This window comes from Boleophthalmus pectinirostris, unplaced genomic scaffold (genome assembly GCF_026225935.1).
Source record: "Boleophthalmus pectinirostris isolate CB_2022bp ecotype Guang Dong unplaced genomic scaffold, ASM2622593v1 HiC_scaffold_22, whole genome shotgun sequence".
Lineage (NCBI taxonomy): Eukaryota > Metazoa > Chordata > Actinopteri > Gobiiformes > Gobiidae > Boleophthalmus > Boleophthalmus pectinirostris.
In genome coordinates this window covers 331,963-396,865 of record NW_026571190.1, presented here as the reverse complement: position 1 = coordinate 396,865, position 64,903 = coordinate 331,963, and the positions used below count along the sequence as shown (strand labels likewise).

Here is a 64,903-nt window from a genome sequence, read left to right as displayed (position 1 = left end):
TATGTGACCTGATGTGAGAACAGCCTCTCACATGGGACAGAAGTGGCAGGGCTAATCAAATACTTGCAGGCCAGGACAGACAGCTGTGGGGGGTCCCTGCTCGTCTGGACCACCACTGCAGTGGGCAGTCTGTCTTGCTGTTGGTGGCTCAAGGACAGACACCAGGTGTTGGAGTTTCACCAGCTCTGATAGAGTGAAGATGGCTAGCCTGTGCTTCTGTTGGTCTAAAGCAGCAAAAACAGCCTCTTGATCTTTAGTAGACGAGAGATCATATCCAGCGTTGAATTACACCTCATGGAAACATCCCGTATGAGTGGCTCTTTTTCTTCACTCCAGTCTTGTTTGCTCCTGGTGTAGTTCCTCTGTATTAGCAGGGCTGTAACCCACTATTCTGTGGCATTTTGCAATTGCATCACTAAACCCACTATCAGCAAGACTAATAGTGATGGTTCTTTGCAAAATGTGAGCAAGGCATGGTTTGAATGGGAAATGTCTTGCTGCAGCAGTCATGGTTCATGCACTATCTGTTCCAATTGTGGTGACCTTTCCTTGAATTCCCCATTCCTCTGCCACAGAGAAACTGTTCAAGTGCAGTTTTCAGCATAGTGTCTGGTGTTTGTCTTCTGCACAGTGAGGGCAAAAGACTGTTTATGTCACAGACAGGACATGGCATCTACAACGTGTCCAGTGACACCAAGGTAATTAGAATTACTAACCGAGGTTCAATGAACCCCAGTCAGCGTTACAAATGTAGCCTTCTCCAATGCATCCAGTTATGCTTGCTTTTCAGTGTCATACAGTTCAGAATTTGAAAAGTTTGACCACACTTTGCTATCTGTAGCCCATTTACTAAACTCTTGTTTCTACCACTGATAGTGGTCTACAATCCTGGGCAATCCACTTGGCGAGTGAATTTGTCAATGTTTCTAATGTTGACTTACTAATTTTCTTCCTGAAACCAGTCATTTGTTCGAGTTTGGGCTGCTGACACCTCATTACCTCCAGCAGCTCTCTCAATACTTCCATCGGGTAGTTTTATGAAGAGAATTTTACTGTCCGGCAGACCCAGAGCGCTTCCATGCTCCATTCTTGTTGTAGTGGGAACTGTGTGCATCAGTATAACTGGTGTAAAACAATATGGTGCACTGACAAACACTCTGTGTTGTTTGACATGCAAACTGCGATAAAATGCGTTATATTTTTAATACGTTATTTTCTTTGTAAGTAATTAACCGTAATTAACGTGTTAATGTCCCACCCCAGTATACAACTGTTCAATGTATCTGTACTGCAAAAGGCAGGGCATAGTTTTAAGGGAAATCTCCAGATTTAGACATTAAAGTCTATCATAACTTTAAAGCTTAAATCAGCTGACAACATGTGGGCAATTCTATATCAACTGTATTAGTATTTCCTCAAAGCAATTTAATTTTAGACCATCATCCCTCTTTGGGCAAAATTAGGGAACTCTTGGATTCTGCAAAAATCATTATAAGATACGGGGCTTATAATGATTTCTGCAGAATCCATCAGGTTCCCTAATCCATACTGGAGTAGAAAATGTTGGTTTATATAACAAATGATGTGTTAGAAATTACAGATTTAAATGTTTTAAAACTTGTATGCCCATTACTTGTATACTGAATACTTTCATTTGTGCTTTGTCAACTGGGTAACACCTATCTAAGCCAACAAAACAAAAGATTTAACTCCTGTGCATAGGCTGCAATATAAACACAGAGATTTTCACCATGTGTCCACAATCACACCTTATGCACACACACCTAACCCAACCCTATGTAACCTTTCTGATGGTGAGTCCTCCACCTGCTTGTGGCCATAAAGATGTTATTGATTTGCCTAGTATTTTCCAAAGTATGGAATTAAACTTCTGCATCTCCTTGTTTGTCTCTACAACAGGCAGGTGAGCTGATTTGTGCTGTTAAACAAGTCCCTCTCAAATAAAAAACTGTGTTTTGAAGTTAGTCACACTCAACCCTTTGTGTTGAAAATGTAACACCTCAACAACGCTCGTATTTATAACAGACTCCAAAAAATGAAATGTTTCTAGAGTGTACAGACACTTAACACATCCTGGATTACTAGGACTGCCCATTTCCAAAATTAAAAATTTCTATTCCACCTTGTGATGTCATCAAGAGGTAGTTTTAAAGTTAGCAGCTATTTATAACCTCAGTAGAAAATATTTACTCCACAAGTCTACAACATCTTCACATGCACCGAGGAGTGAGGCTAAAACATTTTAACAGCTAAATATATATATATATATATATATATATATATATATATATATATATATATATATATATATATATATATATATATATATATATATAAAAATGAAAAATTGTGTTTCTCACTCACATTCCACGGTGGTTGGTCTCTCTCACTCTCATTCAGCTCGGCTCCTCTACCAGAGGCCTGGGAGCCTGAGAGAGTTCTGCGCAGTATCTTTGCTGTTCCCAGTACTGCACTTTTCTGGATTGAGATGTCCTTTGTTTTTCCCAGTCCGTTGTTTAGCCTCTTCCAGTTTGGGGGTTACAGCCCTGAGTGCTCCGATCACCACAGGCACCACTGATGCCTTCACTTTCCAGGCTCTCTCCAGCTCTTCCTTGAGCCTCTGGTATTTCTCTAATTTCTCGTGTTCCTTTTTCCTGATATTACCATCGCTTGGTATTGTGATGTCCACCACCACGGCTCTGCTCTGTTTCTTCTCCACCACCACTATGTCTGGTTGGTTCATCACCATCCTGTCAGTCTGTATCTGGAAGTCTCACAGGATCTTGGCTCAGTTGTTCTTCACAACCTTTGGAGGTGTTTCTCACCTTGATCCTGGGGTCTCCAGCCCGTACTCTGCACAGATGTTTCTGTACACTATGGCTCCACTTGGTTATGTCGCTCCATCTATGCTTTCCCTGCAGCAACTTCCACCTGCAGTTCTGTGCTGGACTGTTTCAGGAGCCTCTTTGCACAGTCTACACCGTGGGTCTTGTCTGGGTGGTAGATCTGGGCCGCTCGAGTGCTCAGGGCCTGCTCTTGAGCAGCCAGGATGAGCCTCTGTGTGTCCTTCAGACCAGCCCTCTCAAGCCATTGGTAGGATTTCTTGATATCAGCCACTTCAGTTCTGTTCCGGTGGTTCGTCCCATGTAAGGGTTTGTCCTGCCATGATGGTTCCTCCAGCATCTCTTCCTCTGGACCCCACTGTCTGAGACATTCTCGGAGCACCTCATCTGTTGGGGCCTTGTCTTTGATGTACTCAAGGAGCTTGGATGTTTCATCCTGCGCAGTGGTTCCCACACTCACTAGTCCTCGGCCTCCTTCCTTCCGGCTTGTGTAAAATCTCAGGGTGCTGGATTTGGGATGAACCCTCCATGGTCAGGAGCTTTTGTATCTTAACATCTGTGGTCTGTATCTCCTCCTTTGGCCAGTTTCCACTGACAGGGTGTAGCTGTTGATTGCCTGCACCTTGTTCTTGCCATTGAGCTGCTTCTTAGGACTTTTCTCACTCATTGCAGGTATTTGGCCGTAGCCGCTTTCCTTGTTGCCTCTTCAAGGTTGCCATTTTCTTGTGGGATACCAAGGTACTTGTAACTGTCCTCAACATCTGCTATTGTTCCCTCTGGGAGTGAGACCCCCTCTGTGTGGACGACCTTCCCTCTCTTTGTCACCATCCTGCTACATTTCTCAAGCCTGAATGACATCCCAATGTCTGTACTGTAGATCCTTGTGGTGTGGATCAGTGAGTCGAGGTCTCGTTCGCTCTTAGCGTACAGCTTGATGTCATCCATGTAGAGGAGGTGACTGATGGTGGCCCCATTTCTGAGTCGGTATCCGTAGCCAGTGCAGTCAGTGATTTGGCTGAGGGGGTTCAGACCTATGCAGAACAGTAGTGGGGACAGTGAGTCTCCTTGGTATATGCCACATTTGATGGACACTTGTGCAAGTGTCTTCCCATTGGCTTCAAGGGTGGTTTTCCACAACCACATTAAGTTTGCAATGAAGGCTCTTAGAGTCCTGTTGACATTGTACAGCTCCAAGCACTTAATAATCCATGTGTGTGGCATTGAGTCATAGGCTTTCTTGTAATCAATCCAGGCAGTGCACAGGTTGGTCTAACGGGTTCTGCAGTCGCGGGCGACTGTTCGATCAACCAGGAGTTGGTGCTTGGCTCCCCTGGTGTTTTTGCTGATGCCCTTCTGTGCTGCACTCATGTATTGATCCATGTGCCCACTTATCTTAACCGCGATGATGCCTGACATGAGCTTCCATGTTGTGGAGAGACAGGTTATTGGCCGATAGTTGGATGGGACTGTACACTTTGAGGGATCCTTTAGGATCAGGATCGTATGCCCTTGGGTTAGCCATTCAAGGTGTGACCCATCCCTTAGCAGCTGGTTCATTTGTGCTGCCAGGCGCTCGTGGAGAGCAGTGAGCTTCTTTAGCCAGTATGTGTGGATCATGTCAGGGCCTGGTGCGGTCCAGTTTTTCATACCTGAGACTCTTTCGTGGATGTCTGCCACTGTGATGGTGACTGGATTCTGTTCAGGGAGGTTCCTGTGGTCTTCTCTCAGATCCACCAGCCACTGTGCATCGGTGTTATGTGATGCCTCCCTCTCCCATATGCCTTTCCAGTACCTCTCAGTCTCCAGCCTTGGTGGGTCTGCTCTGGTGTTATTACCCTGCCACTGAGCGTACACTTTCACCGGTTGTGTTTTGAACTGCTGGTTTATTTGTCTGGCTTCGTTATCTCGTGTGTACCTCTTTAGGAGGCTGGCCAAGGCTTGGAGCCTTTGTTTGGCAGTTTCGAGTGCTTCAAGTACGGGCATCTGGTTGTACCTCTTGGGTACTTGCTTTTTCATTGCACCTTTCTGGGCCTCTGACAGTTGGCTCACTTCTCTCCTCGCCTCCTTGATTTTTGCCTCTAACCATCTTTTCCATGGTGGGTATTGTATCTCATGGCTCCCACGGTCGCTCTTATAGCCCAACACCTCTAGGATCACTGCTGCTGAAGTGTATATCAGCTCATTGGTTTCAGTGATGGTTGTGGTAGAGATCGCTCTCAGTGCTGCATTCACATCTTCTAGGAGACTTTCAGATGGTACTTCACTTAGCCTCTGTAACTGGCATCGGGGTTGCCTTGTGTTCATTCGGGCCATGATCTTATCTTTCAGGTCAGTTGCTACCTCGCTCAGCATGATACTTATTGGAGCTTTGTACCCAATCTCTGGTTGGGGAGTTTGTGTCAACTCACCTCTGACCTGGCGTCCTGGCTCCCCTTGCCGTAGTCCTGGTTTAGTCCTGGTTCAGTCCTGGTTTAATCCTGGTTCAGTCCATATACGGCGCAAAAGTTCAGCATCTTCACAGTTATTTTGGTGAGAGTAAATTAAAAGTGCTGTAATAGTCGTGTAATGTTTTACATTTTAAACACAGTAATATTATAATGTAACAAATGATTTTGAAATGACAGTAACAAGTCATAAATAACACATTACAGTTTTAAAGTAACATGCCCAACAGTGTATCTTGTAAAGTTGTTGTAAACTAGAAGTCAGTTTGAAAAATAAATGCAGCCTTTCATTTACATATCTCACCTAAAAATAAAATGAACTGAACTTTGAACTAGTTCAAAATTAAAATTGTGAACTATGAATGCGAACTGTTCACTTTGAACAAATGTGAACTGAACTTTGAACTAGTTCATGAAAAGTATGAACTTGCACAACACTGACTGACACTATGGAGTGGTGGCAGAGGTATCCACCACACAGATCAAATTTAGGGGAGGTGCCGTTATGTGTTTCTAGTTTTCACCTCTCAGCTAGAAGGTCCTTTCTCCTATTTTACATGTTCTCCCTGTGTCTTCTCCAGTTTCCTGTATCTCAATAACATGTGAGTCAGTGAAGACGTGCACATTCATAAAGATTCAGAGAAAGAGAGCAGCTGATAAATTTGACGTAGGTAATTTTGTTGTACAACTTGCGTAATAATGACAAATCAAGAAATTTTTATTACATGGACCCATGTCATTTTGAAGGGGAAATACTCAGTGCAATACATCGTGTTTGGTGTGACCAGCAGTCTACAAGTAAACCACTAAAATGTACTGAGTGTGAACCATAAAAAGTGGACTAAGGGAGTATGACATCACTCATAGAGTTTAGTTCCAGCCAAATTAAGCCAATCGAGGCAACCTCATAGCAACTCATCTATAGCCAAGATTAATATTCGTATATTCATGTTTATAGCGCCTAAAGAGTCGAGCAGGATGGAGGGTGTTGAAGGTACTCTCCATCTGGGCATCTGGTTCGGCAGGGAGCAGCGCTTAGTTACACTGTCAATCAAACTTATTGCTAACCCTAGTGACCTCAGGAAAAGATGGTTCCTGATTGGTCTGTTTTCTTTTTCTTAGTTCTATATTACACCAAATGGATTCTTGTGAACTTTAAATCATGTTAGAAGGTTGTTACTTTCTTAAAACATACACAGAGTTGTTAACATGTTAACTCTTTATTATTAGTCTGTCTTAGCTCAAAATGGTCTGTTCCACTTTGTGATGTCCTGTAGTGATAGTTTTCAAGTTAATATCTCCTTTTTATGGACTTCATAAACACAGTGGAACTGTATCACCACATGACATGACAAGGTGGAACACAGTGTTTTTGTTTGTGAGAAGAACTCAGTCTAAGGGTTTGTGTGTTAAACGTGTGAATGAAAGAAAACACAACTTTGTTTGTGATGAGGAAACAATAATATAATAGAGATCATGAAGAGTGTTAATGGAGGCATATCTTGATTTAGGGACATTAATTTAAGATCAACATTGAGCTGCACTGCACTCACTTCATATACAGGGCAGCTCATGGACGAGCTCTTTCCATCTGAATGTCCAGTCAGTGATGTGAACTTGACATGAGGAAGCACCAGTGTTGTGCAAGTTCACACTTTTCATGAAATAGTTCAAAGTTCAGTTCACACATGTTCAAAGTGAACAGTTCACGGTCATAGTTCACAATTTTAATTTTGAACTAGTTCAAACTTCAGTTCATTTTATTTCATTTGCATAAATTGTAAATGCTGGAAAAAAGCTGCTTTGTCCTTGTGCGCTGATGCATCAGCTTCTGTTAGACTAAAGGACACAACTATATGTGTTCTTTCTGTGACAGAGTAATGTCACTGCAAGTTTTGGACGCGTAATTTGAGGAATGCATGGAAAGTGAATGAAGGCTATGCGCTAGATGCGCTTGGAGCAGAGCGTCCTGCGCGTGTAGATTTCAGAAAATAGAATCCATCCTATTTTTTTGACGCTCTGCGTGAGTGTAGGCATATATCCCTGTCAAAATCCACAGAGAGCATGGATCTGTTGTTGTATTTGTGTGTTTACCATCAGCACATCGTGCTCCTGGGGCAGATTTGCATCGTGTGAAAGAGCCCAGCTCCACAAAGACTGTTAATTAGTGCTTTGAAATGTACTGTAATGTAAACGCGCCCAGTCAAGTTTGATCGGCTTTCCCATTGACAAACACAAGAGTCAGTACATTCTGCTAGAGCTGCTGGTCGAGCCACATTCGCGTGGCTGTGGTTTCGCGAGGTTAAGTGAGTGCAGATCATCACTCGTCAAGTAAAAACAAATTCCAACGTTTAATTGAAGCCCAATGGTGACGTACGTCGTTCATTACACATAATTTGAACAAATTCACTTTCAAGTTCTTGATTTACAAATGTGTGGTGTTCAGCTCAAAGTTCACTGAAAAATGTACTTGTGCAATGAACGCGTTCTTTTGAACTCGTTCATGCACAACACTGGGAAGCCCCTAGCCACCTTGTGCAGGAAATTCATTTCTGTATGGTCTGATCCTTTTAGCCATGAGCTGGAAAGACACTGACCAGAGCTGAAACCTGTATCAGTTTCCCTTTATAGACATTTTCAGTTTGTTGCTGTTAATTTACATTTTCAAAAAGCTCAGTAAAAACATTATTCAATTGCTGCTCACGATTAACAGATGAGATGATGAACATGTCTCAAGAACCTGACTGCCCAACACCTGCTGACCCAAGTAAGGATTATTCTGAACCATGCAGGATTTGAGGTTGGTGTAAAACTGCGGGTCATGTTTTGTGCTCTGTGCTGTGATTGCTTTGGTCCAGTGGTTCCGGCAGATTGGTCCTGTCAGGCCTCATTTCACCTACATTTGAGTCTCCTTTTCAGGCTTCAGCTCCCCCACCTCTCCTTCCAACAGATTCATTTTATCTCCATGGAGATAAAAAGGTGATGAGCCCTCCACCTTAAATCTAACAAGAACATCAGAAATACTACAATGACTGGTTTACATTACATTTTAAATGCACTCCTGTATCATCCATAGGGAACTTTTTTTAGAGGACTTTTCTCATATTGGCTATTGGGCTTAATCAGTGATAGGAATCAACAGTGTCTCGTAGTCATTTGGCACTAAACTCAAGCTTAAGTTTTGTCCTGTTAATGTGATTTTTTTCCAGTACTGATATTAGTTTTAGTATTGATTAGTATTAGATGTGCGATACATTTGACTTCTCTATTTTGTTGTGGTGATTTTTACTCCAATATACTGGAGCAGGTGGGAATCGACTCCAAAAACTTCATTGCTCTTTTGAAAAAAATTGTTTTTGGGCCAATTTGGTTTTTCAGCACACAAGCTTTCATGTGGAAACAACACAACTGTCCACTCTACACTGACGTTTTAATATTTAATTTAATCAACTGGCATCCATAGATTTATATGAGACAATAACTGACAACAAAAGCTGATAACTACAACAGCCTTTTTCTCAGAATCAGGTAAGGCTGAGACAAAGGGATGGTGATACTTAAGTATGTAAGTGATCACCGGACCAACCTGTTCTCCGGCTGTTTCCTTATTTTCTGCTCACAGCTGGAGAAAAACACTGCTCAGCCTAGTTATTTGCATAATCATTTCAAAATGTAAACGTGCATATGACCAGCAGGGCTGGAAAGTAACTAATTACTAAATACTTATTTTACTGTAATCAAGTAGATTTTGGGGGTAACTGTTGTTTTAATAGTAGATTTTTAAACCTGCACTTGTAATTGTGTATAATTCTTGCCTTCTTTTTGTAAGTAGTTACATTTTAAATCATAGAAACTGCTGAGTACTGTACAAGTCCCAATTGTGCAATCCACTGCTGTCTCTGGTCCTTTCAAAACTGACAAACACTCATAAAAGCATCTCCTGGACCTAAGCTCAAAGAAGATGTGGATAGTTAAAACAACTAGATATCAATCAATCAATCAATCAATCAATCAATCAAGCAAACCAATACTATTTACTATTCTGAGGCAGTTAAAGTGCATTGACCAGTAATAATTAATAATTAATAATTAATAATTAATTAATAATAATAAATATAGCCGCAAGCGGCGATGATCGGCCCTCGCATGCGCCTACGCCGCGCCCCGCAAACGCAGTGACCCTCAAGCGCCGCACCCTGCAAACACCACGCCCCGCAAACACAGCACCCCACAAACACCACACCCTACACTAACCCTAATAACCCTAAGCTTAAACCTAACCCTGAGTTTTTTAATCGAGACCATGTCACAAATGTGGTACCAAATTTTGTATATCATATGGCAAATAAAATATTTTTCCATACAAATTTTGTAGGGGGCGCTATTGCACCCATTTTTCTTAGGTCAATGTGTTCATAGTCGGGGTGTGAACCCACGATTAAAATTTGAGTGAAATCGGCCAAAGTTTGTGCGACTGGGTGATTTTACCATTGGAATAACATGAAGAGTTTATGTCATCGCTATGGCAACATCGTAAAAAATATGGCATGGGTGTCATTGACTTTTTGGATCAGGATGCCAAAACTGAAGTTTTCTGAAAATTTCAGAAATTTTTTAAAAACTTTTTTTTTTTCTCAGCGGCAAACACAGCTGTCCCATCAATATGCAAGCACGACAAAACTGCAGTGATCTATTCCAGAGGCTTGGCGACATGTTAGCAAAAAGTACGAGGCAAAAACAAGAGTCTTCCATCCATGTTTGACATACGAGAAGCGTGAGTAAAAGACGATGTAGTTGAAAGAATCCAGAAATTTTTTTTTTTTTTATAAAAAAAATAAATAAAGTATAATGTATACCACAAGTTATTTAATATATTTCATATGGAACTATTATCAAATGTTCGAAGCAGGGCAACGCTGATTTATTTATATATTTTTTCTTAAATCAGCTCCCTCGGGCTTGTAACTGCTTCCGGTGGTATTTGCAGAGAAATTAGCCAAACTAAAACTGTGAATTAACAACGTTAGCTGAATGGAAAGTGACTTCGAAGTGAAATCTAGTCTAGTGGAAAGAAAATAAATTCTGTCATCCAGTGAAAGTTACAAAAGAATTAGGAATATTATAAGTTATATTCTTATGTTTTAATATATGTAACTAAATATGTATTGTTGCTTTTTTCCACCCAGACCAAGTCTTGTCCTTCTCAAAACCTAAGATTAGCGATGAGCACAGGCAATTTCAAGAAAGGTGGGAGATGGAATTTTTTTTGTTGAGCACAGGGGCAACACAATGTGTCTTATATGCACAGAGAAAGTTGCAGTGTACAAAGAATATAATATCAAATGTCATTACTCAACTAGACACGCTGAAGAGTATGCAAAATACCTGGGAAAGGAAAGGGACCAAGTTACCAATCTTAAAACATGTTTTCAGAAGAAACAACATTTTTTCAAGAAAGCTTGCAAAGACGATGCAGCAGCTGAAGTCAGCTACGTAGTGAGTGAGATGATTGCAAAGGCAGGAAAGTCATTCACAGAAGGCGAGTTTCTTTAAAAACGCTGCAGATATAGTCTTTCCAGAAAAGAAGGGCCAGTTTGGCAACATCAGTCTTTCAGCCAACACACTGGCAGAGTGCAATACTGAAATGTCAGGTGACATATAATCAACTCTGTGAGAAAGCGAAACATTTCCGTGCATACTCAGTCGCTCTTGTTGAGAGCACAGACATCACTAACACTGCACAGCTTGCAGTGTATATTTGTGGTGTTACTGACAATTTTGAAGTTACTGAGGAGCTGCTCACAATGATGCCAATGTATGGTCAGACCACTGGTCAAGAGATATTCTGCCAGCTGTGTGATACCATTTTAAAAGCCGGTTTACCATGGGCCAGGTTTGCTGAAATGACAACTGACGAAGCACTGTCAATGACAGGCAGGATAAATGGACTGGTGGCACTTGTTCAAAGAAAATTAGAAGAGGAAAGTGTAGAAGAGGCAGTTGCTCTGCACTGTATTATCCACCAGCAGGCTCTTTGCAGCAAGTACCTAAAGTTTGACAGTGTGATGTCTGTTGTTGTGACGTGTATCAATCAGATAAAATCCAGGGGCCTGAAGCACCGGCAGTTCTGTGCTTTTTTGGATGAAATTGAGTCAGCCTACGCTGACGTTCTCTACTTTACCGAGGTACGTGTTTTGACCTCGGGGACATTCGATCTTTCAGTTCCAACCTGTTTTTTTTTTAATGTTTGTTGTGACTCACACGCCCCAAGTTTCCTAAGGACATAAAGAATAGTTTTATGTGTACAGCTGGGCAGAGACAAACTTTTTATTTATCAATCTAACAACCCACACACACACGCGCACGCACACGCACGCACACACACACGCACACACACACACACATGCACACACACACACACACACACACACACACACACACACACACACACACACACCCTTTCCCCACATACCCACCCACACACACCCACGTCACTGTGCTGTCAGGATTGACAGGTGCGTACTTAAGAGTATTAGAGTTTAATTAGCATTTACTTTGAGCCTTGTTATAATGAGAGGTTTTGAAAAGTCTTGAACAAACATGAACCAGAAATAACAGCTACTATAGAATGCACAAAGGCAGCCACTTCAGTTATAAAAGAGGTTTAATTATTTATTTATTTATTTATTTAATTATGTGTTCCTGGCATTAGAGCCTGTGTTTCCTCACTGTGGCACAGATAATCAAACCCTGTTTAGTCTTGAATCTCATTCTCAAGACCGTATGGCCACAAAAAAATCAATAAATAACAAAAGAAAATTGAATTCAGTGATTTTTGGAGCACTGAAGGGCAAGAATGATCAACATGGTTTAAAATACTGAACTCTCTGAAACACAAAGGCTATTGATGATTTTCAGATTGTAGAATGTGATAGAATGTGATGTCCTTCTCCCAGACACATTTTTTGTTGATAACATTGTATCTGCCAAGAGATTTCCAAAAAAATAAATGCAAAAATATTGAACCTGATCATTTCTATTTGTGACTAGTGATTGTGAAATGGCCAGCACAAGAGAGCACAGGATGGCAGTGAGTTACAGTTTTTAAACTTTAAGTGTGACTAAATGTAAAAACATGATTAATACCCACGTCTGAATATTTAGAAAGCTGCCCTTTAATACTAGTTCAGAATCTTTTTTTTTTTTATCCTGCCACAAATGACATACAGATCTTGAGCTTTTATTCAAGAGTGTTTGAAGTGTTTTAATTGGTTAGGAGCAGGATTCAGAATCAGAGCCACAGATCATGTGGTCCTGCACTTTTCCTCCAGACTTGTGTGTGCTGATCTGAGCTCTCATCACTCCTCTGACTTAATGAACCCAGAGCTGAAGAAGTCCCTGTAGAAATCACCATCTCAAAGCTCGGAACATAATGAAACCGTCCCATTGATTGGAGTGACTCTGGAGCTGGAGATGGGTGATTAGGACGAGCCTCTTCAATCACACACTCATTGTCACTCATCACAGAAAAGTTTGGCCCCATTTTTACAGGAAATTAATGTACAAGAGAGCTTACAATTAAGACATAGTTTGTTCTATTGATTTGTGGCTTATACAGTATATATACATGAAATAAAAGTAAGTCTCATTATTCTTTGAGTGAACCTTTACTTTAACGTTCCCCTCCTCACTTACACAAAAAACTTTGGGTCCTCTTTGAGTTCATTCATAAATCTCCTCATTAGTCTTCTCCAAGGCCTCCCTATTTTAACCTTGTCCTGAGTTTTGAGTGTTCAAATCCAGGATAATCCCTCCTGTATGTTGCACTGATCGGTTTGAGGCTATAGAGCAGAAAGTGCTGTTTTTTCAGACAGAAAAGCAGACAAACAAACAAACAAAAACATTTTTATAACAGCTGATATGTCAGAACATGTATGATGCTGCACATTTATTAAAACGAGGGTTTTATGCAAAATTTTATAATAAGATTTGTAGTAAGAATGTTATGTCACTTCATCAGAACATGCCTTTTGTTTTATGTCATCCATGCATGTTTCAGTAATCTAGTGATCTCTCACTATTAGCCCTTTTCAGCCCTTCTTGTGGTTGACACACAAACCATCACCAGAATACAAAACAGCACACTACAACTTCACAAACCTGATGTGCAGGAGTTGTGGCTGGTGCGCTGGTGGTGCTGTGATTGACACTGAGAGTCTCCTTCCTCCTTCAGTGGTTCTATGATTGATGGTCACAGCGCTGACCTCATTAGTGCTGGAATATCAGTGTGGCTTTTGACCCCTGTACTGTAAACATTATATTTGTGTATAAGCCCCAGAGAGGTTAGATCTAACACCAAACGTGTGTTGAACCACATCATTTAATGCAGGGGTCCCCAACCCCTGGGCTGTGGACCGATACTGGGCAGTGGGGTGTTCGGTACTGGGCCACGAAAGCATGAACCCCCCATATGCTGCGTCTCCCATGCTTCCTCCTGTACACCACACGAACTGCGCCTCTAAACCAGAACTAAAACCAGGTCTAAACCAGGATTAAACCAGGTCTAAACCAGGTCTAAAACTTGGACTAAACCATGCCACACAAACTGCGCCTGCGTCTTCTCGCTTACACCTCTGGTCCATGAAAATATTGTAGGACATAAAATCGGTCTGTGGCACAAAAAAGTTTGGGGACCACTGATTTAATGTAAAGGCACCAACTGTTTTATGAAATATAACAGAAAGTGCAGAGAGTGCATTTGAAACTGTTTGCCATGGTGCGTTTGGACAACTGCAAACTGTAAAATGCACTCTTTTTATTCCTCACTCACCTTTTGCATTCAGAGCATCCTAATTATTCACCACAATGAGTTTATAATGTTTTTCTCAACTTTTGGAGATCAGAGATCAGAGAGGAGTTTCATCATCATGATAATGACAACAACTAGCATGCTAATTGCACACTTCCCAATACATGGACAATAAAACGTTTTGCCGTCTGAATCTGAGACATGTCTGAAAAAAGGGTCTAAATTGATGTAGCATCTTCATGTTTTGGCTCCCTTATCCCTCCCTATTTGTTTCTTGTTTATTTCACAGTGTCAGATGTCTTCTGTAATAACTGTCTTTTGTGCATGTGTTTAATGTATCATTGGGCACTTTGAGCATTTTTTTTTTCCCAATGTGTGTGTTGTTTTTTTTTAAATACAGTTAAACTAACCTAACCTAACCCAGAAAGTCACACATAAACATTTACTCATCTGGCTGCTGATCACAAAGAGTACTGGCCCTTATGCCGCTGTCACACCTTGATGATTTAGCCAGCGTATGCCGACGTATGAAAAATTTGGCAAATATGCTGATGTACGTCGGATAAGTTCTAGGTAAGTATTGTATAACTTCTGAGCACGCTGAAGCACGCTGGCATATGGAGACATACGGCAAGGTCGTGGAAAAATTTGGAGCATGCTGAAAATTTCTGGCCATATGTCAGCGTATGTTTCTACGTCCTGCATACACAGGCCATAAGTTGTAGGTAAGTTATGTGATCGTTGACACACGTTAACTGTAAGTTTCTCATACGTCCAAATACGTTGAGAAAATGTCTAGTGACTTATGAGTAACGTGTTTTGAACCTGTGTGTAACTTATATATATCTCCAACGCATATTGACATATGCAGACGTATTTGACATGTTAAAGATCACCACAGAACTTACTGAACCTGTTTCTAACTTGTAGCTCCCGTATAATGGCGTATTGGCAGTGTTTAGGAGAATCGGTATAAAATTGGGAGGAAACAGTCAGACTTTGCGCTCCCATATATCATATGAGCCCATGCAAAACACTTGATCAGAGAATATTTCTACCACAGAGGATCTCAGACAGTGGGAAATTATCCTCACTGAGAGCTGTGGGAAACAGTCATTTGCATTTAAAAAAAGAGCGTCATGTAGGCGATCTGCTGAGAACACCATACAGACTAAGTAAATAACCGATCAATTCATTGTGCCAGCTCAATAAGAAGACTTTATTACTCACCCTGTATTATCCATAGAATTTGTCCTTCGCAAATAATGACATCCAGTCGACAACACCGCGCTATTAATCCATTTGAGTCGTTCCTTGAAAGTAAAAAGGCGAGTGTGTCGCACGTGTGTTTGTTTACGTCCAGCGCGTGTGAAGCTGCAGATCAGTGACAGTGACTCTACTTCCTGTGGACTTTATCTCCAATCTTTTATGCTTTAAAAACCATGTATCTGAAGTATTACACCACATTTCACAAATAATAATAAGTCAGTTTTGTCTTGTATCTAAACTAGAAGTGCAGAGCTGTAAGATCTAGAAGAGCAGTGGTGAGTGGTTTTACTGTAGACAGGAAACAGCTGACGCCATCGTGCTCACAACTTTACAGCCTGTGGTCTGCAGACAGATCCCGCTGCAATATAGGCTGCCTACCGACCTCCCGACTGTTGCATTCAGCACCATACACTGTACAGAGAGAGAGATTGATATGATGATATATCATATGATATGATTTAAATTGTCGAGCGGCAGCCATTTAATTGGCGACGACACGTGATCACCGGTGATACGCTGCCATGCTCTGTGCATAGGTTAGACTATCATTAGGCATAAGTTGTGGATGCTGGCAACACGTTAAGCATTAGTTGGTATAAGTTCCATCCATCCATCCATTTTCGTCCACTTATCCGGGGCCGGGTCGCGGGAGCAGCAGCCTAAGCAGGGACTCCCAGACTTCCTTCACCCCAGACACGTCCTCCAGCTCCTCCGGGGGGACCCCGAGGCGTTCCCAGGCCAGCCGAGAGACATAGTCCCTCCAGCGTGTCCTGGGTCTTCCCCGAGGCCTCCTCCCGGTGGGACATGCCCAGAACACCTCCCGAGGGAGGCGCCCAGGAAACATCCGGAACAGATGCCCGAGCCACCTCAACTGGCTCCTCTCGATGTGGAGGAGCAGCGGCTCTACTCCGAGCTCCTCCCGTGTGACTGAGCTCCTCACCCTATCTCTAAGGGAGCGCCCAGCCACCCTGCAGAGGAAACTCATTTCGAGCGCTTGTATCCGTGATCTCGTCCTTTCGGTCACTACCCAGAGCTCATGACCATAGGTGAGAGTAGGAACGAAGACTGACCGGTAAATCGAGAGCTTCGCCTTTCGGCTCAGCTCCCTCTTCACCACAATGGTCCGATACAGCGACCGCATCACTGCCGAAGCTGCACCGATCCGCCTGTCAATCTCCCGTTCCGTCCTTCCCTCACTCGTGAACAAGACCCCGAGATACTTGAACTCCTCCACTTGAGGCAAAGACTCCCCACCCACCCGGAGAGGGCAAGCCACCTTTTTCCGGTCGAGAACCATGGCCTCAGACTTAGAAGAGCTGATCTTCATCCCAGCCGCTTCACACTCGGCTGCAAACTGCCCCAGTGCACATTGCAGGTCCTGGTTCGATGAAGCCAACAGAACAACATCATCCGCAAACAGCAGAGATGAGATCCTGTGGTCCCCAAACCAGACCCCCTCTGGCCCCTGACTGCGCCTAGAAATTCTGTCCATAAATACAATGAACAGAACCGGTGACAGGTGCAGCCCTGGCGGAGTCCAACATGCACCGGGAACAGGTCTGACTTACTGCCGGCAATGCGAACACAGCTCCTGCTCCGGTCATACAGGGACCGGACAGCCCTTAGCAAAGGGCCCCGGACCCCATACTCCCAGAGCACCCCCCACAGGACACCACGAGGGACACGGTCGAATGCCTTCTCCAAGTCCACAAAGCACATGTGGACTGGTTGGGCAAACTCCCATGAACCCTCGAGCACCCGATGGAGAGTGTAGAGCTGGTCCAGTGTTCCACGGCCAGGACGAAAACCACACTGCTCTTCCTGGATCTGAGGTTCGACTATCGGCCGGATTCTCCTCTCCAGTACCCTGGCATAGACCTTACCGGGAAGGCTGAGGAGTGTGATCCCCCTATAGTTGGAACACACCCTCCGGTCCCCCTTCTTATACAGAGGGACCACCACCCCGGTTTGCCAGTCCAGAGGTACTGTCCCCGACCGCCACGCAATGTTGAAGAGGCGTGTCAGCCAAAGACAGCCCCACAACATCCAGAGACTTAAGGTACTCAGGACGGATCTCATCCAACCCCGGAGCCTTGCCACCAAGGAGCTTTCCAACACCTCAGTGACTTCAGCCAGGGTGATGGATGAGTCCGCCTCCGAGTCCCCAGCCTCGGCCTCCTCCTCGGAAGACGTGACGGTGGGATTGAGGAGATCCTCAAAGTATTCCTTCCACCGCCGGACAACGTCCCCAGTCGAGGTCAGCAGCTCTCCCCCCGCACTGTAAACAGTGTTGGCGAAGAACTTCTTCCCCCTCCTGAGGCGCCGGACGGTTTGCCAGTATCTCTTTGAGGCCGTCCGATAGTCCTTCTCCATGGCCTCCCCGAACTCCTCCCATCTCCGAGTTTTTGCCTCCGCGTCCACACGGGCTGCAGCACACTTGGCCCGCTCTCATGGATCTCTCAAAGACAAATGTATCCTGGATCCCACTGGATTTCTTTCGTAAATAATGCTTTTGTACTGATTTCTTTCTTTTTGTTGGGCATGTCGGGCAGCATGTCATGGTGGAACACGGTCCCCCTGGATCAGTACTACCAACGACTTCTCAAACAGCATGGGTACAACAGGAAAGGATTCAGGCCCCCTGCTTTCCGTGATGCTCATCAACCTGTGCAGCTCCTGGTACAGACCTCTGCTTCCCCCAACGAGCTGACCACCAAACCAGAAGCACCCGCTCTGGCAACCAAACCCAAACCAGAAGCACCCTCTCCAGCAACCAAACCAGAAGTACCTGCTCCAGCAACAAAACCCCAACCCAAACCTAAACCAGAGACACCCACTTCAGCCTCCCAACCCCAACCAGAAGAACCTGCTCTGGCCATCAAACCCAAAGGAGAAGCATCTGCTCCAGCTACAAAACCCCCACTTCTCCACTTTCACATTGCCTATGCCCCAAACTATCACTTCATCATGGACAACGCTGATGCGTGCAAGAACCATCCCTTCCTGGTTCTAATGGTTCCAGTGGCACCCACAAATGTAGATGCACGAGATGCCATTTGTCAGACGTGGGGTAAGGAGTCCAGGGTGCAGGGGGAGCAGGTGCTGACTCTGTTCATGCTGGGACTGGCCAAGGGTCCTCAGGCCGAACAGCAGAGCCTCCAGCAGGAGAATGACCAGCACCATGACCTCATCCAGAACGATTTTGTAGACTCATATGTCAACCTCACCATCAAGACCATGGTGATCATGCACTGGCTCTCCATGCACTGCACCAACGCCGTCTTTGCCATGAAGATTGACTCAGACATGTTTTTGAATATAGACAATCTTGTGGACATGCTAAAAAAGCCTGAAATACCCAGAGTGAACTATTTAACTGGGATGCTGATGGTGAACCGTCCAGTGGTACGATCCAAAAACTCAAAATGGTATGTGTCAGAAGAGATGTACCCTGAGCACACCTATCCGACCTACTGCCTGGGCATGGGCTACATCTTCTCCAGTGACCTCCCAACGAAATTTGTGGAGGTCTCCAAGACAATCAAACCTTTTAACATTGAGGATGCTTACATTGGAATGTGTATGACAAAGCTGGGTCTGAGTCCAACATCTCCCCCACAGCCTTGGCAGTTTCAGGCATATAACTCAAAATATAACCGTTGCCAATTCTCCAGGGTCATCACCTACATCCTGCACTCCTCACAGCAGCTGCTCCAGTTCTGGACAGACTTGAAGAAATCTGGTCCACCCTGTCCAGAATGACACCACGAATCTGAGCTGGGGCAGTGGAGTGGGAGTGTGGGTGGGTACAGTATGTGCTGGCCACATGGACTGCATTCATTCATACAGCCTGATCTGGGACTTGACCTGCATTCTGCCAGAACAAAGTCATGTATGAACAAAGTCACAACTGCTTTTCCAGCATTTTTGATCTGGTCATTTCTCAGGTAAATTACCAGAATATGCACGGAATGTGTGAATAAAGCCAAGGAATAATGAAGGCTGGTATGAAGTATCAGAGGTGTAGAAGCCACCTTAACCTTTTTGCACTGTTGTCTGTACAACATGTGGGCCCGGTCAAGCAGAAGTAAACAGCAAGGCCAAAAATTCAAGTTAATGCATCTGATATAAAAATGTATTCAACAGATACATATGTACTCTAGTTTATGAAACTGTTGACCTTTTTTCTGTACAATTTTTGGTTCTAAAGTTCCATACATTTTAAACAGACCATGTATGAAACATGGAACAAAAATTATTTTCCAAATTTCAAAGACCTGCAAATCATGTCAATAAATGGATGTATTTCATCATATCTTGTGTTATTCCATCTTTGAACTGTTGATGAAGGTACATGATTTTTCAAAAAAATGTATTTAAAATGATATAAATTTGCTTGGAAGGACTGACATATTTTATAGAAATAGTTTCCTTTCATTTTGAAGTAATATTAAAGTATTCAGAAGAAAAAAGCGACAAATGATGTAAAATCCTGCACCTTCTACTTGCTTGCACAATTTTCCCTCCGTTACTTTTCCCTCCGTTACCATGACCTTTCTTAATAAAAAATCTCATGACTCAAAAAGTAAGAGGTTTTTAAACCTAATCTTGTACCATATGGTAGAAAACTATATGAAGCAAATATTCAAACCAGTTTGTTAAGGATATGTAAGTGAGAACCAAGAGTTATCACTGTTTGGATTTATTGCCCAAAAAGTGCTGCATATTTCATTACCTCTGTTACCGACATGAGTTTTTAAAATTTTTTGTCAACAACTTGAAAGAATATCACAGGTTTAACTTGACCCTGTTGGAGTGTTAACTCTTTCCTACATTCTGATACTTTACTTATTTCAATAGTCCCTCTAGTTTCTGAAAAAGAACTATTTGAATGTCAAAAATCTGCCCCTGTTTCCCTCTGTTACCGCTTGACCAGACCCATATCAGGCTGTTGTAAAATAAACTTATAAATATATGTATAAATGTAATTTGATCTTAGTTTGCCATAGAATCTATCACCAACATACAAACAGAATGGAGATAAGGAAAAACGCAAAGCACAATGCAGGGGCTGTAACTTAATAATAATGTAATGTAACTTAATAAATTTATTTTAATATGTAAACATATAATATATAAAATAATATATTTTTACTATTGTATTTTTCGGACTATAAGTCGCTCTGGAGTATAAGTTGCACCAGCCAAAAAATGTGTAATGAAGAACTAAAAACATAAAAGTCACACTGGAATATAAGTCGCACTTTTGGGGGGAAATTTATTTTATAAAATCAGAGACCAGGAACCAGCATATCATCTTGAAAGACAAGTTCTAGTAATAACAAAAGAAGAGAGAACAACAGACTGTTAACCTCACATATGAACAGTTCTTCAGATAAATATAACATAAACAACAGAACAGAACAAGTTTACCAAACTCTCCATCTCACTCCAAATCACTAAATCCATTCAATTCTTCATCCTCGGTGTCACTTCTGAGCAACTCCGTGACCTTCAGAGGTAAACAGAGCGCCGCTTCCTCTTCTTTGTAGCTGTTGTCAGACTCAGCATCAGGTCCAGGTAGAATTATTCAGGATGGTTTCGGTGTCACTGAAGTTCAGGCTTTGTCCATCCATCCAGTGACTTCGGGAAAGTTTCATGGTGTATCCTCCTGGTGTCACAAGTTTCTCACTCACTCCAAACTTTCATTCTGCTGCATGATTACTTTACTTACTTTACTCATTTTCGGCTGCATATTTTGCTACTTGCAGCTTGTAATCTGCAAAGTATGATTTTCATTTTGGGGGCATTTGTGTTCAGTCTTCTCAGTCGTCTTTATAAGTTTGTTTAAATTGGTACAGAAGTAATGGTGCGATCGACCAGACAGGACAGAGGCTCTTTCTGCAGGAGACATGTGTAGTAGAAGTGACAGTGGTATTGGAGTAATAAGAGCAGCAGATACTGGCACACAAGCATAGAGTGCCCTCTCATGGCTGTCAGTGTGAACATTTTAATATAGAATTTACCTTAAAAGACAATGTAAGAGCAGATGCTGTTAAACACATTTTAATATATGTGAATACCAGAGTATAAGTGGCAGGACCACTCAGACCATGAAAAAAAGTACAACTTATAGTCCAAAAAACACAACTGGTGCTTCAACATATTAATTAATTCTACAATTAATCTCCTCAACATACAAACTCAGAAACATGTGATTTAAGGAGAGAAACATTCAGTTCAATTAGTCAGATCCAGCGTCTTCAGTTCTGGTCAGACGCTGGTGGACACTGCCTTATACCTACCTGAAGGGAGGAGCTAGCTAACTACACTGAGCACACCTGCTTGTTTACAGTTTTTGTTTGTTAGAAAGAAGAAAAAATGTTGACTTGGTTAGATGCATTAACTTAGACTGAGACAAACTTTATTGACCCACAAGGGACATTTTTTGGACACAAGTAGATGTGTTTCAGTGTAGGTTCAGTGTAGTTCGTTCCTCCCTTCAGACAGTGTCCACAGCAGTCTGACCAAAACTGAAGAAGCAGCTTGGATGAGTGGTTTACACAGACTGCCTCATATGAAGGTGTCTCTGTCTGATACAGTTAAGGTAAAGTGATAAAGTGATAAAGTGACATTTACAATCACGTGTTGCTTGAGACTTTTACAGTCCATACGCTCCTACACACAGGACACACGTGTGTGTGTGGACGCTGCAATCATCATAAAGGCACAAACCAGCTATATATTTATCAACCTCTAGTGCCTATTCTAAATCAGACTGTGCTGTTACATGCAGCTGGTATCCAGGTACAGGTATATATTTTTATTAGTATATTCCTGTATTTAAATTTTACTTGACACCAGCCTCTTGCTATTTCTCCTACTTTTTTATTATAACATAATTTATTTTAACATTCATATATTTGTTATTATATTTTCCTACCTACTGTGTTTGTCGGCTACAACTACCTAAGCTATGTAAAAAAAAAAAAAAAAAAGTTTACTCCCACTTGAGTAATATTTTACATGCAGACAACCTGCATAGATAAGCAATGTGTGCAACTACTCGTCTTTTTTACAAAATGGGTGACATGATGAGTGACAAGGCAGCCTCTAATGAGCTGGTTGGTTTAGTCTCAGGAATTAAAACAATGCAGGGTGTGGTACATTTTAAAGGGAAAGAGACCTGAAAGGCGGCTGCTTGGTCTGATTGACTGATCCTCTAAGACACTGTCAAGGGAAGTTCAGTTATGACTGTAGCAGGTGTGTTTCAGTGTAGTTTCAGTGTAGTTTCAGTGTAGTTCGTTCCTCCCTTCAGGCAATGGCCACAGCAGTCTGGCCAAAACTGAAGAAGCAGCTTGGATGAGTGGTTTACACGGACTGCTTTATCTGATGTCATTCTAAAAAAAAAGGTTCTGGAGGGATTACACATGTTGAGGGAATAACGTTGAGGGAATAATGTTATAATATGGTATAAAGCTCCTAAAAATAGAAATATTTAAACATTTGTGAATTCACTGTTTGGATGGCAAAGTACAATGCTGTAGCAATATGGAACATTTGGCTCTTTCCTCATGTCTAGGACAACAACAACAACAACAATAATTATAATAACTGAGATTAATACAAGTCTTTCTGATTCTAACAGTCCTAAATTGGCCTAACAATTAACTGATATCCTTTTTGTTAATATCAACAGGACTACCTACAATTTGTAATTTTTCACTCTCCTTTGCCAGTGTCAATCACCAGATGTTTCTTACCTTGACAGTTTCTGACCTTTGATGTTATTGTCATTAGAAAATAAATAAATGGAATATCTATGGTATTTCAAATTAAAACAAAGTGTGAAGTGTTTACTACATTTGCAAACCATTAAACTTCAGTAATACTAATAGTTCAGAGACACGATGACACAGTCAACAATAAAATATCTTCATTAATGTTCAGTAATGCTCAAATCCACTTTGACTTGGGTCATGAAGATTTGTGACTTTTAAAATATGGGTCGCTAGAAAAAAAAAAAAAGTTTAGGAAACATTGTTAGAAAACCTTTTTGTTCCATCTTCCCATGTGACCACTGTGACTGTGGCCCGGGCTACCCAGACTCTCTACTGTGTATATCTGTTGTAACAAAGACTAAACCTGCTTTCTTTTTCATAATCCACAAGGTTTTCACATTTAGTATTTCACATTTAGACTTGTTAAGTTTGAGTCCAGAGGCAACAGAAAACTGCTTGCCAAGAGAAATGGCAGAGTCAACCTGATTTTTATCTTGTAAAAACAAGGCTTTATCATCTGCGAGTTGTGTAATTCTAATTTCTTTACCAAAAATGTTGATACCCTGAATAACTTGACTATTTTTGTCATGTAATGAGATTACTTCAGCAACCAGCATAAAGAGAAATGGAGTGACTGGGCCTTGATGAACTGAGCGATGTACGGGAAAGCCTAGAGTTGTATGTGGATATATAACAGAACAGAGCTTTGAGGAATTTTGTATAGCATTTTTATATTTGATATGAATTTAGGTTCAAATCCAAACATTTTGAGTGTACTGAAGAGAAAGTAATGTTCAACTGTGTCAAACGCCTTGTAAAAATCCAGAAAAACAACAAGAGTCTCAGAGTCTTTTAATTGGGAATGTTGGAGCCTTATTACACATCTGTACCTCCTGCCACTGTGAGGCGCTATTTCTAATTTATGCAAGTACCTGCCCTATAAAAGGGGAGGAAAATGTGCACACAGGTGTTGCACCATGAAGGTATACAGTCTTTTGACCGTCGTCGTCGTGATATATTGAGTGCTGAATCTGTGTATTTTTGGATGGCTATAAGGTACACCAATAAATATTGAGAAACACGGTATTTGTACTCTCTTTTTATGGAAGACACGCATTCGAGACACCACACACGCTGCAGCCATAGCGGACCTTGCACAGGGTAAGTTTTGGCCGCTACAGGGAATAATCAATGAGGTCCAGTAATAATCTAATATTTGAGCTGATGTGTGGATTGGACATGAAGCCCGTCTGAGTTTCGTTAATGATTTCATGTAAATGCCCTTTTAAATGTTTGGTAAAGAGGCTAGAATTTTATAATTTATGTTTAATAATGTGATTGGCCTCCAATTGTCAATTAATAAAGAGTTTTTACCAGGTTTGGGATGAAGCAAATTAAACCTTGTCTCATGGTGACTGACATTTCCTCTTGATTAATACAATGATTTAAGAGCTTAAAAAGTGGGTTTTCCAAAATTTCCAAGAAATGTAGGTAAAATTTGGTAGTAAGACCGTTGTTGCCAGGGAATTTACCTTTCTGCATTATTTGATCGCATCCATCATTTCTCTTTTAGTGATTTATTTTTCACAGTTTTGCTGATACTGATCTGAAATTGTTGGAATAATACTTTGAGCAGAGTTAGTAAAGGATTCACACTCTACTGTTTTGTCATTTGACTTGTATATATTGCTATAAAAGGTACAAATGAACTGAGAGATTTTTTGGTGGTCTGCAACCATAGTGTTGTTAATCATAAAGTTAGAAATATATACATTTTTTCCGATTGCGCTTCTCTAAAGCAAAGAAATAACTGGATTTTCCCCTGTGCTCCAGCCATTTTTTTCTAGATCTAATAAAGGAATACCTATCCCAAAGTGCAGCACAGTGTCAACCTTGAATGATCACCGTCCTGTGGCTTTGACTTCGACTATTATGAAATGTTTTGAAAGGCTGGTTATGACAGAAATAAGGAGGTCCATAAACGTGGCTGAGGACATACATCAGTATGCCTATCGTGAAAATCGTTCTACAGCTGATGCTATATCTGGACTGGTTCACGTAGCTCTAACTCATCTTGAAAAAAAGGATTCTTATGTTAGACTCCTTTTTTTGGATTTCAGTTCTGCTTTTAACACCATAATCCCACAGACACTGGTAGACAAACTCATTCTCCTGGGCTTAAGCAGGACACTGTGCAACTGGATTTTGGATTTCCTCACCAACAGGTCACAAGCTGTAAAGATCCACAACATCACATCTTCCTCCATCTGCATCAGCACTGGCTCACCACAGGGCTGTGTTTTAAGTCCCCTTCTGTATACAACGCTCACTTACGACTGTGTCGCTCACTATTCTTTCAATCATATAGTGAAGTTTGCTGATGACACAGCAGTGGTGGGGCTCATCATGAACAACGATGAGTCCAATTACAGAAGGGAGGTCTGTCAGCTGGAAGCTTGGTGCAAAACCAACAATCTGTACATCAATATAAAGAAAACAAAGGAGATGATTGTTGATTTCCGCAGGAAACCTAATGCCCCCTCTCCTCTGTACATCAATGGAGATGCGGTGGAGATTGTTTACTGTCTTAAATACCTGGGAGTCCAAATCATGAATAGTCTCAGCTGGTCTAATAACACCAGTTGCATTGTGAAAAAGGGACACCAACGCCTATACTTTCTTAGGCGCCTAAAAAAAGCAGGTGTGGGCCCCTCTGTCCTGAAGGCCTTTTACAGGTGTGCGGTGGAGAGCATCCTCACCACCAACATGACTGTGTAACCACACAGTCATGTTGGTGGTGAGGATGCTCTCCACCAGCAGCAGCACCAAGGCAGAGAGGAAAGCTCTGCAGAGGATAGTTAGAGCTGCGGAGCGCATCTGCAGCTGTAGTCTCCCCTGCATTGAAGATATTTACATCAGCAGGTGCAGGACAAAAGCCCACAGCATCATGGAGACTCCACCATCCAGAACATTAACTTTTTACAGCTCTCCCATCAGGCAGAAGATTGCGCCACCTACAGGCCAGGACCACGAGACTACAGAACAGTTTTTATCCTGATGCTGTGAGACAGATTAATTCTGTCAGAAAAAACACTACAAAACAGCACTGACTTGGAACGCACTTTAGAAAATGGGGGCGGGTTGATATACAATATTTTTAACTATTTTATTCTTGTTATAACTATTTATTCTTATTATAACTATTTGTTCTTATTGTTATCTGTGCTGCTGTTGACCTGGACCTGAGTGCATTGTTTCGTTTCTGTGTATTTTTTATACTGGAATGACAAATAAAATTTGATTCTGAGGAAACTTTTGTCAAATCAATATACATGTTGTCAATTTCTATTTGTAGGCGTGTAACATTTCCTTTTTCTTCTTCGTTTAAAGTTGGTCTTAATAATAAGATGTTCAGTTTCTCCATTAGTTCCGTTTCTCTTAACATTTTATTCCTTTTTATTTCTTTGCTTCATTTGATCGCTTTCTCCCTTTCTTTAAACTTGAAGTACTTCCATTTCAGAATGTCATCCATTGCCTCAGAGTTTAATGTTTCTCTAGTCAGGTCTTTCACTATGTCACAGAAAATATCATCTCTTAGTAGGTTGTTATTACATTTCCAATACCCACGTAGACCTTTGTTAAAAGGTTTGGACCCAACAAACTGAATAGTAAGTCATTTATGGTCTGATAAGGGAGCATAGGAACGACTCATTTCTAAGACATATTGAATACATAGTGGAGAGTCTGTTCTAGACTGTAGAGATCTACAGGAGTTTGAGACAGGAGTAAACTCAGTAGTCTGGGGGTTAAGTAGCGCCGGGCGTCCACAACAGTCATGATCACAGATGTATGATGTACATTTGAATCTTGTGTTCGGTCTTGATCTTGGCGGTATTCTGTCTATAATCAGTGTTGGGAAGGTTACTTTTAAAATGTATTCCCCTAAAGATTACAGATTACATACCCCAAAATGTAGTTTGTAATGTAATCCATTAAATTACTTAAAGTGAGTAATGTAATCTGAATACTTTGGATTTGCTGTAGAGAAGCAAAGACTCGGATATTGTAACATAAGACGTTTTATCTGCTAAAAGAAAATAAAAAGCCCAGACTTTACTTTACCAAATTAAAAATATTATTGATAGAAGACGAGGAAACACATCTACGTAGCATGATTTAGTCTTGTTAAATCCTGTTTTAGTCCTATTTTAGTCCTGGTTTTAGACCTGGTTTAAATCTAGTTTAGATCTAGTTTAGACCTGGTTTTAGGTTTAGTCCTTGTTTCGACCTGGTTTAGATCTACTTTAGACCTGGTTTTAATCCTGGTTTAGTCCTGGTTTAGATCTGGTTTAGATCGACTTTAGCCCTGGTTTTAGTCCTGGTTTAGATCTAATTTAGATCTAGTTTAGACCTGAGTTAGTTTCGGGCAATGAGTGAAATTACTGAAAAAACTGGAAAATATCGCCGTGTAATCCATTTATTTCAACCAAGTAACTGTAATCTAATTACCACTCACTGAAACAGTAGCTATAACCGAATACAATTACTCATAATTTGTACTCTGATTACGTAACTCCGATACATGCAATCTGTTACTCCCCAACACTGAATATAATGTCATTTGGTGTATCGTCTCTTCCAAAGACGGAGAGAAGAAAGGTGCATGGGAGTTGTTCCGGTCACGTGTTTCCGGGTGTGCTCGTAGGCAGGACCCGCTCAGCGACAAGGTGTTTCTCTGACGCTGAAGCAGGCTGCGGGTGTATGGACCGCTACGATCACTTCTACCGCTTCTACAGCCTCTACGATCCGAAAGAGAGCCGAAGGAGACGAGCCGGAGCAGACCGAGGCGCGCCGCAGCCTCCCCGCTGAGCACATGAGCCGTCCAAGCCGCAGGTGAGTGCACATCCCCGCGCAGGTAACCCCCTCTGTACGACTCCTCGACTTTTCCTGTTCTGGCTGCAAGACCAGTGTAAGACAAGACTAAAGATTTAAGGTTTAGTCAGGAAATAGATCTCACATTTTTGTATATGGGATTTGCATATGGGTTTGTTACTGGGAGGTTTCAGGCAGTTTCCACACATTTCTAAAGGACAGACTGTTTCAGATGATATCTATTGGTAGTTTTCAGGTTTTACAATGGATGATGTCATACTCCCAAGTGGGGGCAAAGGCCTGATTTCCCTATTGATTACTTTTTACTTGCAAAAGGTAAATGTCGAACCTGATATTTTAAATTAGTGACTAAACCCTAGAACTCACTGTATTACAACATCTTTTTACATTTAACAATTTTCATTTTAGCAATAGGCCAATACTATTTAATACAGGTGGGTGTAGCTAAAATGAATATTCTAAAATGGAGATATAGATTTAGACTTACACAAACTTTATTGATCTACAGGGGAATTTATTTGGACACGGTATAATATAATAACAAAGAACAAAAATGGGAATGGTAATAATAAATTCTAAATAAGTAGCAAACAAAATAGCAAGAGACAGGTGTCAAATAAATCATAAATATATAAATGTAAATGTACAAGTCAACAGAATGAAATAAAAAAATAAGTAATAAAGTATAAAATCACAGCTTTATACAAGAGGGCATAGGAGACAGTGCGACAGTGATATGATTATTGACCGGACATAGGTTTATCTGATTTGTAGGGCTGTAGGGAGTATTATCTATTATATAAGGTAAGAAGATATGTGTTGTAATACAGTGAGTTTTTGGCTCTAGTCACGAATAGAAATGATCAGCTTCAGCATTTGTGAATTTAATTTTAGGGTGTTTCATCACATTCTAAAACCACCAACTGGTGGTTTTCAGATTCTCAGATGTGATGATGTCATACTTCCAGATGGGGGGCAAGGTTTTTTTTTCTATGAATTACATTGTACTTTCCTATAAAACATCCAAAAGGCAATTTCACAAATATGGTACTTAATCATTCCTATTAGTAACTAGACCCTAGAACTTGCACTATAACATCATTTTTTCTTTATTTGAACAATTTTATTTTAGCTGCCCCCCGTTTGTATTAAATAAAATTTGCCTGTAGAGTTTTGTGATGTCATCTGAAACCCACCAATAACTGAGTGTGTATACATGCACATCAGTATCCTGGTTATTACCCTTATCCCGGCACTATTCGGAATACTGCGTATACATGTGCACTGAGAAACCGGGATACTCATATCCCTGTGTACATGATCAAATGGAGTACCAGGTTTCTTTACATAATCTTATAAATGCGCAAGAGCAAAAATTAACTTAATTTAATAAGCCAGGAAAAATAAAAACAACCATGAGCTCCTTTAGGAAACTCGGGAGGTTCCTAACCAGCAAGGAGCTATGATCCACTGCACAGATCAAAGCCAACGTTTCCAAACATTGTACAAGTTCTACACTGCAGCAGATTCTTAATTAAAATCTTCTGCATAAAATAAACTGAACTTTACATCATATAAACTATAACCGCTGTAAAGCCACATCAGCCCATTTGATCATATAATTCAGCTTTGCACATTTGTTTGTGCGCCGATGCGGTCAGCTTCTGTCAGACTGAAGGACATATATGAGAGTTCTATCTGCAGTGTTGGGGAGTAACAGATTACATGTACTGCCCTTACGTAACCAGAGTACAAATTATGAGTAACTGTATTCAGTTACAGTTACTGTTTCAATGAGTGGTAATTGGATTACAGTTACTTTGCTGAAATAAGTGGATTACAGGACGGTATTGTCCTGTTTTCACATTTTGTGCTATATCCCATTTATTATTTTTTGGTAATTCCACTCATTGAAACCCAAACAGAACGCGGCAATAAGAGCGATGTAAACGTCATATTAACTTTGGCGGCGTCAGTCACACAATCGACGAGATCGTTGCCAGTAGAACAGAGTCAGCGTGCACTCCCAGCCTGAGATACATCTATCCATCTCTCGCTCGCTCGCTCTCTCTCGCTCTCTCTCGCTCTCTCTCTCGCTCTCTCTCGCTCGCTCGCTCTCTCGCTCTCTCTCGCTCGCTCGCTCTCTCGCTCTAGCTATAGCTATAGCTATATATAAAAAATCACCTACAAGTTAAATGTCAAACCGGAGCTACTGGCACTGGTGAAAACAACCTGCATAGAATCTGAATTTATTTGTTTGGAGGATAAGCCCCTTGAGATGTGATAGGCTCATGATATCTGCACTACTGTCCTATAGTGACCTGCCACATGCACACAAACACACACAAACACACTCAAACACACACCTTCATCATCGTCATCAACCTGAGAACGTGTGGACCATATGTCTCCTTCTGTAGCTACTGCGCGGACACCGCCGTCCTCACGTGCGCCGTGTGTGGACCGTGTTTTCTCGCGTACGCTGCGTAAACCGCCTCCCGAGGAACTTTTGGTGGCATTTCATGCGAGAAATGCAGCTGAAGTGAAGACTGACTGATGCTCGCTGTGGCTGTAGTCGTGAATGTTTTAATCTAAACATACAGAGAACCTGATATTTGCTAATTAGCCCTGGGATAACGTTACGTCTGATGTTAGCCAACTGGCTCCACTATGTTATCTAACATATAGGTGCAATTTCCCGTTCAAAGGAGGTGTTTCTACACAATATTATACAGCAGCGTTCGGTTCCCGAATTCAAGACATTTTTACAATAGATTTTAATGAACCCACTTGTTGGTCACTGTTGTAGCTTCTTGTGCTATTACTCTGTTTTTACCCTCTAGTACACACTTGAGCATGCGCAGTCTTGATCTTGATCGATGTTTCTTCTGCTCGATGGATAATGTCTGTGAAGTGATGACGTATTTTTGACAGTAAAGTTCCGTCTGTGAATTCGTATTCGTGCTGATGAAAGCGTAATCGTACATTTTCATTTCGTGATTGTAATTCATGACGTCGTAATTTTTCAATTCGTATTCTGATGGATAAAATACACACAATATATTTTATGTACGACTGGACTCATTTGAGAGTTTACAAATATTTATTTTATGCGCAACTACAGCCAAATATGCACGGATTTCCCAAATACGCACGGATTTCTATTTTATGCGCACAAATATTTTTGACAGCTTTCTTACTCCATACTTAACTCAGGTCAAAGTGTTTATATTAGAACATTAATTAATTGTAACACTACTTATGTAGTATACAGACTTGAATGCCCATGTGGTCGTTTCTACATAGGCCGAACAAAACGTAAATTGAAAAATAGACTGGCTGAGCACAAACAGGCTATAAGGACCTGTAACCCTCTGTATCCTATGGCCATGCATTACAAAGAAGCCAACCATGGCAGCTGGAAAAGCCTAAAAGTCTGTGCAATTGAACATATTAAAGAAACAAGGAGGAGATAGACTGAAAAAAACTATTACAGAGAGAGACCTACTGGATCTACACTCTCAAGGCTACACAGTTTCCAGGAGTTAGATTTCTCCCCCTTCTTTTAAAACCACAAGCTTTAAACGTGTAATCAATCCTTGCTCTATATCCCTGTGTTCATGAAATTATTTAAGACTAGCCCTTAAATATATTATGCAAACTATAGCTGAAGCACTTTTGAATTATCGCACTATATATATCCTTACACTATGTATCTTTTTATATTAGTTTTTTATACCATTTTCATATAATGTATCTTTCTATGTATTGGTTGTTGGGATTTGTACCATTTATGTCTTGTATTATTGTATTTGAACTTGTATAGCCTGTAATTAAAATTTGTTAAGCCTACATGTCCCATCATGCATCTAGGGGACTGTGGGCCAGCCCACTGTGAACATGTGACCTACACCTATTACTTTAAATCTGCACTGTGAGAACCATCTCGAGTTTGCCCTGATGAAGGCCGAAGGGCCGAAACGCGTCGGCGTATTTTAACTTTATCTGCCATGTGCTATTAAAGGCTTTGAATTATTTTGTACTTTTTGAGTGCCTCAGTTTTTTTCCTACTTTGTATTTGAGACTGGTCCCTACATTGAAGAGCACCAAAAGAACAATTCTGCACATTTTTTGCATATCCAAGTAGCACTCCTGCCCCCAAAGCCTTGCTAAGCAGGCAAATGGATCAATACATGAGTGCAGCACAGAAGGGCATTGGCAAAAACACAAGGGGAGCCAAGCACCAACTCCTGCTTGACCGAGCATTCGCCCGCGACTGCAGAACCCGTAAGACCACTGCCTGGATTGATTACAAGAAAGCCTACGAATCAGTGCCACACAGAGCTGTACAATGTCAACAGGACTCTAAGGCTACGTTCAGACTGCAGGGCTTAACGCTCAATTCCAATTTTTTTGTGAAATCCGATGTTTTTGCAAGGTCATTCACATTTCCAATTAAATGTGACTTGTATGCGATCCCCTGTGTGAACAGTAAACGGCCAAAAAGTGTCCCACATGCGCACTGGAGGACACGATGACGTCAACTGCAGCGAGTGTGCTCTGTGTTTATGGAAGTTGTCCAAACATGGACGCGAGCATTGAGCACCTGGCGACTTTAAAGTTCCTCTCGTACCGGAGCCAGAACATGAACAACTTACTTGTTTTAAGAAGGAGATTGAGAAGGAGAAGGACGAGGTTTTTGGCCATGGCGTTTTGTGGGACAGCGGCAGTGACTTCCGTTGAAAGGAACATGTGGATGTGGAGACGTAGCCAAGAGTGGTGAGTGGTGATGAGCTTCACTTCAGTGACACAGAGTTCATTAACAATTTTCGCCTACTTCAGCGCAGAATAGTGATATTTGTGGCTTGTTGATAACGTGTAGGTCGAATGAATGCGCTTTGGCCGTTCACACTGAAGTCGCATGTCAAAAGATCTGATATGTATCTGTTTCAGGACCACATATCCAAGTGGCCTGGGTCGCATTTGAAAAAATCGGATCTGTGTCGTTCAGACTGTCATTAAAAGATCATATACAGGTCAAATAGAAGCCAAAAAATCGGATTTGGTCACTTCAGGCTGCAGTCTGAACGCAGCCTAAGAGCCTTCATTGCAAACTTAATGCAGTTGTGGAAAACCACCCTTGAAGCCAATGGGAAGACACTTGCACAAGTGTCCATCAAATGTGGCATATACCAAGGAGACTCACTGTCCTCACTACTGTTCTGCACAGGTCTGAACCCCCTCAGCCAAATCACTGACTGCACTGGCTACGGATACCGACTCAGAAATGGGGCCACCATCAGTCACCTCCTCTACATGGATGACATAAAGCTGTACGCTAAGAGTGAGCGAGACCTCGACTCACTGATCCACACCACCAGGATCTACAGTACAGACACTGGAATGTCATTCAGGCTTGAGAAATGTAGCAGGATGGTGACAAAGAGAGGGAAGGTAGTCCACACAGAGGGGGTCTCACTCCCAGAGGGAACAATAGCAGATGTTGAGGACAGTTACAAGTACTTTGGTATCCCACAAGAAAATGGCAACCTTGAAGAGGCAACAAGGAAAGCGGCAGAACAAGCCCCTACATGGGGCGTACCACCGGAACAGAACTGAAGTGGCTGATATCAAGAAATCCTACCAATGTCTTGAGAGGGCTGGTCTGAAGGACACACAGAGGCTCATTCTGGCTGTTCAGGAGCAGGACCTGGGCACGCAAGCAATAGAGGTCCAGATCTACCACACCAGACAAGACCCACGGTGTAGACTGTGCAAAGAGGCTCCTGAGACAGTCCAGCACAGAACTGCAGGTGTAAGTTGCTGCAGGGAAAGCATAGATGGAGCGACATAACCAAGTGGAGCCATAGTGTACAGAAACATCTGTGCAGAGTACGGGCTGGAGACCCCAGGATCAAGGTGAGAAACACCTCCAAAGGTTGTGAAGAACAACTGAGCCAAGATCCTGTGAGACTTCCAGATACAGACTGACAGGATGGTGATGAACCAACCAGACATAGTGGTGGTGGAGAAGAAACAGAGCAGAGCCGTGGTGGTGGACATCACAATACCAAGCGATGGTAATATCAGGAAAAAGGAACACGAGAAACTAGAGAAATACCAGAGGCTCAAGGAAGAGCTGGAGAGAGCCTGGAAAGTGAAGGCATCAGTGGTGCCTGTGGTGATCGGAGCACTCAGGGCTGTAACCCCCAAACTGGAAGAGGCTAAACAACGGACTGGGAAAAACAAAGGACATCTCAATCCAGAAAAGTGCAGTACTGGGAACAGCAAAGATACTGCGCAGAACTCTCAGGCTCCCAGGCCTCTGGTAGAGGAGCCGAGCTGAATGAGAGTGAGAGAGACCTACCACCGTGGAATGTGAGTGAGAAACACAATTTTTCATTTATATATATATATATATATATATATATATATTATATATATATATATATATTTAGCTGTTAAAATGTTTTAGCCTCACTCCTCGGTGCATGTGAAGATGTTGTAGACTTGTGGAGTAAATATTTTCTACTGAGGTTATAAATAGCTGCTAACTTTAAAACTACCTCTTGATGACATCACAAGGTGGAATAGAAATTTTTAATTTTGGAAATGGGCAGTCCTAGTAATCCAGGATGTGTTAAGTGTCTGTACACTCTAGAAACATTTCATTTTTTGGAGTCTGTTATAAATACGAGCGTTGTTGAGGTGTTACATTTTCAACACAAAGGGTTGAGTGTGACTAACTTCAAAACACAGTTTTTTATTTGAGAGGGACTTGTTTAACAGCACAAATCAGCTCACCTGCCTGTTGTAGAGACAAACAAGGAGATGCAGAAGTTTAATTCCATACTTGGAAAATACTAGGCAAATCAATAACATCTTTATGGCCACAAGCAGGTGGAGGACTCACCATCAGAAAGGTTACATAGGGTTGGGTTAGGTGTGTGTGCATAAGGTGTGATTGTGGACACATGGTGAAAATCTCTGTGTTTATATTGCAGCCTATGCACAGGAGTTAAATCTTTTGTTTTGTTGGCTTAGATAGGTGTTACCCAGTTGACAAAGCACAAATGAAAGTATTCAGTATACAAGTAATGGGCATACAAGTTTTAAAACATTTAAATCTGTAATTTCTAACACATCATTTGTTATATAAACCAACATTTTCTACTCCAGTATGGATTAGGGAACCTGATGGATTCTGCAGAAATCATTATAAGCCCCGTATCTTATAATGATTTTTGCAGAATCCAAGAGTTCCCTAATTTTGCCCAAAGAGGGATGATGGTCTAAAATTAAATTGCTTTGAGGAAATACTAATACAGTTGATATAGAATTGCCCACATGTTGTCAGCTGATTTAAGCTTTAAAGTTATGATAGACTTTAATGTCTAAATCTGGAGATTTCCCTTAAAACTATGCCCTGCCTTTTGCAGTACAGATACATTGAACAGTTGTATACTGGGGTGGGACATTAACACGTTAATTACGGTTAATTACTTACAGAGAAAATAACGCATTAAAAATATAACGCATTTTATCGCAGTTTTGCATGTCAAACAACACAGAGTGTTTGTCAGTGCACCATATTGTTTTACACCAGTTATACTGATGCACACAGTTCCCACTACAACAAGAATGGAGCATGGAAGCGCTCTGGGTCTGCCGGACAGTAAAATTCTCTTCATAAAAACTACCCGATGGAAGTATTGAGAGAGCTGCTGGAGGTAATGAGGTGTCAGCAGCCCAAACTCGAACAAATGACTGGTTTCAGGAAGAAAATTAGTAAGTCAACATTAGAAACATTGACAAATTCACTCGCCAAGTGGATTGCCCAGGATTGTAGACCACTATCAGTGGTAGAAACAAGAGTTTAGTAAATGGGCTACAGATAGCAAAGTGTGGTCAAACTTTTCAAATTCTGAACTGTATGACACTGAAAAGCAAGCATAACTGGATGCATTGGAGAAGGCTACATTTGTAACGCTGACTGGGGTTCATTGAACCTCGGTTAGTAATTCTAATTACCTTGGTGTCACTGGACACGTTGTAGATGCCATGTCCTGTCTGTGACATAAACAGTCTTTTGCCCTCACTGTGCAGAAGACAAACACCAGACACTATGCTGAAAACTGCACTTGAACAGTTTCTCTGTGGCAGAGGAATGGGGAATTCAAGGAAAGGTCACCACAATTGGAACAGATAGTGCATGAACCATGACTGCTGCAGCAAGACATTTCCCATTCAAACCATGCCTTGCTCACATTTTGCAAAGAACCATCACTATTAGTCTTGCTGATAGTGGGTTTAGTGATGCAATTGCAAAATGCCACAGAATAGTGGGTTACAGCCCTGCTAATACAGAGGAACTACACCAGGAGCAAACAAGACTGGAGTGAGAAAAAGAGCCACTCATACGGGATGTTTCCATGAGGTGTAATTCAACGCTGGATATGATCTCTCGTCTACTAAAGATCAAGAGGCTGTTTTTGCTGCTTTAGACCAACAGAAGCACAGGCTAGCCATCTTCACTCTATCAGAGCTGGTGAAACTCCAACACCTGGTGTCTGTCCTTGAGCCACCAACAGCAAGACAGACTGCCCACTGCAGTGGTGGTCCAGACGAGCAGGGACCCCCCCACAGCTGTCTGTCCTGGCCTGCAAGTATTTGATTAGCCCTGCCACTTCTGTCCCATGTGAGAGGCTGTTCTCACATCAGGTCACATAGTAACAAAAAAGAGATCTGCCTTGAACTCTGAAAAATGTGAACAGGCTAGTTTGTTTAAGCAACTGGCTGAAAGAGAAGGAGAAACAATAGAAATGGAGATATTGTGTGGCAAATGTGTTCGCTGTGCACTGTTGTTATGCACTGTTTGTTGTGCACTGTTGCACTGTTAACTTTTAGCCAAATGTACACAAACTCGTTTGTGCAAGGGTATGTTCTTTTTTTTTTTTAACCATTTGCACAACATCAAGAAGTCAATGTTCAGGAGTTAACAACTTAAAGTAAAATGGCACTTTAACTTTAGACTCTTCAGTTTTGGACACAGACCTTATCTTTGTCTACTGTTTTGAAATGAAATGCAATTTATTTTTTCTAGCCATTTTTCTAGACATTAAAAGAGCTGTGTGTATTATTTGATGAAGTCGTCCACTAAAATTCATTTACATAAAATAAATGTTGCTTTTGTGGCAAATATTGTTTTGCAATTAATTAAAATTAATTAATTACAAAGCCTTAATTAATTAGATTAATTTTATTAATCTAGTCCCACCCCTATTATCTACATATCTGTTTTTATAAAGAAGCATTTTATGGAGCTACATGATTCTCTGATAAAGGAAAATTGGATTGTGCTTTAGTTTTTTTGCTTTTCCTTGAGTGATGCAGAAAAGAGGGAGAATGTGTGAATGTTCTTATATGTTGGTTAGGGACATTTGTCCTCGGCCTCCTGGACACACACAGACACAGTTCTATCCCAGGAGTGCGGGTGACGATATGCCCGTACTCCTGATTGACTGTTGTTAAGGTGTTTGTTGGTCTTTATGCTGGGTTGACATCAACAGCAGGCTGGTGGGTACTTTGAGCAGTTTACTTACAGATGCCCTTAAACCAACTACAACTGCCGTGTGCATTTGACCAAAGCTATGCGGTTTCATGTGGATTCACACATTCAACACATGTCTAAAAACCTGAAAACTTCTCCGGATGCTGCGGTGTCCAGGAAAAATAGACTTTGCCAGTTTTTCCGCAGACCCGCACCTCACCTGGACCTGTACTTCACCAAGGTCACTGTGACGGGGCAGGGGTCACTGTGGCGGGGCAGGGGTCAGACTGGTAGGGTGTGTCATTCCCCATTTGAGTCAAAAATGCTAATCTTTAGCTTGACTTTACTTTCATTATTTCTTTCTATACTTGCATCACAAACTGTTAAAAATGTTCTGTCAATTAAAAACCATAGTTTGCAATTCATTTAAGTTAGAGTTCACAAAGATCCAACATTTGTTTAAAAAAAAAACTCTCTGTAATCGCGAAAAAAACAACAACATTATACTAAAATCGGTTAGCCTCCATGTTTCTCTACACTGATCTGTTTGCTCAAGCTTTATAGCAATAAAATGTGCTGTGAACACAAATGTTGGGCTCAGGTTTAACTTAAAATAATAAAAAAATTAAAGAATAACAAAAATAGATCAAATAGATAACATATTACCTGTAGTTTGTCTGTGTGTGTGTTGCTTGCACCGTGGATCTATTAATATATGTTCCAAAGTCCAAAATCCACCTCCTCCTCGGTACTGGTGAATGCACAATTCCCAAATCCTAAATGTGGATTTTCCAGTGTGGAGCGTGTGTCTGCGAAAAGATCCAGTTAGTTTGTAAAGTTAGCCAGAATCATCCTCCTACCTCGGTAACCCCATAGAACTCTAATCAAATCCATGAGGGGACCCCATAGACTGGATAAAAAAGTGGACTAAGCAAGTGTGGCGAAACTCAAAAGAAAGAATTCATCAAACACATACGCAACTTTGTGTCACTTTACCCATTCTTTTAAAGATGCTGTTGTTTTTTGCAAAATGGATCACATGACAAAACAATACTATAGAAATAATCTTTTAATCATCTTGGAAAATTTCATATCCACAAATGTAAATTTATTACTATTACTACTGCTACTACTGACTACTACTAACTACTAACTACTACTACTAATTATTATTATTATTAACGTAAACGTGAACTCTGGTTATGTGCGACCTTGTACCCTACCCCTCCTCTGGCGTTACCCCCTGTCCAGTATTGTATTGCAGCTCGCGATGCTAATGGTTATAGGACCGAATTTCAGGAGCTCTATATTAGGAAAAGGATTTTTTGATGAACAAAATAGTGAAGGGAAAAAAAAAACAAAAAAAAAAACACCAGGCTCATGTAAAGTGGGTTAATATAAACATTGTAAGACCAAAATGACAAGGCTCACAGCAGCAGTTACAGAGTGAGGAGCCACAATATTCCAATGTAAGTCAGTGGGAGCCAGGGTCAGAAGGAACCGGAAGAGCCGCATGCGAACTTCTTATTTGGAACACGGCAGCTAGCACGTTAGCCATGTCCATTTATTATTATTGTATGTATATCTACAGTCTGTGGGTAACCCGCGGAGTAAACATAAGACTGTATATGGTAGTAAAAGCGTATTTGTTCATCAAAACAAAAGCACGTGGTCCGCTCTGCTGTTTTTCGGATAAAGTGGAACAAGGGGAAAGTGAAGCACGTGTAGGTCGTGCTTCACTTTCCCCTTGTCTTCCTGAACATGTGAGACAGACTCTTCTGTGATGTTGTTTAAATCCAGGCTCAAAACATTTCTGTTTAACTGTGCATATAACTGAAAGGTTTTTCATTCCGCACTCTTCTCTCCAATTTATGTCTCTTTTGTAATTTCAATCTTCATGATTATTTATGTTTTGATTTGTTTTTATTATGATTTTAATGTATTTCTTATTCTGTAAAGCACTTTGAATTACTTTGTGTACGAATTGTGCTATACAAATAAACTTGCCTTGCCTTGCCTAGGTCCACGTGAGGGTCAGCTGCGCGGCTCGGGTTCATTTGTTTGCACTTTTGTCTTAGTTATAACTGTGCAGACGACATATAGTCTCACAGGCTAGTACAGGTTTTAAAATAGGAATGAACTTCATTGTGCCAGAGTGTAGATACCGGAGGAGCACACCGCTTCATGTGGCTCTGCACCGGACAGGCGGCGTTCAGTGAAATCTGGGCTCAGACCCAGCCAGTTTAAACGTATGACGATCATTGAAATGAACAGAAAATACACACATTATTATTACAGTTATATATTTAACTGTAACGTCCTTGTTAATGAAGGATGAGCAGACAACATGTTGTAGATAAATTTCTTTTTACTGAACTAACTAGATTGAACGGTACACAGGAACAACTGACACTCCCCAAACCTCGAGCCTATGCTCCACCTACAGGTCAGCTCGTGATATAACACTTATCACTACTCCCCTCTTAAGCTATTAGTCCCATCTTAAACACTTAAACAAAAATTTAGTAATTATTCCGTGGCCTTTCAAAACTAGTCACTTTCACATTTAACAGTGTCACCTCCTCAACAATATAATAACCATGACACAACCTTATAATCAAGCATTTTTATTTTTTTTCCATATCTCAGTAAACATTCATAGTATTTCAGGTAACTAGGTTTTGACACAGTCTGTTGAGACTGTCGTGCCGGTGCAGCTGTTTGTTGGGGTGGTGCTTCCGTCACTGCATCCTGGGCTGGAATGCCTGACATAGTTTTGGGTTGTCGTGCACCGTTCCTTCCTTTTTGTCACTGGTGCAGGATCAGCTGAGGACATAGGCACAGTGGGTGGTTCTATGATTTTAAGTTCTGCTAGGTCTGTGTCTTCAGGTCTTGCCAGTATCTGGTCAACATGCCTTCGGACAACTGTTCCATCTCCACCAGTGTCTTACAAGGTCATGACCTTGTAAGACACTGGTCCCATAACTTTGATAATAAAACCCCAAACCCATTTAGGCCCATGACTGAAGTTCTGTGTAGTCCTGCATCTCCCACTTGAAAACATCTTCCTGATCCAAACTTGTCGTGATGTTTTTTTTTTGTACGCACTGCTTCCATTTCACCTTGGTTCTGAAGGCCGAATGCCCTTGATCCAGTGTCAATCTCAATCTCCTGCCCTGCAACATTTCCACAGGTGCCAGCCCAGTGGTGGACTGACGGGTAATGCAGTAAGTAAACAGCACTCTTGAAACGTTGGTATTGATGCTACCTTCATCATGCCTTTTTCATCATGGACTTAAATGTCTGGACGGCACGCTCGGCACAGCTGTTTGAAGAAGAATGATAAGGAGCTGAAGTTATGTGTTCGATCCCGTTCTTATTCATGACACTCATTCATGGCACTCAAAAGACATGTACTGGTATCTGACACAATCATCTCAGGTTGACTGCTGAAACTCCTCTGCAGACATACAGTCGTGTTGGCAGAAGAAGTTGCTGAGGTTACCAGGTAGGCGTCCATCCATTGACAATAGGCATCCATCAGTATCAAAACGTGTGACCCATAAAAGGTCTGGATAGTCTATGTGTAGCCTCTGCCATGGTTTATTATTATTTTTATTTATTTAATGAGACAGGGACAGTGCACAATTTTTGACATTAACCTTAACAGGAGAAGTACATTGTACCAGGTTGTAGCACCAGTGCTAATTTCCACCTGTCGTCCCTGGGCAGGTTCAGTGATTGATTGTATTTAATTGACCTTGGCTATCAACTGTTCTTCTTGGAGACCTGTGTAGCATGTTTTGGGTCAATGGGGAAACCTGAGTGCCTGGAGGAAACCCATCCAGACACGGGGAGAAACATGCAAACTCCACACAGAAAAGGGGATCGAACCTGTGAGGCATGATTGATGGCCACTCGGTCACCGTGCTACGTTTACTCAGCCACTCCCAAGGGTGGAGTGGTGCTGGAGCTGGTAAGTGGCGATGTTCTTGGCATGTGCTACATCTTCTCACTACAGATTCAATGTCAGCGTCTAACTTTGGCTACCAGAAGTAGCTTTGTGCTAATGCTTTCATTCTGGTGATGCCTGGGTAACCATGATGCAGTTGGCCCAGCAATGCTTCGTTACCTGGCTGAGGTACCACCACGCGTGACCCCCACGATATACACCCATCTCGCACACTTAATTCAGTGTTTGTCACAGCATAAGACTGGAAAGCTGAGTCTGAGTGTTGTGGTGGCCAGCCATGTTGAATGAACTGACAGATCCTGGACAGCACTGGGTCTTTGCATGTCCACTAGCTCATTTCACTAGCTGACACGAGCGTTACCTCCTGCTCTCTCGATGGCTGGCTGAGGCAGGGGGAGTCGGCTCAGTGTCCACATTGCTGTGGTGTTTACCTGGCTTATAGACAATCTCATACTCATATGCTCTCAAGGTCTCTGCCCAACATTGAATGTGAGGGGATGCCATTTGAGGCACTGCTTTCATCTCACTGAAGAGGGACAGTAAGGGCTTGTGGTCTGTACAGATGACAACCCTCCTTCCGTATAAATATTTATGGAAGCGCTGAATAGTAAAACATCACCGCTAGTCCTTCTTTGTCCAGCTGCCAGTAGTTTGCTTCCACTGCCATGAGTGTCTGTGACATGAAGCTGATAGGTCGCTCTTGCCCGTCTGGCATGCAATGCCTTTCTGGCTGTCATAATGCATTTACACCTCTAGCAACTGCACAAACCTCTTAAGACTCCTCAAAAGCTCTCCCTTGCTCTTCCTGCCAGTTCCATGGAGTTTCTTTCCTTAACAGTCTGTGCAAGAATGCTAACCATGTTGATAGGTTTGGCAAGAATCTGTTGTAATAGTTGAGCAGGCCTAAGTAAGCTCTCAGTTCTGTTACATGAGTTGGTGCTGGTGCCTGTTGTATGGCCATGACCTTGTTTGGCAGAAGGTGGAGCCCTGAGGCATCCACTTTGTGTCCCAAGAACTCAGCCTCTCGCTGGGTTCTTGGGGATCCGAGAACTCGCTCATATGATGTGCGTACTGCCTTTTTTTCTTTCTGGCTATCCTTTTCACCCTTCACATAATTCTTCCCTCCCCCCTTAGCCTGTTGCTGGTCCCTAGGAGGAGAGGACCTGCACATCTTCTTCATGTGCCCGTTTTTTCCACACCCATGGCATTTTTCTTTTAGAAACCAGCAGTCCCGTGCTAAGTGTCCCCCCCACAGCTATAACAGGCTAATGGAACACTCTTGCTTTGATATTTAGGTCTTACATTCACCTTATGAACTGACTGCGGTGTTGCAGCGTTGCTCACAGTACTGTCCAGCACCTTTCGATTGCAAGTCACATATATCCTTGTTCGCTGTCTCGATGGCCTACATGACTTTCAGGGTTTTATCGAATGTCAGCTCCGGCTCTGCCAACAGTCTCCTTTGTATGCGATCATCCTCAATGCCACACACAAGCCTATCGCGCAGCATCTCCTTCAGCTTATCTCCGTAATTGCAATGTTGCGCCAGCTCTCAGCACAGCCATATACTCCACCACAGTCTCATTTGCCGCTCTAGTCCTTGAATTAAAGTTAAATCTCTGGACTGTTTCAATGAGCTTTGGATTGTAATGCAACTGAAGTAAACCAGTCAAATCTGTGAATGACTTAGCACCTGGATTCTTTGGGCTTATCAAGTTCCTCATTACTATATGTCTGCCTACTGAGCTCAGTAAAATCACCCTCATCTTATTTGCCTCAAAGAAGTGCTCCAAAACTTCACAATATTCCTCCCAAGTCTGTGTCAGACTGTCAAACTCCATCAGTGTTCCCACCATGGAAGTAGCCATCCCGCTATTAGCGCCAGCTTCCTCGCCCTCCGACATTAGCTGAGAATCTGTTTTGTAGAACTTTCAAGCTGTTTTCGGCACTAACGGCGTCTTCCAAGCTCACCAGTTTCCTCGTCGCCAAATGTAATATCCTTGTTAAAGAAGAATGAGCGGACAACAGATTGTAGATAACATCTTTTTACTGATTGTTACCCAACTAGATTCAACAGTACACAGGAACAACTGACACTCCCCAAACCTCGAGTCTATGCTGCCACCTACAGGTCAACTCATGATATAACACTTATCTACTACATTAACATGAACTAAAGTTTAAAAAAAAAAAAAAAAAAAGACAACCCTCTTCCTAGCCTTTCTGTAGTGAAATTTGAAAAGACACTGCTCAGGTTTAACTGCGTACCCAGCTTCAAAACATTTCAGGCATCAATTGGATAGTGTAGAATTACAATAGATTTTTGATTTGGACAAGAATGGAATGAGTTTAATGACAGCAACACATCTTGTGTGTGGAGATTCTCTGAACTCTATAATAAACACAACATTATTACAAAATCTCTATTAGGTAATGCATCAACTGGGTACCACTCCCCACAGACTCCAGTATAAAATCAGCATTACCCAGTTGATATTGGTGAGATTTTAGATGTGATTGTTTTTAGGAATCTGAAGCAAATACATTCATTTTTCTTGCTTTTTCCAAAGTGTAGATTATTAGATATTATCAAACACAATACTCATAACAGACAGCAAAGTGTCAACTATTTTCCATATAATTTGGATCATTCTGGGACATAATTCCTTACATACTTGGTAATATTGCATAAATAATGACAGGGCATCACTCAAATAAGGCCCTTTACCCATTTCACCTAATGGATCATTAAACAGCTCAGAATTCCCTATTTTAAATCCATTACCAAAAAACACTAGTGCCAAAAGGACAAAGTAACTTCAAACTAATGTAGTTTCAATTTAAACACTTTAAAACATGAATAATTGAAAAGTAACAGATTAATGTTGGCCAAATAATTCTTTATATCCCCTTGGGGGTCAATTTTTTATCACTAATTATAAACTCCCCCATATGCCACTGCAACAGAAGCTCCTCGTCAGAGCAGCTGCTAGTTCTGCATCACTGCATTCTATCAAACCTGTAGCATTAGTCAAACTTAGTTGGCTTTGTCTGATTGCTGAGTATTGGCCCAGAGCAGGTCTTCTCGGAGCACAGACAGTATAGACTGGATTGAGTGCAAAAGTTGGCTTGTTGGCATTTGTATATTTAAAAAAAAAATTTTTTACCAAATAAAGTTTGGAATATGATTAGGCTACTGAAGGAATCTATATTTACATTTCAATAAAGAATATTCTAAAACAGAATAGTCCATTTAACAATATTTTAATAGTTGAAAAGCCCAAACTTCCTGATGAAGATGATCAGCCGGAAAAATTTTTGAAAAATTTCTAAAATCACCAAATGAAAGAATCTCAAATTTTAGCTCAATCCCTTCAGTCGTTCCTGAGTTAGGGCCCATTGAAATTTTGGGGCCTTGCTCACTTTAGCCTTAATTTATAAACATGTTCGAGAGACCAAAACTTCATAAAAATAGCGCTAGGAAGCTGAAAATGTATATTATTGTTGATTCTTGGTCATAGATTCTAAATCTGTTGTCAAATATTGTGTATCTTTATTAAGGGCGGTGCTGTGGGCCCCCAAAATCTCACATTTGGTTGCTACTCAATTTTTTTTTCAATTTTTGAGGTCCAAGATCTATTTACTCCAAGCAGATATTTACAAACTAACTGTTGAACCTAAATATTTGAGAGAATGATCATTTCTGACACAAATCTCACACTTTTCTGAGCTTTCATGTGGATGGTGCAGAGTCTCAAATCTGATCTTTTTGGCCCCTTCTTTGGAGCCTCAGTTCCCCACGTGGGCAGAGTTAGATGTTGATCAAATTTTTACCAGAGAAACTTTGGCATATTCTCATTAAAGTAATAAAAACATCTACTATTAACTTCCTTCATTTCAAATGGAATTTTTTAAAATGAATTCTCACGGGTCATTTTTGGTGGAGTTTAGGCACTTTTTCACCTGCTGGCAAGGTTCAGTTACCTTAAATAGACTCAAGAACTATTTGCTTGTTATAAGGGAAAACAATTGGAGATTATTTGTGGTACATTGTTTGGAAAAATGTCATTAATCTTTTGAGAAATTTCAACTTTTAACTTCGTACAAAATGATGAAAAAAGGTTTGTTTGTATTACCATATTTTCTGGGCTATTAGATGCGCTCTTAAGCCTCCAACCCCATTAAAAAACGACTGCGCGCCCCACAATCCAGAGCGCCTTATACACGAATCCACTTGGGTGTCCCAGCACGACTTCAGTAAACTACAAAGCCGCACCACCCGCAGCGCACACAAACACACGGAGCAGACAGCAATCACGCAGCGAAAAACACCCACAGACACACTCATCACTCCACGCTGACGACGAACGGAACGGAGGAACGAACCAAAAAAGCGAGTGCAACGTACCATTTCTAGACACAACTGAACAACTGAGTCACTGTGAACACGCCGACAATCCAGCGGTCCCAGACAGCACCCTCCCTACACGCCACAACTGAACAAAGCCCAGAGTCACCGTGAACGCAACAAAGAAAGTCCCACTGAGCCATCACACTGTTGTGTTTCGTTTAAAGTCCGGTGCGGTTTATTTGTGAAAAAAGTTGGAAAATAGACCATTTAATGACAGCACACCTTATAATCCAGAGCGACTAATAGCCTGGAAAATACAGTATATATTTTTATTTGAGGAAGATAATTTGTTATCTCACACAGAAACAGCTTTTCATGATGTATAAGTAAAGCAACAAAAGTTAAGATAGTATTCATGGAAACTGATTAAAAGGAAAATTACAATTGGAATACTCCCTGCCTGTTAAATCACAAAGTCTCTGGTTCTATAACCATGTCTTTCAGTATCACCATATGTGTTTTATTTTTGCACAAAAACATTATAAGAAGGCAGTAACATTAACAAGGAAAAAATTGATACAGATGCAAAAGTTGCCAAAATACAATAATCTGGTCTGTTTTTTGTTCAACTGATAGAAATTACATTTAAAAAATTCAGTGTGAAAAAAACCTCAGCGGAAAATACCAACATACTGGAAAAATCTGCTCATTCTGGTCCCTTTGCCACCTGCATGTAGATCATGTGTATTTGTATCTTGCACACTAAGTGTTCCTAACTATTAATGAACTTCAGAAATCATGTTTGGATCCTGTCATAATCTGCAGTGTCAAGGCGATAATTTCCTGCTCTTCTTCTCTGAACTTCTGGTACTTTAATACAACAGATTCTGTTCTGAAATGGGACCCAACATGGTTCTGTGGATGTTCAGGAGGACACATGAGGGTTCTGTCGTCTCCATTCATGAATCTCACATAGACATCACCATGTTCAAATGAAAATGAAATATTCCCAATGAACCTGATGTCATAAATACATGCAACTTTTCATTCTTTATGTTTTGTGAAGCCCACTCAAATGTCTGGAGTGAGGTCAATATTTGATTGTTGTCAGTTGTCTGAAGACTGGTCCTTGCAGCCGAATGTTTTACTGTGCCACCAAAACCATCACAAACAATGAACCACAAATAATCTCCAACTGTTTTCCCTTATAACAAGCAAATAGTGTTTAAGTCTATTAAAGGTAATAGAACATTTCTAGCAGGTGGAAAAGTGCCTAAACTCCACCAAAAATGACCCATGAGAACCATGAAATGAAGGAAGTTAATAGCAGATGTTTTTATTACTTTAAACTAATCAGAATCTGCCAAAGTTTCTCTGGTAAAAATTTGATCATCATCTAACTGTGCCACAGGGGGAACCGAGGCTCCAAAGAAGGGGCCAAAAAGATCACATTTGGTCTGTGACCAGATTTGGGACTCTACACCATCCACATGAAAGCTCAGAAAAGTGTGAGATTTGTGTCAGAAATGGTCATTCTCTCAAATATTCAGGTTCAGTAGTTAGTTTGTAAATATCTGCTTGGAGTAAATAGACTTTGGACCTCAAAAATAAAAATAAAAATGTTTTTTTGCTGCAACCAAATGTGAGATTTTGGTGGCCCACATTGTCCCCCTTAATAAGAAATCCCAATATTAACAAATTCAGAATCTATGACCAAGAATCTACAATAATACACATTTTCAGCTTCCTAGCTCTATTTTCTATGAAGTTCTGGTCTCTCAAACATGTTTATAAATGAAGGTGTCCCAAAAAGTGAGCATGGCCCCAAAATTTCAACAGGCCATAACTCAGGAATGACTCAAGGGATTGAGCTAAAATTTGAGATTCTTTCATTTGGTGATTTTAGAAATTAAAAAAAAAAAATTCAGCCAAATCTGAGATGGCTCATAGGGGAGGGCGGCTGATTTCATATGGACTGACCCATCACCCACTGCCCATGTAAACGTTGTTTTAAGTGCTTATAATTAGAATTTATTTAAATGACAAAGACTGGTTGAGAGTGTTTGGTCTTACTGTGTTTGCTGTTTGTTGCAGGGTTGATGGAGCCTGAGAGAAAGTACACACTAGGCATCGTGCTGTGCATCGTGCTGGCTCTCACCTACTTACTGTTCATTTCAAATGTGGAGCAGAGTCAGGGCAACCAATTCTTCCAGCCAGCATTTAAAAAGGCCCCGTCTCTGGCTCAATCCCTGGCCCTGTCCCATCCACCCGAACCTTCCTGGGAAGAACCAGGGCCGTACTACGTGGCCTACCCACGGAACTACCGCTTCATCTTGGAGGACACTGTGGTTTGCAAGGAGTCCTCTCCCTTTGTCCTGCTGGTGGTCCCTGTGGCACCCACAGATGTCAAGGCCAGGTACTGTGACTCCATGTGCAACTTTAAACTAGAGAACTACATATTATGCTAGTATTGGGTCCATAGACTGTTTATATAAATGAACATAGCTAACGTGTTACAAATGGAAAGTTCTAATGCAGCTGTTCCAGCTCCTTCGGACCCTGGCTCCCATTGACTTACACTGGAATATTGCTGCCCCTCTCTCTGTAACTGCTGCTGTGAGCCTCGTCATTTTGGTCTTAAAATGTTCATATTAACCCACTTTACATGATCCTAGGTTTTGCTTCTGCAATTTTGTCTGTTAAAAAATTCCTATTCCTAATGTAGAGCCTGGCTCCAAATTTAACAGGTCATGAGCTTCATTTGAGTGGAGTTCAACGCGGTGGGTGATGTCACATTCGCTTTGTTCTCTTCTTTATACAGTCTATGATTTTGTCACAGTTTCTCTACAGTATGAACGGCCTCCGGTGGTTTAAAAATGCATTTTAGTCTGTAGAGATGTAAACTGAAAGAAATTGTTGGTCGACTAAAAACATGCCCTGCCGAATAGTCAACGTTTAGTTAGTTAGTTTAGTTATTTAAAAGGGGTGTAGCAAACTCTCAAAAGTATTGCATATCTTTATATCTGACCCAAACTGCACTCACAAGACTACACCTGCACGGGGGTTCATGCAAAAAATACTTTTTAGGCATTCATTTATGCGTTAATATGTAAAAAATGCTTACTGAACTTACTCCCTTCTGCTCTTGTGCCGTATAAATCCTTATAATTTAAATAAAATAGTTGGGAAAATAAAAACTTTGTCGATTTAGACTCTCATTGACTGATTAATTGACAGCCCTGGTAAGCCTGTAAAAACCTTTAACATCTGCCAGAAGCTCCTGCTGTTGGTCTACCAGACAGTCATCTCCAGTGTCCTCTTCAACACTATGGTCAGAAGAGAGGCATTGTGCAGTTGGATAAGCTGGTGAGGAAGGCAGGATCTGTAGTGGAGCAGAGCTTAACTTATTCACATCTGAGGCTGAGAAGAGGGCCCTAAACAAACTCCTGTCCATACAATACTGGAAAACCCCCAGCACCCCCTGCACAGCACCATCTCTCTGGACATGAGAGCACCTTTGGGGACAAGCTGTTGTCCCTGTCCTGCTCCATGGACACACTCTGGAAGTCATTTCTCCCACACACCATACCGTACTATGCATCCCTGTAGCTGATGAATACAAGCAGATTATGTTTGTTTCACTGTTGCTGCTGCTTATGTTTTAAATTTCCTTTGGGCTCAATAAAGTATTTACCAATGTATTTATATATGGCAAGCCTGAAAACTCTTTAAGAATGAAGGTATCACATTTATTAAATTATCTTTGGTATTCCTTTAAGATGTGTATGCTTAAATGTTATTAAATGTCATTAATTTGAATGAATAATGGACATGTACAGACGACCTGCTCATATGAGATGTTTGCTGCTTTTGAACAGCGTGGAATGTCAAAACTGTCAGTATAAAATAGAGAATTTATGAGAGACAAAAGCCTACTCATGAATACAGACGTGCTCAAACTTGTTGGTACCCTCTGGTAATGAAAGAAAATTCAACAATGGTCACTGAAATAACTTGAAACTGAGAAAAGCAATGATAAATAAAATTTTACTGAAAAATAATCAAAGAAAATCAGACACTGTTTTTGAATGATTGTTCAAGAGAATAATCATTTATTTAATTTAAAAAAACAAACTAATGAAACTGGCCTGGACAAAAATGATGGTTCCCCTAGAAAAGATTGTAAGTAACTGGACAATAGGGACATGTTAAACTTAGGCGTGTCTCTAATCTGCATCACAGGTTCTTCAAACTTGTCCTCAGTCTGTCTGTCTGTTTAAAGGGGACAGAACAACCCAGAACAACCTCCAAACAAATTAAATGTGAAGTGGAAGGGCAAAGTACATCAGTGTCAGATCACACCATCCATCAGTGTTTGAGCCAAAGTGGACTTCATGTGAGGACACCACTGCTGAGAGCAAATCATAAAAAAATGAGACTGGAATTTGCCACAATGCAGATTAACAAGTCACAAAGCTTCTGTTCTTTGGACAAAACTGGAGCTCTTTGGCAAGACACATCAGCTCTATGTTCAGACACAAAAATGAAACATACCAAGAAAAGAACACTGTCCCTACTGTGAAACATGGAGGAGGCTTGGTTTTGTTCTGGAGCTGTTTTGCTGCATCTGCCACAGGGCGTCTTGAATCTGCAAGGTACAACAAAATCTCTAAACTATCAAGATATTTTGCAACAAACTGTGCCTCGTGTCAGAAAGCTTGGTCTGAGTCATAGGTCATGGGTCTTCCAACAGAATAATGACCCAAAACACACAGTTAAAAACACACAAGAATGACTAAGAACAAAATATTGGACTGTTCTGGAGTGTTCTTCTGTGAGCCCAGATCGCCATTCTACTGAACATCTGTGAAACATGCGTCTGGAGAAGGAACCCTTCAAACCTGAGACAACCAGGACAGTTTGCTCATGAGAAATGGGTCAAAATACCTGTTGACTAGGGCACAAGTCTCATTGACAGTTACAGAAATAATTTGTTTGCAGAGTTTGCTTCAGTTGTGCAACAAAATATTAAGTTAAAGGTACCAACATTTTTGTCCAGGCCAGTTTCATTATTTTATTTTTTCTAATGATTCTGTTGAACCACAGGTGAAAAGTAATGTTTGATTTACGTAGGACCATTTGCAGTTATTTATTTATTTTTACTTATTATTGCTTTTATCAAGTTATTTCAATGAGAATTGTTGATTTTTCTTTCATTAACAGAGGGGTACCAACAATTCTGAACACGTCTGTACATGTGTATGTTCGTACATACATACACATGTATGTATGTGTATCTATATATCTATATATATATCTATATATATATATATATATATATATATATGAGAGAGAGAGAAAGAGAAATATATAATATACACACGCATCAGTACTTGTATGAAAAGATATTATGACCAACTGATTCATTTTGACATTCTATTTAACTATTTACAGTAACAATTCATTTTTACGTCTTCATCTTCACCTTTTTCATCTTCATTATTATTTATGTATTTATTTTTTATTATTTTCTATATGTTTGTGGGTTTTTTGTGCCTTTGTCTATATTATGTTTGTTTGATTGGGGAGTGGGAAGGGCAGAGACTGTTTACTATTTTATTTTATACTTTTCGTTTCTATATAAAAAAAAAACATGTTATGTTTATATTTATATTTATGTTTCTCTATTTTAAGTATTTATCTAGCTACCTCTCTATGTAAAGGGAATGCACCAGTTGGCTCTCTCCCTCTGGAATGAGAGGAATACTAATATAATCAACACATGAGAGATGACCTAACAGATCATACTCAAAATCTGTCCTAAATACTACAGCAAAATCCTGTCTACCATCTCCTGCTGTCTGTCATGTTTCCCTGCTTCTCTCCACCATCTCCTCTAGAGCATCTTTCAGCTGCAGGACATTACTCATACTAGGGCTGTTAAGAGTAATGGAAACCTGATACTAATTAATCATTTTGAAAATAATACTCATTTGAACATTAAAAAAGTCACATTCACAGGACAGAAATGAACCTTTCCTGAATAGTTTTAGTAGCAAAGAGCACGTAGACTAGTAAAAGCTCATGGACCACTATACCGGGATGACTGAGGTGAATGAGGACACAGATATAAGGCTATGTGATAAAAGAAAAAAAGTCATTTGATGAGGAAAATGATAGTGTTTTTTGGGGGGGCGCCAGATGAGCTCTGGACACACAACAGGAAAGCCTCCCCTCAACCAGTCTCTCCGTTCTGTTGTTTTGGTCGGTGATGAGATGGGACATTCCCTTTGGAACGTCTTCTGCCATGTTTAGTGCAAAAAGCCTGTTGTGTTGTTGTGTAAAGTCTATATAGCATTTCAGAGATTTCTTGCTTGCATAGTATATGTATACAGAAAAAAAATGCTCAAATCACATAATCCAATAGTCCTTAAATTCTGTCCTTTGAACTGCACAAGATGCACCTTTAAGTTGGCCAAAATCCCCAAACAAAAATGTCTGTACAAATGTTTGTCCCGTCCTTGTTGCAGGAACATCATCCGCAGCTCGTGGGGGCGGCGTGTGGAGATCAGAGGCCGCCTGGTGCAGACCCTGTTCTTCTTAGGGGTGAGGAGGGGCGTGGGCTCTGAGCAGCTCCAGGAGAAGCTCAGGCAGGAAAACCAGCAGCACCACGATCTCGTCCAAAGCAGCTTCATCGACAGCTACCGCAACCTTACTGTCAAGACCATGGTGACACTGGAATGGCTGGCTGCAAACTGCTCCTCCTCCGTGGTATGTCCCTCTGACTGCAGGGGCTGGTGGGGCTCACTAATTTCTAGGCATAAACTTGTAATTTTAGTTTAAAAGGCCCATATTACTCTTTTTTTGGATCTATGTTAAAATGTTGTATCTTCATCAGAAACATCGCTGGTGTTTTTTGTTTCATTCACATGTTTAACACACAAACCCTGCATATTTACACTGTGTCCTGCTCTTAAACAGAAAACACTGTTCCACCTTGTGATGTCATGTGGCAATGTAGGAAGTGCTCCACTGTGTTTTTATACTCCATACACCTTCACTAAAATCACTTGGATAATTTCAACCCTGGAATTGTCAATCTCTACTGAACTAAGAGGTGAAAGGTTCATTAAAAACTACCACTCTGACATCACAAGTTGGAACAGAGCATCTGGTGCACTGGAGATGTTGAGTGACTAATAATGAAGGGTTACTCAAATGTGTGAATGAAACAAAACACAACTCCAAGTGTGTTTTTGATGAGGCATTTTAGCATAGCTTAAAGCTCACAAAAGTCAATATTGCGAAATATTGGACCTTTTAAAAAACACATTTTGACTTTTTTTTAGCTTTTAACCATATTATACTGTTCCCCCTCATCAAATATCCTACCTGGAGTTGTATTTTGTTTTGTTCTCGAGAAGCCCATGTTTATAAAGTGTATTTCCAAATGTAGACATTATTTTAAGTTAGAAAATGTGAAATATTTATCTCAAAACATGTTTAAAAGGGAATTAAAGCCACAAGAATGCATATGAGTTCTTTAAATCAATTTGTTTGTTGGAACTTTTTACCATGTTCTTCCCTTATCAAAAACAGACCTAGAGAGCCTACAAGCCTTCATCACCCATGCTCCCACGGCAGTTCTTCATAAATATACAAAACACAGAAACTTGATGTTGTGTACACAAAGGGAGTGTGAAACTTATAAAACATGTTAATATGTTGTTTTTGGTGAATTGCATAGCATGGTGTTCTAATATCTTATGTGTGAGCAGTTGATATCCCAGAGAAGTCAAATACACCCTCTTTAATTTATTAGAACAATGATACAAACATTTCTGCTTTCATGTTTAATGTAATTGTGCAGATTGTAGTTTCACAGCTAATTTCCAACTGTAGTCCTCGAGAGGCATTGTGCATACTATACATAGTGAAAATGGTACCTTTCAGACATTATAGTACAGCTTTATGAGAACAGAGGCAAAACAATTGCATCTCTATGGAGACAAGCAGGTTGTGTACCCTGCACCCAACCTACTAGTATTTACCATATTGTCAGTTAGAGAAGATTTATTGTGCTTGTATTTGCTCTGCTGTATCATTATGTTATCATTTGCACATTTGAACTTTCAATATTCATGTAAAACAATGCTGACAAAGAAGACATTAGAAAATCACATTGCCCAATTAGAGCTGAGATTACCGTGAACATCATTGCAACAAAGAGCCGCGTGGTTATTGGCCCCTCCTATGGACACATCACCCTAGCGAGTAGCGGAATTCAAACACTTTGTACCAAAATGGTGATTATGCACATCACTGAGTAAGAACATAAAATTGGAGAATGAAGTAAGTACAGAATAGTGGGCCTGTACCAGTGCCAGTAAAAACAAGGGTTGATCGGCAAAATGGTGTCTTGAATATAAATGTTAAAGATTACTCAAACGTGCATGAATCACTCCAAATACAACTTAGGGTAAGTAAATGGTGATGGGAAACTACTATAATATGGTTAAAAGCTCTGAAAAGACAATTTTGCAGAATAGGTCTGCTTTAAGACATCATCTCACACTTCATATCTTGTCCTCTTCAAGGCGTACGTGGTCAAAGTGGACTCGGACATTTTCCTCCATGTGCGTAACCTGATGGACCTGCTGCTGCAGCCAGACACCCCCAAAACCAACTACATGACGGGCCTGGTGTGGTGGCACAGCCCGGTCCTCCGCAGCCCGGGTAACAAGTTCTATCTGCCCCCCGAGGTCTTCGCCGAGCCTGAGTACCCCCCATACCCGTTGGGCATGATCTACATCATGTCCCTGGACCTGCCCCAAAAAATCCTGGGCATTTCCCGGGAGATCAAACCCATCTTCATTGAGGATGCCTACCTGGGCATGTGTCTGAAGAGACTGCAGATCTTGCCCACAGATCCCCCCAGACAAGACATGTTTCTGGTGAACGCGCAGCACCCGCTAAGTCCTTGCGCCCTCTCCAGAGTCGTAGCCACTACCACCACCAGCATGCCCATGATGATGACCTACTGGAGGCGCAGCCAGCTGCCGCAGACGCACTGTTAGTCAGGCTGCAGGGGGAGTGCAAGTAGCATTAAGAAGCAAAGTGGGCAGGTTGGATTGAGGTCAGTACATCAGCAGACACTCTTGGAACACAGCACACACTATTCCTACTACAAGTATGAAAAGAGTGATTTTATTTGTGTTAATTTAAAGATTTTAGGATGTTTAAAATGCTTTGTACTTTTCTTTTCATTAAAATATTGGAGTCTCATTGAGCATGTTGCAAGTTATACAGAATTGCTGATCTAGGTAATGGCCTCATCATTGCTGTCATGTGATAAAAATGTCTTCACATAGTGATTTCTGTCACTGCGGGTTGAATCCTGTGGACAGGATCCAGAGGTGGGTAGTACTTAAATACTCAAGTACATTTTCTGGAGTTACACAGTGATGGGAAGAAAATATTGAAAGTGTTTCTACTAACATGAATACCTGAATTAAAATGTATTTGCTTACATAGTCTAATCAGAGTACTGTATTTTATATACTTGGAATATGTGAAAAATCCCTCAGTCGTTCAGGTAGAATCCATGGCAAAGGAGAAATTCAATTTGTCAACTGGAAATAGTTTATCTGGTCAAATACATTTCACAGCTCATCCAAGCTGCTTGTTCAGTTCTGCTGGTGTGTACTTCCTTATATCTGTCTGCAGGGAGGAGCTAACTAACAAACTACTCTGAAACTAACATCTACTTGTTTAAAGTTTCTTTTAGTTAGGCCTATTGAAATGTATTGAGTGTGGCATCATATTAGCACAGGCAATAGGAGACAGATGTTTCCTATTTACAACTCTTAAGAGAACAATAACTGTAGCCAGGTCAGGTCCAGAGTGTGAAAGCTCCATTATGGCCCTGAATGGTTAATAGTTAATGGCTAATGGCTAATATGATCCCATACTCTGTGCAGTTCAGTAGGCCTAACTGACTGACTGACTGAAACTGTAAACAAGTAGATGTGTTAGTTCCATTGTAGTTGGCTCCTCCCTGCAGACAGATATAAGGAAGTACCCACCAGAAATCTGACCAGAAGTGAAGAAGCAGCTTGGATGAACCGTGAAACGTATTTGACCAAAAAAATTTTGTCCAGTTGACAAACTGATTTTGTCCTTTTGCCACTATACTTGGAATACTTCTACACAGATTTGCATTATATTTTAGTGAGAAAAATACTACACTGTAATCACACATGCATTTTTCAAGAGTGATGTTTTCTGTTTTTCTCACTTATAATGTGCAGGTCAAAGCCAAAATGACATAATGAAGTAGAGTCACAAATTCCTTTTTTATTTAGGAAAGTAGCTGTATTCTGAATACCACCAAATGAAAGAGTAATACCACCACACAGTTACTCCAAATTTGTATTCAGAGTATGTATTTTCAGTACATTTATTTAAACTATTGAAACTAAATTTTATAGTATAGAGTATGCTTAAATGAATTAAAGTTGTGATTCCTCTTCCCACTGTTTACAAGTGACTGCCAATATTAAATGATTTGGACTTTTGTGTTCTTTTGTGTTTTTTATCCTTTGAAAATTCCAGATTTAGGTTATAGTTAAATGTTTTGTACTTTCAATAATTATACTATATCAACAGTTACTTTACTATTAGGATTTTATTTTTTTATTTTTTTTTTATTTTGAAAATTGACATTTGTAAAACAGCTCACACAGAATCCCAAAGAGGGTTACCTAAACAATTTAATTTCACCAAAATACAGTTTTAAAAATTTGGTCATGTGTTTATGTGCTAAGTTTCAGTCCTGCTCTCAAGGACCACAGTCACTGGTTTAGTGTGTCCGTCTGTCTGTCAGTCACTCACTCTCACTGGCGCGTGAGAAAAAGGAGCAAAATAATAGCAATGGAGGGTCCTTGCTCCTGCACTATGAAACCTGAATGCAGACAATTTGAACAAGACCGTACTGTTTCCCTGCTTTAGCCATTAGCATATGAACTTCCAAATGAAAAAGGGGGTATTATGCACATATTTAAACTTCCACCATGTTGTTCTCGCATCAGAAACATGCCTGAAGAGGTCCTACAGGCTCTGTACACCCGTCCCTAACATTAATACGTCCTGTCCAATTTGATCTATATGAGGTTTTTGCCAAGTCGCACCACAATGAATAAATATTTAAAGATAAAAGGCAGAGAACAAGGAGCAGTGGGTGGATGTCAGTGACCACGTGTTAAAAAGTACATAAATAAAATGAATACTTCAGCAGAGGACACTTGCAAATGCAATTTTGAGGCATAACTGTTGAAACAATGCCAAGAACTGAAGTGTTCTAGATATGAAAATAATTGGGTAGTCTTTATTTTAATTGGTCTGAATTTGAACAGATTATGTTTCATGATTTTAATAAAAGTAACTATTAGCCAGCATGATCCTTACAGTTATAGTTGCAAGATTTAACAGAGGGAGCGGGGATTCAGACAGTGTCAAAATTGAAATGAAAACATGTTCTATCATGTGTGATGCCTGTTATGTGTTAGCAGTTAGTACCACATAGAAGAGAGAAAAAAAAACTCTTTAAATGAAGATGGCATGAAGAAAATAGAGAAACCATTGGCCTAGAAACAATGGGAAGAATAGGAAAGGGCGCTTCAAAAAGCTACCGAAAACTCACGTTAACATTTATTAATTGTTGGTGCCTCGGTCTTGGCTCAGAGCGTGCTGACCAGGCGTACCCGTCTCAGGGAACAGGTCTCAGGCTGGAGTGTGGACTGAAGAGGAACCCAGGTCACCACCTCCTCTTGTCCCACAGCCAGGCTACTGGGATCCACCTGGGCTACGTACAGGGGACACAGGTAGGTAAAGGGGACAGGGCTACCTGGAGAGGGGGACACCGCGTTGGCTGGAGACGTGGGGACCGGGCCTGGGCGGGCACACAGGAGGGGGAGTGGGTAGCTTGCAGACTGGGCATCCTGTATGGCCCCTCGCTCTGGATCCCACTTGGCTCCTCTCAGCTCCAGGCCGCAGAGGTACACAGCCTCTGCAGGGCAGGACGAGGGACAGGCATTGTCACCGACAATCTGAGGACAAATACAGGCCATCAGCACGACACCAACACTGGGAAAGTCTATCAAATTTTACAACTCATTATTAGTTAAAGTGACAGTATGTAAATCTCTGGTGGTGGAAAGTAAAAATGATCTGATGTAAATAGAAAGCTCAACTTAAACATACTTAAGAACAACAACAACAATATTTTAAATCTCGTCAGTTTCGCTTTAAGATAGGACCTTTAACTTTCAACCACTGATAGAAAACAGTAGACACTGTGGTTGTTGGTTCATGTGTTTTGACCTGGAAATGGAGGGTGGTGTCTGACAGGCTTTTGCCGTGGACATGGGCATAGTTTCTTCTCAGGACCAGCAGGAAACCCGTGGGGTTGGCAAAGACAGACAGTCTGTAGGCGTGGACTTGGTCTGGACTGGCGTGGTGCCACAGGTACGAGCTGAGGAACTCTGCTCTCCTCTGATGTTCCTGGATGCCCTGCAGATCAGCCTCACAGGGTGACAGGCACATGTGCGAGGCCAGAGTGGACACGGCGTCTCTCAGGATGTCCCATTCATCCTGAAGGAATGCCTGCAGAGGACTGGAGGCAGAGACACCTGGGCCCTGTGTTCTGGCAGTCATGTAAGCCTTCAGGGCCCTCACAGTCTGGGCATAACATCTCAGAAGAGAAACAGCGGACATGTCCCCTACAGAGCGCCCCGGGGGACACTGGGACACCCGCAGCAGAACGTCCAGGCTGTGGCTCTTCTTCTGAAAGACCTCTTCCATGACATCTTCTCCAAAGCCCAGGCTCAGACACTCATCTCGGCCTGTGCTGTACTGCTGGTCTCCATTCAACATCACCATTAGAGCGGAGGCACCTGAAACACAGAGTATTTATACTTTGCAGTTGATGTCATCACCATTCCCAAAGGCTGCCATGCTACTGTCAGAAGCTATTAGATTTAAGACACAACTTGGCTGGACAAAGCTGATTTAGTTGGAACTACAACAGATGAGATGATTTCTGTTGTTAAACAAGTCTCTCATATAAAATTACAGTCACAAGTTAGCAAACATTAGCCAACAGTTTTTGAGTAAGTCACTCTCAGCATTTCGACTGAAAATCAAACTCGTAAACAGGACCGGGAATGCTCGTACTGATCACAGGCTCCTGAAAAGGAGTTATTTAAATCCATTTTGTGTTTGCGCTTTCAGACGATCTTATACATTTTTTGAATGTTTACTAATGTGTCTGTTGTGTCTCTATAGTAACTGCTGAACATTCCATCTGTCTGTTAAACATAAGTATTTGGGAATTACCTTTCCTCCAGTAAGAATATCCTGGTTGTAAAGTGACTGTTGTCAATGCAAAGTATGATAAGCAGGTTGCTAAGCCAGTGTTTGCACAGTTGTTCATGAATTCAAATTATTTCTTTGAAAAACCAACAGATTTTCACCAGCCACATGAATGCTGAATCAATTTAAAGGTACATTATGGAACTTTCCTGGTGGAGGGTCTGTCACCTGCTTGTCAGATGAAAATGACTTTGCATTACCAGGTACAGTATGTGTGGAAGTATGGTATATATTGTATTTATTCAATTCCAAATATTTTATTGTCAAAATACTAGGTTTGGTGGAGTGATGTCCTTGTCTCCATAGAAACAGTTGGTGTGTGTTGTTTTAACAATATTATATTTAACAAGGAGACACATTGTGCAAACTTGAATTGCACTTAAAGTGATTCATGCATGTTTGAGTAATCTTTATTCTCCTGTATTCAAGATGTTACTGCTCCAATCTACCTTCATTTTTGGAGATATGATGTTGTCTTCAGCTATTCACAGGAGGTGCTAAAAGCATGTGGTGCTTTGTTGTGACGTCATTTCCAGGGGCAGACAGGTATCTACTGCGAACACCTCATTGGGCAACAGACTTGTTTCTTTTATTAAGTTGTTTTAGCTCAATATTGTAATTTAAAATGTCCAAAATGCAACAATGATCCATGGGTGTCAGAGCTTATAACTATTCTATAGACACAAGCACAACATGTTTTCATTAAAACAACATGTAGGCAAAGCAAAGTAGCTCGCGCCCCTGTGCAGTATCCCTCACTTACTTTGCCTGTGTATGATTATGGTAGGAGAGTGAGTATAGTACAAATTATATGCATAAAGTATAGACATAAAGCTATGCAGAAATCCCAAATAATTCAAAGGAAGTTTCCACACATTTTTTGTCTGGATGGTGTACATTTGTAAAGCTGTAGTAATGAGTAGTTACCATCCTGTGTGTGGGATCCAGAGAGCAGGTAGACCCGGGCCACACTCTTCAGCTCCTCTTGGTGAGCAGTGTCCAACACATGAGCCCCATGCACCAGACTCACTGTGGACACAACACAAATCATAAATAGTAAGATTTCAATCTATTTAATTTTCTTTGTTCCAGCCATTTGAATGCACAAAACCTTGAAAATCATCCATCCTTACTTTGAGAGGGCTTGTTTCTCCATAGATTTGACATGCACCTTTGTTGGTGAGAGACACGCCCATAGACTTTTAACTGATAGACTGCCAACCGCATTTCTGAGGGCTATTAAATCAAGAAGTTACCAGCCCATCATCCACATTTACGTGAGGCCAGGGTTAAGGTTAGTGTCACTGATGATTACACCAGATAAATGACAATTCTACATTCTTGAATAAATCATTTTAGCACATTTCTTGAAACTTGGTTTGATTCAAACATGTATCTGAACAGGGGGACAGGTTGTCATATCATTTAGAACATTTCTCATCTGCTCTCACAGTTCTCAGGCTTCAAAACACTTGACACAGCTCGTATTCACAAACACTCATGATCAGTGAATTCATCTTCAGTACCACAGGTCTGTTGTCATGTGGTAAAGGACACATGAAAGGAAATATGAGTAAAAAGCAAATGTTTGGGAACACTCAAAATCTGTCAACATATATATCTGTTTTGTTTGATTTTCCATCACATCCGTTACATATAAGTGTTGATGTATTTGCTAATCTAACACCTCTCAGTTTTCTTCCTCATATATAAGTGTATCAAAGTGACAGAAAAAAAAATTAATTTGTATGTGATGGGACGTTCAGTTTGACACAAGTCCACCAGGTAACTCCACCTGATTGTCTCCTGGGACATGTTCTTACTTTGATGCGATTCTTTGGAATTTTAAGGGCAAATTGGTTGGTATTCTGTGGTATTTATTATTAAATGTATTTTGCATGTGCATTTTTTAAACACAGTTGTACTCTTCAACAATCAACTTCATCAACTAAACAGCTGAGTTACGTTGTTGAAAGAACAATTTACATATTCAGTAAGCCAATGTTTCACAAACTTATTTTTGAAAACCCATATTTTAAAAGTTACAGCCCAAATCAATAGACATTATTAATAAATCACAAAATAAAGGTGGATTTAAGCATTATTGAACATTAATGAGGATATTTTATTGTTGACTGAGTGATCGTGTCTCTTACTCAAGTTTTAAACAATGAAAAACTGTCACTGAAGCAGCAATAAAAGGATCCATATGTATCCTGAAGTACACTGACCATTGCTGATTTATCACTCTTAGTTTTGTTTCTCAATTTTAGATACAGGAACACTCATTCAGGGCAGGCAGAGAGGATTTGCTGACTCTAGCTCTCTCATGTGTCAGAACTACATGCATACATTGTGACAAGGCAATCCACCTTACCATCCACCTGAGGGTCATGACCCAGTCTTTGGGAAACAATGCTATAAACTTTTTTTTACAACCTCTGAAAATGAACAGTTCTATTCAGTGGTTGTAAAAAATGTTATGATTTACTTTCCACTTCTGGACAGAACACACTTGTGTCCCACACTCTCCTTTACCTGCCAGGTACTGAAGTGCCCTCTCCTGGTCACTGCACAGAGCTGCAATGCCGCTGTATGTCTCCACTAGAACCTGCAGGTCTGTCTCAGTCCTGGAGAAGTATATAACAAGACACAGTCAATGAGATAAGCCATATTAAATATAATGATTTCATTACCACTATCCAGTGTTTTCAAAATGCCACATACCAATTTCAAAAACCAAAGCTCATAAACATGTCACAAGCAACATGTGAACAGAAGAAGACAATTTTGGATTAAAAGATTAAAGGATAGGTATTGCACTTCTGTGGGGTATTAATTACTTATACATAACACATTTAGATCACCACATTATCTTTTATTGTTTTATCTCATTAAAATCAATCTGTTAATGAAACTACTGCACATCACATGAGGTTTGTGTACTTGTACTGTAGTTTTGTATCATGCTGTTGTATATTTATGGGAAATGGCAAAATGACTCAGACATGCATGGATGACACACATGTTTTTGATGAGGGAATGTACAAAAAATGTACATGGTACAAAAAGTAGTTTGCATAATACCCCTCTTTAAAAAGTATATTATAATTAAAAAACTCTGCTCTGAGTTCTTTAGTAGATGTTAGTTACTGTATGTTACCATGGCGATGGTCACTCCAGCCTTTATTAATGATTTATTGGACAGACTCAAATTCTGCTCTTATTAGCAGCTTGACGCTAAACCTGAGCTGAAGAGGAGAACAGTGAGATTCTTTGCAGCTGATGTCATCATTCCTTAGAGTATGATGCTAACATTAGGCACACTTTGTCTGTGGCTTTCTTTAGACTTTAATCTGAGCTCTATTTCAATGCAATCTGACCAGAAAGAACTTAACTCACCCGCTGTAGTTCTAACTGTTAAACAAGTATTCTCAAACTAACATTACAGTCACAAACTAGCTCTAGCTCATTTAGTCTCACTCACATTTTTGCTGAAAATCAAACACCTAAACAGGAACATGAATTAATATTAAGTATTAATAAGAGGCTCCTGAAAATGTATTGTTTAAATCCATTTTGTATTTTTTTGATATGTGTCTCACCAGGGGTAGCAGTGGTCAGGTCCCGTTCGTCTCTGCAGCAGAACTGAGTGGAAGAGGGCACAACGCTGGAGATACTGCCCCCTGTGGACCGCAGACACACACTGTAACTGCTGCATGGAGCGCTCCCACTCCTCCCTCAGCGTAACGCACGAGTCAAGAACCAACATGAGGGAATGCTGTCGGACAGCAACTGAAAAAAAATACAAAAACATTATATATAAGTATATGAGTTCAAGCGATTAATCGCTATATAAATATATATAATATATATATATATATATATATATATATATATATATATATATATATATATATATATATATTAGGGCTGGGAAAAATAACTTTTTTTAATCGGAATTAATCGCATGAGTTCAAGTGATTAATCGCGATTTATATATATATATATATATATATATATATATATATATATATATATATATATATATATATATATATATATGTGTGTGTGTGTGTGTGTGTGTGTGAAAGAAATGCTGTTTGCACAATTCATTAATTGGTTTTGCGTATAACATGCGATTAATCGCGATTAAAAGAATTTATTTTTGCCCAGCCCTAATATATATATATATTTATCCACATCATGCTGGGGATATTCTACATGTATATCTATGGTGGAATGCTCAGCAGTTACCATGGAGACATAATGCAGTTTAATTTTCAATAAGAAGGTGAAAAGCTTATTTGAGAGGCACTTGCACAAATCAGCTCACCTGTTGTAGTCCCACCTAAGTCAATTCTTTATAATCAGAATGTGTTAAAAAAAAAAACTCAGATTAAACTAAGAGAAAAGTGCCTCTAGTTAGCTTCACACCCCCACGAAATGTTGATGACATCAGCTATGATTCTTGTAGTTACATGGTATAAGGTGAACTTTGTCTTCTGGGGCAATGAACCAGAGCTGGAACCGCTGGAGGCCTGCACAGAAAACACACAAATAGAACATCTCAAATTGTGCTTATCTGTATATTTAAGATTGTACTAAAAATATTACCAAGGGTCAAAACTTGTCTAAATTACACAATAATGATTACGATGATCAGCCATTGATGTTTATGTTGATAGCAGGATTTGAACCGCAAACCTCTGGCTCAGTGGACAAACGCTGACGCCTCCACAGCTATGTCACTATGCTGAATCATGCTGCAGGGAGCATTGCATTCACCTTTCAAGTCTTTCACAGGTACTCAGAGTGAATCTGCTGAAAAGCACAGGGAACCAGTGGTGGGCTTGTCAATGCTGGTCTCATCTAGTAAATGCCATTGGAGCTTCATGGTGCTGGGTACATTAACACCAGTGTCCTGCTCAAGGTCATTGTGTAGGGCACAGGCAGTGCTTAACCAGTTCTTCCTTGCACAAAGAGCAGATATGGTCTCCAACCTTCTACGGTCCAAAGCAGCACTAGTGGAAAACCATCCAAAAAAGACCAAGAAGGAGAAACTTGAAATGACCTCCACATGCAAAACCAGATCTGTTTTATAGGGGTTTTCTCATTGGTGCCATCCTGTTGTTCATTTCCATTAAAAGAGGTGGCATCCTTTTATTTCTAACACATTGCCCTGTCCATATTTGCAGAGGTGTCCAACTTCTATACTGTTTTTCACATTGAGACATTCTGATGTGTTTTCAAAGTGTTCCTTTAATTTTTGAGCAGTGTATTTTGGATGAATTGGCACTTAAACAGTTTGTCCACAAAGTTTGTGTGTGTGATTAGAGAGAGGCTCCATAACTGCATTTGCGGGAGTACAGAAGAGCACTGTTCATGACTGTGCTCTCCTCCAATATGTTTCTCACACCTTCAGACACCCTGAGACTCTTCAGATGATTCCTCTGTTTGATCAGTACAAAGATATCAGCAGAACCCTGTAAGACCTCTGGAGAAGTGATATTGGAGTGTGCAACATACATGGAGGAC

General features: G+C 40.8%; 2 protein-coding genes across 2 annotated transcripts; both read left to right on the top strand.

Annotated features, from left to right (window-relative positions):
• Positions 1 to 17,927: 17,927 nt before the first annotated feature.
• LOC110159275 (beta-1,3-galactosyltransferase 1-like) lies at positions 17,928 to 19,148 on the top strand. Its single transcript, XM_020923823.2, has one exon. It carries the CDS (start codon positions 17,928 to 17,930, stop codon positions 19,146 to 19,148), a length of 1,221 nt encoding a protein of 406 aa, XP_020779482.2.
• An 8,675-nt stretch (positions 19,149 to 27,823) lies between these two features.
• Positions 27,824 to 55,473, top strand: LOC110174105 (beta-1,3-galactosyltransferase 2-like). Its single transcript, XM_020940158.2, has 4 exons — positions 27,824 to 28,060; positions 48,029 to 48,350; positions 52,465 to 52,705; positions 54,532 to 55,473. The coding sequence occupies exons 2-4, from the start codon at positions 48,034 to 48,036 to the stop codon at positions 55,009 to 55,011; spliced, it is 1,038 nt and encodes a 345-aa protein (XP_020795817.1). The 5' UTR covers positions 27,824 to 28,060; positions 48,029 to 48,033; the 3' UTR covers positions 55,012 to 55,473.
• The last annotated feature ends 9,430 nt before the right edge of the window (positions 55,474 to 64,903 follow it).

Excerpts from the sequence above, each read along its gene's own strand:
- LOC110159275 (XM_020923823.2), top strand. The coding sequence starts at position 17,928 with ATGTCGGGCAGCATGTCATGGTGGAACACGGTCCCCCTGGATCAGTAC.
- LOC110174105 (XM_020940158.2), top strand. The coding sequence starts at position 48,034 with ATGGAGCCTGAGAGAAAGTACACACTAGGCATCGTGCTGTGCATCGTG. Across the intron at positions 48,351-52,464 it reads CCCACAGATGTCAAGGCCAG|GAACATCATCCGCAGCTCGT; the intron begins GTACTGTGACTC and ends TCCTTGTTGCAG. Across the intron at positions 52,706-54,531 it reads CAAACTGCTCCTCCTCCGTG|GCGTACGTGGTCAAAGTGGA; the intron begins GTATGTCCCTCT and ends GTCCTCTTCAAG.